This window comes from Paramormyrops kingsleyae, chromosome 14 (assembly GCF_048594095.1).
Source record: "Paramormyrops kingsleyae isolate MSU_618 chromosome 14, PKINGS_0.4, whole genome shotgun sequence".
NCBI classification, from domain to species: domain Eukaryota; kingdom Metazoa; phylum Chordata; class Actinopteri; order Osteoglossiformes; family Mormyridae; genus Paramormyrops; species Paramormyrops kingsleyae.
The window spans coordinates 344,496-416,584 of record NC_132810.1 but is presented as its reverse complement, the minus strand read 5'-3'; the positions used below and the strand labels follow the sequence as shown (position 1 = coordinate 416,584).

Here is a 72,089-nt window from a genome sequence, read left to right as displayed (position 1 = left end):
GGTAAATAACGGCTGGCGCTTAGCCTGTGCGAACTCGCCGCTCGTTACCCCGCACATTCAGCAGATGCTGTTGCGCCGGCTCCCTTGGCCTGGGCCTGTTGAAGCCCATTTCCAGAGCAGGCAGAGAGGGCGGAGAGCACGTTGACATGCCAGGCCTTAATTATACTCTCTAATTGTCACCATCAAAGCTTTCTTTCATGCATCAAGTGTGTAAATGTTAGCAAATTGCAAGTCAACACTGCGGTGATGGATCTCATCTGCGTAGGTCCCCATCTAATTAGCTGTAATGTTCACAGGGCATGCAGGTGGGGAAGAGGATATTGTACGGGCCTTGTCTCGTCGATATGCCAGAACGAGCGCGTTGTAGTAAAACAAGAGTCTCTCCAGCAGTCATGGGCAGGACGACAGGAGTGATAAACCAGATGCTGTACACATCCTCGTTTTCATTCCTAGAGATGTAAAAAGAAAAGACCCCATGAAACCAGTGTTCAGATTAACAAAGGATGACTATTTGAACGATATGTACCTATATGTATACAGACAAATTTATATCAATACAAATTGTAATATAGATTGATCTAACATCAATCACACTTAATGACCACGACTAGTGAGCAATCGTAAAAAGTGATGTAAACCATATAAACAAATGCTTTTCCAGAAATTTTTCTGAAAAAAAAACCACTCTGCGGGGTGCAAAATACATTTTATGTTATGATGAGTAATTAAGAAGAATCCCCATTAGCCTCTTTGTTTTCTGTCATCAATGCTGAATGTTTTCCTTGTATGTTGAGCCCACATCATTTTTAAATCTAGCTGCAAATGAATGGTTCTAAAAAGGTGAAATCCATCCATCCATCTATCCTTCCATCCTTAATCCTTGAATCCTTAAGTGGTATGCAAGTATAATGACATTAAGAAAGCACCTTGAATTGCCTTGCATCTGAATTGTGCTAAATAAAGAAACCTGCCATCCATTCATCCATCTATCCATCCATTTCATAACCACTTATCTTGGGCAGGGTCGCAAGGAAAAAGTGAAATATTGTTCAAAATATACACCAAAACCTGAAATAAACTACCCAAATTTGCACACGCACGCATAAATGTGTTATTGTATTTATAGGTTATGCATAAGGAGGAGGCCCCGGGGAAGACCCAGGACACGCTGGAGGGACTATGTCTCTCGGCTGGCCTGGGAACGCCTCGGGATTCCCCCAGAGGAGCTGGATGAAGTGGCCGGGGAGAGGGAAGTCTGGGTTTCCCTGCTGAGACTGCTGCCCCCGCGACCCGACCTCGGATAAGCGGGAGAAAATGGATGGATGGATGGATGGATGCATTTAAAACCCACTTTTTGCAACATTAGCAGTTAACCTAAAATAAAAAAGCAAAAACAAATTGATAGTTGAAAGTGTAGCTTGGGGAGGGAGGAAAAATAAAACAACTGAGTGAGAATTTCGGCTGGACAGTGATGAAAAGTCCATATGTTACAGTGCCACCATAAATTATGTCAAAACGCGTTGGTAAGGCCACCAAAGGGGGCTCCAAAAATAGGCCAAGCTGCATGGAAACAAATTGCCCAAATTTCAAGCGGAGAGATCTGCCACTCTTGACATTGGTGTTTATACAGCCGTAGGGTCCCGGGCGAGAGCTCTGCGGGGCGGAGGAGACAGTAACCGGCGTTCGGTGCTGATGGCTATTCCTGCAAGGCTGCCACTACGCTCCCCGATCTGCATGTGAACTGCATCGGTGGGGGGGGGGGGGGCAAAGATTTATTATAGTGGATTGACAATGGACAGAGGGGATTCGCCCAGTCCAAATCCCTCACAGATGAGGCTACAAGCTTGCGGTGACGCTTTGTTCCCCTTTCTGCCACTTTGCTTGTCTTCCTGCCATAGATAGAACAGGAGAAGAAAGAATAAATTATTTTTAAGCCGTTATAATAATTTCAGATCATTCAGCCTTATGGTGAATTCACTAGTCACGCTTACCAGTGCCCCCCGATTTTTGTGACATTGTCATATATCCTCATACTCATCACCAACTCACTCAGAGTAAAATAGAACTTTTAGTTTCAGATTTCTGCCCCTTGGCGCAAAAGACGAGTGGCCAGTGAATGAGCCAGTGTTGAATATCAGAGTGTTAATGTGCACTGGCTGAATGTCAGAGTGTTAATGTGCACTGGCTGAATATCAGAGTGTTAATGTGCACTGGGTATTCCATATTGTCCAGCCATGAGTAGGAACCCTACAACAGAGTGACAGACAGCCTTGGCCCAGAGAACAGCTGGAGGGGGAGGGGAAATCCCATTTACACCATGCCAGATGGGACTGGCTTGATGCTTCATTGCAAACAACTCATCCTTCTTTGGGCCTACTAGTCCAGCTCACCTCACGTGTCTCAGCAGATAATGATGGATATCAAAGCTATGGTAAAGTGGGTGACAACAGCGGCCCTTGTTATAGCTGCCTGTCTCTCCCTCTCCCCCCCCCCCCCCCCCCCCCCCGACTCCTGTCATTATTACACGTTGAAGATTTATTCGAGTTTAGTGTTGTGCGCTGGGTGCCGGCCATTTGCAATTCATCACCAGAATGTTCCGGAAGGTGGTGGCCACCCCGTATCTATGGCTGGTAATTGCCACCATCAACTGTCTGTAGAAATGATGGGAGGTCGTCGGCTGGGTCGCGCCCCCACACTGCCGGCCTCGGCGGACGCCTGCAGAAGCAGGGCAGATCATGGGACATAAGGAAATACCACGGTGTTCCTACATGCTAACCACGTGGAATAAGTGCTGAGATGAGTAACTTCCTGTCAAAGTCGCTCACCCCCCAATGGAATGTAACATGACATATTGGACCAAACTATTCTAACGACAAAGCAGTATTAAATGCATATTGTTTTTCCGTTAGATACATTGTGTGATATCAAATATGAAAGAGAAAAACAGAAATTGATGTACCTGCTCTGAAATGCATCCTCAGCAGGTCGATGCAGGTATTGCTAGCAGATCAGCATTCATGTGTAAAAAAAGAGAAACTGGGAAAGAGTTTTTTCCCTAAAACAATGACATCAACCGGGCTTTTTGATACGGACGTGACAGAAGACATTTCAAAATATTCAGTATTATGAACCAGCTAGTTTATGATCAATGTACGCAGATCATCATGTAACTTACCAAGGTGTTTATTACATAGATGGTTCACGGTTCTCCTTCACCAACCTTTACTTGAACAGGCCTACAAGGTGTGCTGGGGGAGGTGTGTTAAAAAAAAACAAAACAAATTGTTTGATTTCACCTCAGCTCAGTTAGACCTAAGAGGGTAGTATATACACCACCATGGGTGTGACATCTTCTCTGTGAACCGAATAATTACACCGCCGTCATTTAACAGTGGGGAAACGCCGCTGTAGCAACAAATTAGCTCAGCTCCATTTGCAATTCATGCGGCGTTTTCTTATTTAATGGCATTTGTCTCAGCGCTCCTGAATGCCCCGTTCATTTCTCAGCTCTCGCAGACATCCAGCTGAACTCTGCGCGTTATATCATTATTGATTTTTCGCTGAGGCGCAGAGCTCCCTGCGACACGCCTGCACACCGATGTCTCTTTCACAGAGAGAGGCTTGTAATAACTGATGTTTTTTATCCATGTAGACAAATAGAGACATACTCCTCTGTAGCGATTCATGGAAAAAAGATGCCAATCTCCAATAAGGAGCTACATCTTTGACGTGACCTTCAGAAAATGAGCCAGGTTTTAATCCAGAACATTCCGGGAGGCGTATAAGTGCCTGTTTTGAGTACGTTCATTTATTTGCACTTTAAATCACTGCAATTAAACCTAATAAGTAGGCCATCATTATTAATTGGCCAGTGGAGGGTTGCTATGACAGCAAGCATCCAGCCTGGAACCTGAAACATTCAGTGCGTGATATTCTCAGTGATTCAGCTCATCCTGACATTCCCTCAGAACAGGGCCACTCAGATTATTTTATAAGATAAAATGACGTTACTAAAAGATTCCTCCTTTAAGCTTATTTAGGATGTTTAGTAGTTTTGAGTCTAGGTATTATTTTAAGGTACCTTAAAATGGAAGGTAAATTCCTCATGTAGGAATTATGACCTAAGTGGTTAATTTTTCTTCTGAAAATGAGATAATTACATTTTTTCTAATCACTTATCCTGATCAGGGTCACGGGGGGGCAGCATAGGGCACCAGGCTGGTGTTCACAGTGGATGGGATGCCAGTGCATTGCAGGGTACAGACATGCAGTCACACACTTCTTGATACTTCAGTCTTGTGAATGCAGGGCAGTGTGGGATTCGTCCAGGAAGTCTCACGTAGCTCGATTCGTTTTTAAATCTACGAAAAATAGGTCACAGCCTCTTCCAGCTGCCGCAAAAGTCTGACTTCTCGCTAAGTTTGAACATCGCACTGGATGTCAGAGGAACTTAATCCAACTTGCATTCCATTCTGGGTGACTTTTGGTCCCTGGTGCTTTTATCTGCATTTGTGGCTGAGACTATTGCTGTAACACAGTATTGAAATTAGCTTCTTTTCTCATCACATGTAAATATGCAAATGTATTGTTCAGGAGTTTCCAGAAATCCAGAAATTAGCAGTTTTGTAAATTCATCTGCCAACCACGTATGTGATTAACATTTGGGCAGAAATGGTTATATATATGTTTATATATATATGTTATATATACGTATAATATATATACACTGCATTCAGTTGTTTTTTTACTTATTTGTTTGGGTATATAAGGCTGTATTATTGTCAGGATTTGTTTGCCCAGGTAAGTAAGTAATAGAGGAAAATAGTTGAAAAACCACTAAAAGGACAACATAAGCAAATGGTTCCTTCATGTAAATGACTGTGGAGCCACAGAGGAGCGGTGAGATTTATTAGCTTAATTCGCTAACCTCTGGCTTGCTGAGCCTATGAGGCACACAGAGTGTGCTGCGACCGGCATTTGGTGAGCCAGGCGGCCGGGAGGGGGGGTCAAGGTCAGCCGTTTTTAGCTGGGTCAAGTTCAGACTGTCTGCTCCTTGTCCCCCGCGCCTTCAATTACACAGTCACCTGACGCTGAATTAGCATGACAACCTAATTTACCTTTTCACCTCCTTTGATTATGACCCGCCATTTTCCCTAGGCTTCTAAAACATGCACAATCTCAGCCAGAGTCTGGACTACCGAAATAAAACAAAAATGTAAAGGTGGGGGGGCGGTTGGCACATTAATTAGAGGAATTTGAAAATTACTTCCATCTAGCCGAGTCCACAGGGTAGCCTGTTCTACTCCATCACTGCTGGGGGGTCACAGGGGCTGACACACTTCGCTCTTACATTAATGAGTGGAACCTTCACGCCTTGGGATTATCTAATGAAGCACTCCTTACACAGCTATATTAACAATGGTGAATATAAAAAGCAAAATCAATGCATGAGAACTGGAAAAATAACTGTGGAAACTTTGCTAATATTCAGTACAGCATCTATCATGAGGTGGCGTATGCATGTTCTGCACTAAAATTTGGTAAGCAAGGTATTCCTGCTACAACTGCAATCATTTTTATGTATATAAAATTAAATGATTCGATGGAATTGATCACATTTTAGGAATATTTCCCATTATATAAGTGAAATTATAAATATGAATCATATATCAGAATTGTGTTGACGAAAAAACACGTTATTAAGGCAGAAAATATAAATATATGAGTCAAATATCGTGAATCAGAGGTACCAGCTTTGTGGAAAGCAGATCCATAATCCTTCACCCCAGACAAGAACACTAACAGTCCATATAATTGTAATACGAAAGGATACGTTCGAGCATAAATGACTGCTGTAAGGCAAAGAAACCACGAGAAACTGCTCACACATGAGGAGAGAGAAGAAAAAGGGCAGCTACATCTAAATTAAGACATTAGATGTGAAGTTTCCAATAGGACCTTGACATAGCTGTTGACCTACTCATGGCGCGATCACAGCAGCGAGGATTTGGAATTCTATTAGTACTACCGATGGAAAAAAGTCAAAGAGTCATCAGGAAAGCAAATCTATAGCCTGTACTCCATCAGCCAATTACTGTTGTTAAAGTAAAATTAGATGGGTATTGACAATGAGAGGGGTAAGGGGATTAGGGTGGATGACAGAGTGTGAAGCTAGCAGGGCAACTGTGGAAAGAGTGAGACAACGAGAAAGAGATGGGAGGGGAGAAGGACAGTTTGGTCACTCTCTGATGCATCTCCTGGGATGAAAAAGTGCATTTTGATTGGATTAAACCTATATATCCTAATGCCACTGCGGCTGCTCTTATTTTTTTGTTTTTTAATTCCGTTGCTTCTTTATAGCTGGAAGGACAGAGAGTATCTCAGCCTGATTACTTCTTGCTGTGAAGGATTGAATCCTCAACGATGCGCTGCTTCAATACCATGTTTCAATATTAGCATCAATGTACCAAATAACTTTGTAAATTAGTATGTGGATACGATGCCTCTGGTTTAACATAGTTGTAAATGACAACAGTAGCACACATATCCATGGTCATGTTAAATCACCAGCATGAAAAAACAAAAAATACGATTCGTATTCCCTGGTTAACCGAGTAAATTCATAGAAAACTAATAAGTGCGTAGCTAGAGGGTGACGCTGTGCAAGTTATTGGAAAAATTGCTGCAGCTGATATCGACAGAGCGACATGTAAATCGATAAATTGAGAAAGAGCAATACATTTTAATTTAAAAATCCTCAAACTCCAACAGCAAATCCATGCTCTTTAAACTCAGGCGACATCGGGAGGGTTGGCTAGCTGATACAAGTTCTCAGCAGATGAGGTCTGTACAATACCCTTATTTTGCCAGTTAACAGTAGAATAACTGAAATATCTTACTTGATATCAGGCCATGACACACATCAAGTGACTTTTATTTCATCAATCTAAACACTGCAGTTCACTGTTTAACAGCAAAAATGAAAGGCGAAAATATATAAAAACAATTTTTTAATTGCTCAGAATTGAATTACTGTAAACATACCTCCAGGACCAGGGTTCGAGTCTCTATCATGGCTCCGTTTGCGTGGAGTTTACATTTTCTCTTTGTGTTATCGTGGGGTTTCCTGCAGGTGCTCTGGTTTCCTGCCAGAGTCCAAAAACATTCTGAGGTTAATTGGAGTTACCAAATTGCCTGTAGGTGTGCATGTGTGAGTGAATGGTGTGTGACTGTGTCCCACAATGGGTCGGTGCCCCATCCTGAGTTGTTCGAGTACCACACGGCTAAGCCTTAGAAAGGCTACAAAGTGTGATCTAGTGATCTTAAACAGAGATAAACAAAAACATCCAGAAATTAGCAGTTATGTTGTCGAAAACACCTTGTTAATGAGAGAATGAATGGCCGCAATTACAAAAATAACAGCTCAGTATAATAGTGCAACAGTGTTGTGGAATTTCAGTGGTATAATGGTGCAACAGTGGTGTGGAATCACCACTATTAATGGTAGCCCTGGCGACAAAAGGGAGGGGCCCTGACTGTTACTATGGAGAGGCAGCTAGTAACGTGGGAACTATATATATATATATATATATATATATATATAGTTGCTGACATCATCCATTCATTACCTGCTTGACATCCGAAGATTGCAAAGGGCTATAAGGGCCAGGAGCCAGCCAGTTTTGGATGGGATACACGACATATGTATCTCAAATACTCCATATTTTTAAATAAACACAGTATCATTTTTTACATTCCCAAAAACAATCAAAAAGAGATAATTGTTTCAATTCTGGCATTTGAAACAGTTTAGAAAAATTGTATGTATTCTGTGAATTCTCAGTAATACAAATGATTACTGTTTTTGATTAACTTTAATGTATACTTATAATCTGCGTACATATTTCCTAGAATATATTTTATATTGGATGGTGCGTTAAATTGTATTTTTGACCGTCAAAGGAGGCAGCAGACCGCGCAGGCAAAGAAAGACAGTCATTCTAACATCTTTCTTCGCTTGTGCTGGCCTGTCATTGTAAGTAAATGACATTGAGGCTGAGCCTTGCTGGAGACACATACATCTACCACGGTGCATGAGAACACAGGCTAAAACAGATTCTAGCTATAATCTATTTTTTATTCTTGCTATCAATAACACTTTAAGTACATTGCAGAAGACAGCTCCTACCACTCCTACTGTATGAGTAATTTTACTCCTCCCATACTGGAGCAAGCGTATGACTCTCCAAACGTGCATCTACCGATAAATCACCGGCACAGTGGATTTCAGCGAGATTAGGGGATGTGTGTTAACCTGTTAGGCTCAGGCAGTTATACGATGTGCTGTGTGTCTACATGCAGGTATTGACATCTGCAGGTATAAACATTCAGCTGCTATTTCATATTGCACTATCAAATAGTGCCTGGTCAAACTAATTAGCCATGTCACTAGTTCAACCGATTACTATCAGGACAAACACGACAATTCAAATCTCTTATGGGGTACCTGCATGTGTAACAACCGTTTCAATGTTCTTGAAATCTGAAGGGTTTTAAATAATAATAATAAACATAAACACTGGGATTAGCAGAATAAGCCGCAAGATATCGAAACAAGAAACAGAACCGGAGGAAGGAAAACCTCAGCACAGGAGGGGCGGTGTGAGAAAATAGTTACCTGGTTACTTTGGTGAGCCTGCAAATGGTCCACTGGAACCACCAAAGACCACAGGATAAACTTCACTATCAGCCCTGAAAGGACAAACTGGTTGACAAGAAGTGTTTTGTTTTAGCTGTACACCAAACGATATTGTTGTAGTCTAAATGCAAGCATTACTTTCATTTTTATTTACTTTCCAAGACTATCAATTAGAAAGTTGTTTGCATTTTTGCTTGTGACAGTTCCATGCAGTTTTTCATTTCACAGATAATTGATAAACCTTTTAACTATAATCAAGTTAACTGATTATTCAGTAAGAATTGAACTCATTTGAATTCATAGAGTGAATAAGCGTCAGGCAGAATTACAGCACCTTTCAAATGTTAGGCCTATTACTAGGTACTTTCTACTAAAATTTTCTTGTGTCCATGTTGCAAATGAATGAGCAGTGAAAGTGCCTTTGTTCCTAATTAATTGCACTTATGTTTAGTTCAATTACAGCTCACCATCTAAAGAAGAACTAAACAGGAGTTGGTTGAAAAACAATGAAAAGTAAATTAATCATAAGGCGGCCATCGGAAAGTGTTAATAAATTAATTGGCCACAGCAATTCAAATAAACATTTATCAGGAAATCGAGTGGTCAGATTATAAACGTTCCCTGCCGGCTGTCACCCTGGTTACCAGCACGTTTGCCTTTCAGTTTGTGGGCTAAGAGAACAGGATTAATTACATTCAGTGGACGGAACATTATTGCTGTCAGTCAAGGGAAATTATCACATTAAAGCCTGTCAGGCAAGACAGGAAGTCGGAGGCTCTGTGCTTTGACAGCATCAAGTGAAATAACCTTTCGAACCATTATGCACAAAAACTTACATAAGGATCAGCGACTTTAGAGAAAGCATAGCTTAAATGTGACTACACAAACACATGAACACTACACAAACACATGAACACTACACAAACACATGAACACTACACAAACACATACACACTAAACAAACACATACACACTACACAAACACATGAACACTACACAAACACATACACACTACACAAACATATACACACTACACAAACACATGAACACTACACAAACACATACACACTATACAAACATATACACACTACACAAACAAATACACACTATACAAACATATACACACTACACAAACACATACACACTACACAAACACATAAACACTACACAAACACATAAACACTACACATACACACTACACAAACACATAAACACTACACATACACACTATACAAACACATAAACACTACAGAAACACATACACACTACACAAACACATGAACACTACACAAACACATAACACATAAACACTACACAAACACTATACAGTTCATTGAATGGTCAAGAAACTAGTAAAAATGATTTAAATTTTTTCTTAAATCCATTGTAACTGAAATTTTAGATTTTTATCCGAGATAGAGATTCATTTCTGTTTGTGATCCCAAATTATTCCTGTAGAAGTCTAGAGTAATCATTGTAATTACCCCCCCCATCAGTTCAGACATACCTGAATTGTTAGTATCATCCAAAACTGTTTCCTGATTCCTTTTAAAATAAATAGGAAATTGAATATTTCCACATAAATGGTTCTCATAGAGTACAGGACACCTTAATTCTCCTCCTGAGCTCATATTATTCTGTACAAAATGATGATATCAAAGATTCTTTTAGCTAAAGGGGAAGAATTGGTAATTCAACATCTGTTTTTTTGTCCTTCGCAATTAGCCTAATTAGTTAGAGTTAATCAATCCAAACAAATTATTGCTGAGCGCATAAATAAATCAAGCAAGTTCCTTTTATGGTTAATCCAGTGTGCTTCAAATGAACAGTTGATCAAAGGTAAATTACACAATGAGCTGCAATGGAGAGAATTGTATTTCCGTATCTGAATCAAACCCAAGTGGATTAAGAAATTGTACCACAAGTACTAATGGACACTATGATTGTGATTCATTTTACATACAGCTAGACTTTAGAATGCAATTAGGATGAGAGATCTTAAAAAATATTCCTAACTGAGAAAAGCAGTTATTCTGGATAAATATGGAATTCCTGCTATTTCATTGTTTAAACTGAAAGTTTGTAAATGCAACTTTCCACACAGCCAATACTGAAAACTTTATAAGGATTTTCCTACACATAAGTACTGCACATCACAACAAATCAACAATAACAACAAATCAGTAACTTATCAAAACGTCATATATTTTTAATAATAATAATAATAACAACAACAATAATAATAATAATAATTTCTTCAATGAATATATCACTGAATTTGCAATATAGTATTCTATGGTGCACATTATACATTTTATATAAATCCAAATAATGCTATTTAAGAAAAGGTATCAACATCACTTCCATCATTGTTAGCATGACTGCCCTACCATCCCTGGCTTTGTAGCATTTGGAAAGTTATTCATAAGGGTTATTTGTGAGAACGAGCTTCTATATAAGTGAGCAAATGCGTGTGGGCGGGATGTGGGGGGGAGACAGACACCTATAAACATTCCTTCATATTTGCCTGGGGCGATTTATAGAAACACCAAAAAGGCGCCTTAGGGATCTCTAGCCATACAAGGCAATGGTATATTGCTGTCAAGTTCACTACCAGATGGGTTAATCAAAAACTGAAGGGGAAAGGCACTATCTGCACAGCACATTGCCACTTTTATTGATTCCATTTACACCACTACTCTGGGATTCCACTTCTTTAACTATGAAATTGGGCCAAAATAGATTGTTCCATTTTACCCCATGGTGACAGGAAAAACATTAGACCATAACAAAAGTGATATAAATGTATCAAAAAAACAGATGAACAAACATTGTGGAAGATTTATTACTGGGATTTTAATAAATCTGAGAAAGATGAATTGATTTTGGTTAGAGGTATAAGCAACAATTTATTGGGCGGGAAGATGCATTATTTTCCAATTGTTATCAAACTGATTTGTGTCCTACTGCATTTTATGGAAAAAGGGAGAGGAACCTTCAATGATTTAGATTAAATGTATTAATCAAAATCACCCACTGTGAACTATATATCTGTGACTCAAGAAGAATTTTGACAGTTAATTCTGTAGCAATATTTTGGCTCTGCAGCTCTCCTTCCAAATCCAATTGCCGCCACAGTTGGGAGGAACTCACCGTTTTAATTTTATGAGGCTTAAAGTAGCTTTTAACCAACCAAGCGGTAAATAATGTAGGATTAGACATATTTAGTGTTTTCCTACCCCTTAACAAGGATAATCCTTTGGAAACTCAAATGACCTTTGTTACATAATACAGTGGCTGTTCCCAAACTGCTTGTCTGAAAAATCCTTCTAAATACATACAATCAATATACTAACTGCTAGTCATTGGGAAACAGAAACCACTTCCAATGCAAAATCTATGTATGTCGTTAATTGAGTTATTAAGTCATATTAAAATACACATCACCTATATAAATAGCCATGCCTAGACTTTCTTAAGATATATAACTTTTATATACCAAATATTGCTCTTTTCTCAGATTAATAATGAAATATCATGAAATAACAATTTCACGATAAAATATTGTCTGTGTTATATCCCGACTGTCTGACTTTTCACATTAAATATTACAGTCATAGTTATGCAAAGAAACAAAACATTTTTAATTGTCTTATATTTGTAATAAAAGTAACACTGTAGCGATAAATAGCAGGATTTTTCTCTAAGGCACATAAAATATAAACAATTTGAACCCTCTATACCCAAATTGAAAATATATATCGAAATGTTGTGGAATATATCATTGAAAGCATTTTATTATTATTGGGAATCAGTATGATGAATTACAAATAGGCACAATGGTGTTTTGTTTATGTTAGTGTACATTTCACACACTTGCATAATTGTAAGTAACTGGCATGGAAGTAATAATACATCTGAACACTTAATTGGCACAGATACCGATTTTTGGTGTTTGATTTCAGCATTTGTTAACAATGTAAAAGTAAGACTTGTTTTTTTCACTTCAACTAAACAAAACAAGGAAAGTGACTTCAAAATGATGATAAAATGCTTTGTGTGGCCATTTTGGAGAAAATCAATTTACTTTTTACAAACACCTGTGCCTCACTCCCTTGCGCTTCACTTGCTTTGTTTATTTCATAGTTAAATTGTAAAACTTCTCTGTGACAAACAGTCTCTTAAGGCTGGGGACTTAGTTAAGTCACATGTCATCAGGTCCATGAAAACTAATCTCTCAGTTGGAATAGCTCCTATGAAACAGAAATGGGGTGGTTGCAATAAAGCAAGAGAACGGGCAACAAATCCTGGCTATGCTCAGGCAAGCACTGATGCAAAATAATAAAAAAAGCCAGAAATGGGATCAAGGCCTAGATAATGTGCGACTGGACCATAACCATGGAAGGGTTTAAGTCAGAGGTCAAGGACGTTAAAGTAGCCCTGCTGCCCTTACCTCAAAGATGGATTTCTCTTTGGATGGACGTGCCACAAGGATCCAGTTCAGTTCCTCGCAATTATGACTGACATCGGGCAAAATAAACCTCATTATGCACCTGTGTTTTTAACAGCACCATTGAATAGGCTTTACGTATTTACTCTTTACCTTAGAAAAGAGTTTAGCCTGTTTTATGCTTTTAGATATGAAGGTAAATTTATCCATCCATCCATCCAGCTTCCATAACTGCTTATCCAGCACAGGTCACAGTGAGTCTGGAGCGCATCCTGGAATGAACAGGGATTGAGGCGGTGGAATAGACACACGGTCAGACAGACACCAATTTACTGAACTGCATGTTTTTGTACTTCGGGAATCCCATGCAGAAGTGGGGAGAATGTAAAAACTCCAGATGCACCAATTTGGTCAAACAGAATAGGTTTATGCACAATACATTTTCTTGTGGTACAAGGAAATGGCAAGAAACAATAATGTAAGAACATGCTCATTATTTATCATGCAGACCGAAAGGAGTGATCTGCAATGAAACCCTTCAGTAACATAGGGGTGATCTTTTGCGTCTCTGATTGTTACAAACCTGCATGTCCTCTATGGACATCTAGGAGACAACAGCAAAGAGTTCAGGGAACAGGGGGCCCTGATTCCCCATAGCTCTGTCTCATATGTGATAATAGGAGATATCATCCTGTACATGCAAACAGTGTTTCAAATGTTTTGAAAAACAATGATATGACAATTGGAATTACCCTTTGTGTCTTTCCAAAAACAATGTTTATTGCTATACTATACTATACTATACTATACTATACTTTTGCTTTTAGAATTACTATTAATAGGTTGTTTTACTGTGAAATCTCTAAATAGTAAAAAACTTAATTGCATCTTAGTCTCAGGGTGGTGTGACCCTCAGCAGGTTTGTGTTGAGACAATAATGTTCGGAATGTTTTGTCTCAGGTGCTTGTGGTAGTTACTGGATTGTTTTGTCTTACAGTTAAAACAAAACTGTGTCCTTTAATATTCTTTATTGCAAAAGAATTTGCAACTGGCAGTAAAATTGACAATCTTCAAAAAACGTGCTTAGATGAAAAATAGAACGGCAAATGTGCAAATTTCATTTTTGAGTGAATTCATCTTAGCAAATATTTTAGTGGGTGAGTTGAGAATTTTAGTCAAGATAGCTGAACACAATCACAGATCAGACAATATCATAATAATAATCATTTTAAAAGCTGTGGCCTCAAAGTTATTAATGTTACTAATGTTATTAGAGTAATTTTTTTGAGTAATGATGACTAATGCATTAGGCAGATTGAATACTGTTTTGGGCCCTGTGCTCCCTTCATACTGGCACCCTGGGTATCCACTGCCTATGCCCTGTGCTCCCTTCATACTGGCACCCTGAGTATCCCCTGCCTATGCCCTGTGCTCCCTTCATAGGGGCACCCTGGGTATCCCCTGCCTATGCCCTGTGCTCCCTTCATAGGGGCACCCTGGGTATCCCCTGCCTATGCCCTGTGCTCCCTTCATACTGGCACCCTGGGTATCCCCTGCCTATGCCCTGTGCTCCCTTCATACTGGCACCCTGGGTATCCCCTGCCTATGCCCTGTGCTCCCTTCATACTGGCACCCTGGGTATCCCCTGCCTATGCCCTGTGCTCCCTTCATAGGGGCACCCTGGGTATCCACTGCCTATGCCCTGTGCTCCCTTCATACTGGCACCCTGGGTATCCACTGCCTATGCCCTGTGCTCCCTTCATAGGGGCACCCTGGGTATCCACTGCCTATGCCCTGTGCTCCCTTCATAGGGGCACCCTGGGTATCCCCTGCCTATGCCCTGTGCTCCCTTCATACTGGCACCCTGGGTATCCCCTGCCTATGCCCTGTGCTCCCTTCATAGGGGCACCCTGGGTATCCCCTGTCTATGCCCTGTGCTCCCTTCATACGGGCACCCCGGGTATCCCCTGCCTATGCCCTGTGCTCCCTTCATACTGGCACCCTGGGTATCCCCTGCCTATGCCCTGTGCTCCCTTCATACTGGCACCCTGGGTATCCCCTGCCTATGCCCTGTGCTCCCTTCATACTGGCACCCTGGGTATCCCCTGCCTATGCCCTGTGCTCCCTTCATACTGGCACCCTGAGTATCCCCTGCCTATGCCCTGTGCTCCCTTCATACTGGCACCCTGGGTATCCCCTGCCTATGCCCTGTGCTCCCTTCATACTGGCACCCTGGGTATCCCCTGCCTATGCCCTGTGCTCCCTTCATACTGGCACCCTGAGTATCCCCTGCCTATGCCCTGTGCTCCCCTCATACTGGCACCCTGGGTATCCACTGCCTATGCCCTGTGCTCCCTTCATACTGGCACCCTGGGTATCCCCTGCCTATGCCCTGTGCTCCCTTCATAGGGGCACCCTGGGTATCCCCTGCCTATGCCCTGTGCTCCCTTCATAGGGGCACCCTGGGTATCCCCTGCCTATGCCCTGTGCTCCCTTCATACTGGCACCCTGGGTATCCCCTGCCTATGCCCTGTGCTCCCTTCATACTGGCACCCTGGGTATCCCCTGTCTATGCCCTGTGCTCCCTTCATAGGGGCACCCTGGGTATCCCCTGCCTATGCCCTGTGCTCCCTTCATACTGGCACCCTGGGTATCCCCTGCCTATGCCCTGTGCTCCCTTCATACTGGCACCCTGGGTATCCCCTGCCTATGCCCTGTGCTCCCTTCATACTGACACCCTGGGTATCCCCTGCCTATGCCCTGTGCTCCCTTCATAGGGGCACCTTGGGTATCCCCTGCCTATGCCCTGTGCTCCCTTCATACTGGCACCCTGGGTATCCACTGCCTATGCCCTGTGCTCCCTTCATACTGGCACCCTGGGTATCCCCTGTCTATGCCCTGTGCTCCCTTCATACTGGCACCCTGAGTATCCCCTGCCTATGCCCTGTGCTCCCTTCATACTGGCACCCTGAGTATCCCCTGCCTATGCCCTGTGCTCCCTTCATACTGGCACCCTGGGTATCCCCTGTCTATGCCCTGTGCTCCCTTCATACTGGCACCCTGAGTATCCCCTGCCTATGCCCTGTGCTCCCTTCATAGGGGCACCCTGGGTATCCCCTGCCTATGCCCTGTGCTCCCTTCATACTGGCACCCTGGGTATCCCCTGCCTATGCCCTGTGCTCCCTTCATACTGGCACCCTGGGTATCCCCTGCCTATGCCCTGTGCTCCCTTCATAGGGGCACCCTGGGTATCCCCTGCCTATGCCCTGTGCTCCCTTCATAGGGGCACCCTGGGTATCCCCTGCCTATGCCCTGTGCTCCCTTCATACTGACACCCTGGGTATCCCCTGCCTATGCCCTGTGCTCCCTTCATACTGGCACCCTGGGTATCCCCTGCCTATGCCCTGTGCTCCCCTCATACTGGCACCCTGGGTATCCCCTGTCTATGCCCTGTGCTCCCTTCATAGGGGCACCCTGGGTATCCCCTGCCTATGCCCTGTGCTCCCTTCATACTGACACCCTGGGTATCCCCTGCCTATGCCCTGTGCTCCCTTCATAGGGGCACCCTGGGTATCCCCTGCCTATGCCCTGTGCTCCCTTCATACTGACACCCTGGGTATCCCCTGCCTATGCCCTGTGCTCCCTTCATACTGGCACCCTGGGTATCCCCTGCCTATGCCCTGTGCTCCCTTCATACTGGCACCCTGAGTATCCCCTGCCTATGCCCTGTGCTCCCCTCATACTGGCACCCTGGGTATCCCCTGCCTATGCCCTGTGCTCCCTTCATACAGGCACCCTGGGTATCCCCTGCCTATGCCCTGTGCTCCCTTCATACTGGCACCCTGGGTATCCCCTGCCTATGCCCTGTGCTCCCTTCATAGGGGCACCCTGGGTATCCCCTGTCTATGCCCTGTGCTCCCTTCATACTGGCACCCTGGGTATCCCCTGCCTATGCCCTGTGCTCCCTTCATAGGGGCACCCTGGGTATCCCCTGCCTATGCCCTGTGTTTCTGGGGGGTAGGCCCCCGGCTTGCTTTGAATGTGCACCGGATAAATGATTCTCGGAAATGAACGGCTGGACAGATGCTCTGTTCCTGCTGGTTTTGTTACATGTCTAGTGCACATGCGCACAAGACATGACAGGAAATGTAAAATCCTGAGCAAATAATTGAGCTTTGAATAACTAACAATAAACTCTGAGCTCAGATGTGAGTTAAGAAAGTAAGGAATGGAATATGATGGCCACAGATGTATTTTTCTATTCAAAATTAGACTGCAAAACATCCACCCTCTTCCCACAAACTACAGAGAATATTATTTTGGGTTGGGGGGGAGGGTGTATAAAATGGCATAGACCTAATGGAAGCCTGAGAGCAGCCCAGATGTGGCTGCAGCGAGCCGCAAACACAAACGACACTTTTGATTATTTTGTTCCCCCTCCATGAAATGGCCGGCGCTGCTCGCTTATGCAGCGTGGTTCAGCTTGATCCCTGGAACACCACTGCTCGATAAAATAGGAAAAAACCTCAATCAAAAGCTTCCTAAGCCTTTCTTCGGGACATGAAACGCAAGAGCCCCGAGCTGTGATTACTTTCTGGAGTGCAAGGGAAAGGAGATGTGTGTGTGTGTTTGGGGGGGGGGCAGGAGAGGGGAAATTTGCAAGTAGAGAGAGGCAGACATTTCTAGAAATTAAGGAGGCATGCTAAGAAAAATGGAAATAAATACGTCCATCCATCTTCCAGCTACCTCCTCAGCACAGGGTCACGGTGTGTGGGAAGGCTACCCAGTAACAGGGGGCACAAGGCTGGAATACAGCCTGGATGGGATGCCAGTCCCACACACACCGTCCCACCTACACAGTCATGCTATGAGCAATTTGCAGATGCTGCTTCCCCTACCTGCATACCTTTGGACTGTGGGCGGAACCTGGGAGAAACCATAGAAAGAGGCGAGAACCTGTAAACTTCACACACAGGCAAGGAGTGAAAAATACTTTCTCTAATAGCGAATTGTGTATCTTAATTGTCCAATTAATACTCATTATTCTTCAGCCCAGTGTATTCCACCATGCTATGCCTGATGTTTAATTAATAACGCAAGTTTTTACTTTTTGATTGATTTCATTGTGTCTCTGTCTATGTTTATTGCTACCTGTACACTTCCCGAGTCCCACTGCACCCAGCCTACTGGCATGACTCCAAACTCTGCATGTTGTTTTGACTACGCATGTCTCACAAGGAAAATGAATACAAGCTACTGGCCAGGCCTTCAGATATCTGTCTAGCAGTGTCCGTCTGACTGCATGCAATACTCCGGTGAACAGGCACAGCGAGCAGTAAAGAAGGGCGGAGAAGGGAGTTACCCTGCGTGGCAGACATGGTCGCATGCTGACGAATGGCAAAAAATGGGGGGTGGGGGTGGGTAATAATGAAACAATAAGGTGGAGCACATAGGTGATGCATCTCCCATTGTGACAGTGAAGCCGGCAGCATGGAATGTCCTTATACTTAGGGAACAGATGCAGAAAGTTCACCGGGCCCTGAAACATCACATCTAATGGATTACTACTGTCTCCCCACAATGCACTGCAAATAATGATAGAACACCCCCAGATTTAACAATTTAACACAATGCTTATTACCCCATTTCTTGATTATAGGTGGGCTAATAAAAATATGATTTTTCTTGACCCCGATCTCTATTCATTATGGGAAACTGACAAAAGAAAACGGGGAGTTTGGGATAAAATACAAAACCATGAGACATAATGAAAAAAAACAGCAGAAGAAAAATTATTATGGATTTCAATTATGTGTTTCCGGGGCTGAGGTGATTTTTATTCTTACATGGGATTAGTTTTTAAGAGACTGATGCTGAAGTATGGCACACACCTTGTTTGAGAAACAGGATGACACGTGGGTGATTTTAAATTCCAACGTGCAATTTACATATTTGTGGCTGTCAGATAAATTATCCTGCCATATTTGGAAACATATGTACAGTGGCAGGTAGCCTTGACTGTCAAAACAAAAGGGACCAACTTTAAATCAGTGGCATTTTTGTTCATTTTCTCTGTATTATTATTATTATTATTATTATTAATGCTACAATTTTATCTGGCTGATCTTTATATGCATCTTATCTGTGGCAACTTACTGTGTGACTGAGTATTATATTTCTTTTAAGAAATCTTGCTGGATTCTTTCTTGCTGGATTAACATACAACATTAAAAGTTTAGAGTTTACAGGGAAATATTTGTTTATTATAAGCGACCAAACCCATGCAGCCCAGCAGGCCCTAAATCAGGGCAGAAGTGGGTCACCTGCTGGCTTCCTCACCACAGCCCCTCCGCCGTGCTGCGGGAATGATGACTTACACCCATCCGCCTTGTCAAAACACTACTTCCCAGGCAATTACCATGGCCGCCGGCCCGCTACCTGGGCCGGATGGATGGAGTCTGCAACCAAGGGGTCACCCTTTCGTCCATATTTTTGCTGGCTAACGCAGTAGCTGCAGGGGAGCAAATTGGCGCCGACCTGTCAGCGGTTATCAGTGCTGCAGGCACCCTGTGGCCAGTTCACATGCTCAGGCGGAATATTTGATGGGCAAAAGGGGGAGAAAAGGAAATAAAAATTAACTGATAACTTTCTGATGAGGGATGATAATGTCCACAGTGTTGTCAACTCAGAAGTGACATGTGGTGACAAATCAATCGTCTGGCGGACAATCTGCATCCTGCAATCTGACAGCCTTTGGAATTGCCAAACGTGACCAATGGATTTCTGCAATACAAAGTTGCTGGGGCTACATTGACTCATTAAGAGAAGTTTGTAAAGAGTGTAGAAAAGTCTGAAAAGTACGACAATTTCTTGTCATCTGTTGTTATCTGAACTTTAACAACTTTCACAATACAGTTCTGCGGATTCACGAAAAGCCTGAAAAAATAAAATGATTATCAAATTTAAATTGTATTATTATTGTTGTTGTTGTTATTATTATTATTATTATTATAATTATTATTCATAGTAATAATAATAATAATACATGCACACGATCGGGTACAGAAATTGGATGGATGGATGGATGGATATGTGCATATTAGCTATCAAATTCCCCTAACTAGCAAACCACAAACTCATTCGTGGCTTTTTCTGGAATCTAACGGTTATATTTAAGGATCTTTCGATCAGCGAACAAACGGACTGCTACGATTAGAAATTCAGCGACACATTCCTGCGATAAATCCAATCCAATCCAAATTTATTTATAAAGCACTTTAAACAACCAGCGCAGGACCAAAGTGCTGTACAGTAAATACGTTAAGAAAAATAGATATATATTTATAGGTAGGCCTATTCTTTGTCATGAGACCACGTGCTAACGTCCGGTCACCACAACACGAGACAAATTATATCAAATAAAGTTGCTCGAATTCCTCCTCGTTGCATTACTTTAGTCGCTATTTAAGTTATATATTATTTTAATTAAATTCTGTCCCTAGCGGATGTGTTGCCCTTTTCTGTTTAGTAAACTACTTTTTAGCGTCTCTTGTAGTCATGGTAACGTGGGCACTCGCGCAACCATGGCCGATCTGGAGCTGCTGCTCCTGCAGATCGAACTGATAAAAGAAGAATTTATCACCACGGACAGGTCACCGATCGCTTTCTTAAAAGATAAAAAACGCAATACGGCACTGAACATGTTTTATTTATTTTAAGTATCACGGTTAGATGCTCGCGAAGTATGTCTTGTGAACAAATTTGTTTAGATCCACAGCTTCCGTAACGCACCCGGAGTTAAGTTAAAACTACCTGTATTTGAATGCGGACATGATTAACTCAATAAACGTTTATAAACAGGGTAACATTGTCAGCTGGCAGATTTTATGCTAATAATTTATGTTTTTAACCGATTAAGTTTTTTTGTAATTTAATATTTCTCACCAGCATTTTCGAATACACGAAGTTGATTTTATCAAAAAATAGCTGAACTGTTCTTTTATGCTGATTTATGTAATGTTACATGTGGCCACATTCCAGGGCTGATGAGGAGCGTAGAGTTAAAGAGGACAGAGCCGCGCTGCGAATACAGAGCTGGTTCCGCGGAACCCGGCTGCGATCATATCTCAGGTACGCTATGTGTAAGGTCCAGCCAGTGTCGCCAGTTTGTTTTTTTATATATAAAAATTGGCAACTAGCAACTTTTTGGACAAACTTTAGCTGACAACAGCAACAGAACAAAATGCAAATGAGAACAGCTTTACTGGTAATGTACTCACTGTACTCACATATGGTATACATGAGTACAGTGAGTAGGAGAGAAGCAAACATGGAAAGGACTCGCCATCTGACACCAGGCGAAATGCAAATACTACGTGATGACGTAATCAATACGATAATTAGCAAATGGCATCATCTAGCGACATTTAGCGACTTTTCTAGTCGAAAGTTGAAAGTAGGTGATAACATGCAACTTAGATGAAACTTCTGTATCATGTACACGGGGCATTCGTAATATGGCTGTAATATGGCTTCTGCTTATATTTGTGCAGTATGAAACCCGACAGAGAAACAAACAAACCACCGGTTAAAACAGTTCCAGTCCATGTTATTTGTGTTACAACGTTTCCGTTGTAAGTAGTTTAAGTCAAATATTCAGTATTTCTGCTGCAAGGATTAAATGAAGCGCCACAATCCAGAACATTAGTGTCAGATTGTGAGGCAGACTTTGGACTGAAAGTGATATTGATGAACTCAGAAAGTTATGCTAGTGCAGCTGTAGTCACGGAGTATCATTTATTCATTTTTTTTTGGGGGGGGGGTAAGGGTAATATTGGAGGGCCATGGTAGAACAGTGATGTATGACTAGCGTTCAACCCACAAAAAGTTTGCTCGCACTGGTTGGATTCCATTTTTCTGACGAGAATTAAAACAAGAATTCATTGATATGAATAAAACAATATATAACAGGGTAGCATTAAAACTGTGCTTTGTCTGAATATAACTCTATAGTCAGATGATTAACACAGTAATTAACTTTTCTGTGATGTAGCATCGTAACATTTTTAGACCTGATACAGGCTGTAAAACTAAGGACAGATGAAACCTGACTGGACACTGCATTACGTAAAATAAAACAGTCTTATTGTGTTACTCCTTCAGACATCTGCAGAGAAAGGCGACCATTATACAGAAGATATGGAGAGGCTACATTGCAAGGGCGTATTTCAGAAAAAAGGTGAAGGTAGGTTGTCACCTAAGGATACATCTGTCTGTTGTAATCATCAAAAGTAAGTATGCAGGACAACCTTTAATAAAGAGATAAACACAGGAGCCCTAAACAAAAAACCTTCCGACATGTCGAGCGTTTACTTTATGAAGTATTTTAAAGATATTCTGCATTTCATAGTTAAATTTTTTTGGCATTTTGTTATAATATTGTAAAAATAAATATGTTGCTTATTATTAAATATATTCAGTCATATTAGACAACTAAGTTTAAATCCAGTCTTTTTGTATTGCAAACAGAATAATAGTTTCTGTTAAATTAAGAGTTTTTGTTAATTTTGTAGGTTAAAAAAATTGCCTGTAATAAAATATAAGATCTAATTACTCTGGTAAATGAATTTTTTATTATAATCATATTACTATGAATAAGTGCTTTACCGTGACTTTTAATTTAATAAGAAATATGCACACAAATGTATTTAGCATATGTCTGTGCAAGGCACATTTCTGCTTATAAATCTGATACTATCATAGCAAAGCAACTTGGCAAAGCATATTTAACGGCTCTTTGTTGAATTAAAGACATACAAATGTTTAACATGAACATATCTAAAGTAAATATCTCAGCATTCCTGCTCCTACAAGCAGCTGGCTTTACATGGATCTTTGCAAGTAAAATGACTCCTAACATCTCTCATAATCTTGAAATGAATATTAAATAAAACAAAAGTGAACGGCACACGGGGGAATCTGGATGCATGTATTCCATTGCTGGGCTGGAGACAAGACTCTCTTTCTAATCTCTTTCGAACTTCCGACCTCGTGTTTGATTTGGGCTGAATGCACGGTCTGTTTGACATTTTTCCCTCCTAGTCCTCTATTTTGTTATTATTAAAGCAGACATGTTGAAATATGAATTCCTTTTATACTGCGCAGAAGTTTCTCCTGAAACGTGCTGCAGTGAATAAATCATACAATAGTGGGTGTCATCAGCCGGCGTGAATATTCTTGCCTTTGTTAGTCTATCCACACTGGGGCCCCATTGATTATCAGACTCAGCGGAGAGCATTTTACGATCATATATCTCCATTAGTTTACAGCTTGACTACCATAGATTTTTTTCTGGAGTTGTCTACATTATGTATTAAGAAGGAGCCTGCCCCTTCAATACAAAGTCTGACTTCCCCTGTTACCCTGTTTCCCTGTACTTGTGTGACTGTTATGTATTATGTATAAAGACGCTTTCTCTTTTCTCACGGACATAACAGATCAGAAAACTGGAATATAGACCAGCGTACCTCAACACCATCTTTCTCTATATTCTCAGGTACAGTGTTTCGTCATGAAGATGAATTTCTACAATGAGATGGCTGTCAGGGTAAATATTACCTTACTTGTGCACAAACTTTTGTCGCCAGTATGTTTAAGTACTTAAACCCAAATAAACTCCATGATCATAACTGATCTGCACGCTTTCATTTGGGAAGTCTGTCTTCTTGGCTTGGTTAACAGTCTACCAATTTTCCAAGATAATAAATCGACCCTTTTTGGCACATTTATGAGGGGAAGCTTCCATTAAAACAAGTTTTTACATTTCCTTACTTTTTTTACCTAGTCAAATAAAAATGTTAAAACTGATATCACGTTTTACAAGCCTAGCTGAATTCTCGCATTTATTGAGGACGCATACAATAATACAATAAGCTGATTATGATGGACACGCTGGAAAACATAAATGATGTTGAAACGTTTTAAAAATTATCTTACCAAATACCCCAGTTTCATGCAACAAAAAGGAAATTGTCTCACATAATTGATGTCAGAGGGCATTCTTTTAACTTTTTTGATTAAAAGAATGCATGTTTATTGTGTATTGTTAGGTTTTATTTTCCTAACTGCATGCTCTTTAAGTTTTTGATTGAAGCAGCATGAAATATTTGGATTTGATATGATAAATCATACTAACACAAAACAAACTTTTTTACAGACAGCAAATCTGCAGATAACTGCATACAATAGATTTTTGTTGTTTGTTGATGATCTACATCAAATAGACATGAATTTTCTTTCGGCAAGATCGTAAAAGGACTGTTTACCAAAGGCTGTGGCATAAATGAGCCGACAGAAAACAGTGTCAACGAATGTCCCTGGATTTTATGCTGCAAAATTTAAGAATATGCATCATTGATTTCAATAGTCTAAAAGGTCACAAAGAACTTGGCTTCTGAGCCAGCAATTACTTAATTTAGAATTATCTATTGAGCGCTGATCAATGGCAATACTTTTCTTTTTGTACCAGCGATTTCTTCATTCCCCTACTTAGTCTGAAGGACACATGTTCCACGTATCTGGGCCTGACACCAGTCAATTAGGCCTAAGTGTTTCTATGCCAATTCCACAGTCCTACAGCTACCATGCGTGTCTTTGGTTGGAATCTCCAGAGATCACTCAATATGAATTGACTTGTTGAGTTTAATTTTCAGTCAATATATAATGTCCGTCTTTCCAACAACACCCTTATTTTGCTTTATAATATAGTTCCATATAGATTTTTAATAGTATGTCCCCTATATATAATAATAATGATAATTATTATTATGATTATTGATATTGTTGTTGTTTGTTTGTTTGTTTACATATATTGAATTGAAATACCCTTTTCATTTTGTTTTCTTTGTAAATCTCATCCAGATACAAAAACGTTGGAAGGGCTATTATGTACGAAAGTATGTACATAATTATTATGCCAGAAAAAGATATCTGGAAGGATTAACAAAAAAGAATGAACAAGTCAGGTAAGGTGCCTGCCAGTCAGTGGTTTCTATGGAGACACCTACAAAAAAATGCAAACTGTAACTGTAGGTAATTTTTCAATGGATGAGGCATAATGAGATGGAACAAGTGCAAAGATTAAGTGAGTTAATTAATAGTCATGAAATCACCTAGATGGCGTCTTTTCGGATTGTGGGAGGGAAATGAAAGTGCACAATGAAGAAACCAAAGAATTAACACATATGTAGCTGAAGTTGGATTGAAATGCCAAGTTTCAACAATAAGTTCAGCAAAACACTTTAGTGTGATTCTCTTTTGAATATGCCAGTCAGGTAAGTTATAATTATGATGGCCCATAATAATAGACCATTTCAGAAAAATGAAGCACTGTTAAACAGTAGAATAGTAGACTATTTAGAACAAAAGTGAGGTGACAAATAAATAAAAGAATGATCAAAGCCTTAAGAAAATATAATACATTTTATTAGCAAAAATATTTTTGCCTATACATTACTTGTCAGCTTGATTTGAATCCTTGAATGAATAAATAAGGTATAAAAGGTATTTTCAACAACTCCTGTAAATCAGAGGTTGCTCGCGGAACATAGCGTAAATGCAAGCAAGGAATATTGCACGAGCTTTTACAAAGATAAATTGAATTGATTAATTTAAGGGCTGAGTGTGCAATTGGTAGACATGTACACAGGTAACCTCTCGCCTGCAATGTAAAAACTGCCCCAGGTTACAGGCAAGTGAATGATGTTATGAAATTAGAAAATTTGCCGTGGATTTTAGCTGGCTCTTGCATTAATAAACTGCGCCATGCTTTGAGGGCAGAATGAGATGCCATCTTTTATTTTTGACAAAAAAAGAACTTCAACCGCAGTCACATTTTTAATGTCACTAATATATTTTGCTGGAAAATATCTTAGGGCTTTGGCTAAAATTAAGTGTAAATTTGTTAAGTGGTCTTTGGACCGGTGACTTCCTCATTGTCCCCCAACACCCGCCCGGCATGTGCACCCACACACGGGAGGCAGGAGAGACTTGCTTAATTGAGTTTTGTCACATGTAAGTTATTTTCTTCTGCTATAATGGCTCAGTGGGCAGTATGGTTGCATCATACCTCCAAGGTTTTTGGTTCAAACCTGGATCTGCGTGTGCAGAGTCTGCATGATGGCTTTGGTTTCCTACGAGGACGTTGACTGCCACCCCTAGGCCACACACATGTGCTTCCAGTGAAGTGGTAACTTTAAGTTACCCTCAGTGTAAGTGCACATGTACTTAGGAGCCATGTGATGTCCTCACTTTGCGTTTCCCCAGGTATGGTTTACAGTTACCCTGAGTGGACAAACAGTGCTGGATTCTGAAAGCCAGTGGTTTAAAGACGGCTATGGCTGTTTTGCCCAGAATCAATATATAAACAAAGATCTCTACCAGTTTCAGAAAAATGAATGAATTATCAAAATGAAATTCTTCAAACTTAAATACAGACACAACCATTAATTTAATATATAAAAATATAAATAATATATTCAGAGTCCTGTCCCCTCTGAAGGCCAGACATTATTATTTGCAGACAAATAACAATACGTGCAATAAATGTAGCCTTTGACAGAGATCCAGTAACCTTGTGATCATCTGAACATGCAACATCCTGTTAAGTTGCAGGTCTCTGTGGTCACATGAGCACTATTTCTTCACATTTAGGATGAGATCTTGTTATCGGATTCTATGCCCACGTTTTCATATGCATACTCCAAGTAGAAATTGTTAAAGTTTTTACTAACGGCTCCCATTTAGGGTCACTGGAGCAGTACCATTTTCCAGTGGCATGTCATGTGATATCGGAGCGCCTCCGTCTTCCCGGCGGCGATGGATCTCCTCACCTCACAAAGTGGTCCGTGTGGTTTCATTAGCCGGACGCCCCGCACGCTTCATGTCGGCGGGCCCCGAACGCACTACGGGTGTCCATCTTCATTCGGCGCTCCCGCTCTGCATATCTTAATGAAGTCAGGACCCGAGATCCACACAGTAATTCCACGTCGGGAGTTTACGCAGAGTAACGATTTATCACTTGTCAAGAGGACACTTTAAGTTCCTTTACTTAATAAGGGCATCCTCTGGGTTGAGTAATTAGAAGTGAGCGGTTTGCATATTTACTAAATGCAGAGCCCCACCACCATGGCCTGTTGCCTGCATGAATTATTTCTCTATCTGCAATAAACAGCTGGGTAATTATTACTACCCTAATCAGATAAATTCTCTCTGTAACGCTCTAACATGGCAAATCTTTTAACTCATCGGAATATGCGGAAAATTTATGGACTCCAAGTGGTTAGGCTACTTTACTTACTTTTCAAGGACGCCAGTAAAAGGGATTCCATAAGCAGAACCTTCCGTTGGTTAAGGAATGTGTCTTAATGACATGATTTTTTGTTGAGGTGTCTGTTCCCAAGACAGTTTTTAGAGAATATAGTAATATGTGAAGTCTGTTTTCTCTTCTAATTCTGTGCTTGAAAATTGCCAGACATTTATTTAGTTTTTGTAATATACTCAATATTCAAAATGAAATTGGAGTACAATTATTGTATATTGTTATGTAAAAGGGTAAAGCATGTGATCTCCAAATACACACATTTTATATATATATATAAACACGACCATATATATATATAAAGTTAAATTGCTGTGATTTAACTACAAACCTATAGAGTATAGAGGTTGTAATTCCTTAGCAGTTTTATACTAAACACACACACACACACGCAGCTATAAGGAAAAAAAACAAACAAATATGTATTTCACCTGGGATGCGCGTGTTCACATCTGAAGGACAGCTGCATGGTTTAGTAATGTAAAATTCTACAGTAATTTTTATTGCTCTTTTAATGTTTTACAGAAGTAAACATTTGCCCTTATAACAATCGTTTGTCATCGTACACTTATATAATATTAAAGTGAAGACATGAAAGCTAAATATGCTGTTTGAGGACGCAGAAAGGTCACGTGCATTACCAGAGCCCAAGCTCTGCCCAGGCTGATCGGAGCTAATGATGTTTGTGTTAAAGTACGAAGGCACGGGCATACATGGAGGAGGGAAGATGTGTAGGAAGGAAATGTTTGGCTTTCCTCTACATTGCAACCCAATTAATAAAACCGATTAAGAAAAGTAGCTTGTTTGTCGTGTAGAACACTGCACCAGCTCAAGGGTGCTGGCCATCAACACACCAGAAATAACCAAAAGCGAACCTTTTTCCAACTTTATATTCCAGATTAATAAGCAAAACAGAGGATGTACTGCTCTGCAAAATTCATCTTTTTTATTTAATCCAGTGTGAATTGAAGAAAAAAAACATACTATTGTAGGAGCAAGGGGTGGTGATTTTTTTATGTCAACATCATGTTTCATAATGCTATCTAACGGGCAAAATTAATACTCTCTTTAGCAAAGCAGCAATTGAAAACAGCCTGTGAATGTAGCTAATGAGCATTAGCTGCATTTCTTTACTCTTTTTCTCTTGGGCATTAGAATGGCCTTTGCCATTTTTTATTTTTATATTCAGTTATGAAAAATACATTATAATTTTAATATGAAATTATATATAGTGCTATATATATTATTTGTGAGGGAATTAAAGCTAAAATCTAGTCATAAAAATTATGCATGCTTCTAAGTTATATACCTCTGTATGAGTGTGCTGGAGATAAGGCTTGTGTAGCTAAATGTTATGTTTTATATTGATAAAACTGGGAGTAAGTGACCACAGTAGCTTCCTTCTCCAGGAGGACCATGGAGGAGTTTGCTGAGATGCAGCGAAACGAGAGGGAGCATCATCAGGTGGAGTGTGAGGAGCAGAAGACGTGTCTGCAGGCCCAGAGGATGCACTTCCTGCTCAGCACCCATCAGGTACGTGCGGCGGCGTCCTGCCTCCAGTAGGGGAGGCCAGTTCGCTCACTAAGTGCCTCTCTTTGGAATCGGCGGGGCTCCGCCATTGTTCTCATTCGTTTGTTAGCTTCCACTGTCCCACTAACGTGGCTGTTCAGATTGGCACTAGAAACATGCAACTTATTATTTTTCCTGCCTCTCATTCATCATCTCTTCTATTTTGATTGAACTTAAGTCTGAACTTACTTAAGGTCAGGTTGAACGTAAACGTGATTTGGAAAATTGATCCGTTTATAGTGAACTGCATTACTGTTTTGAATTATTGTGTACTTTCTTTTTTTCAGGTCACATATAGTTGGAGATACAGTGTATTCATTAATGTTTACTCTTTATCAGTTGTATTTTCACAGGTTTGGGAAACATTTAGCAAAGGATTATGTGCTTGTATTCATGTATACAGGTTTTTTTTTTTTAAAAAAAGAAGCATTGTTTTTAAATTTGGGCGCTTTTCCACTGCAACATTTACTGTACTTTTGGTACTTTTCCTTTTGCATTCACTTCCAGGCAAGTACCAGTACCAAAAGTTCCAGTAGCCTAAGTGCTAAAGCAGCTGGGACAGTTTTTTCATTCCCACTCAGTTAGTTGCCAGAATTTTTGAAAGTAACAGATTCAAAATCTGGAGTATAAACTTGTTGCTCTGTAAATTTAAACCGTAAAGTGATATGGTAAAAACCAGGGGCCTTGTAAACCAAGGCACGAGCCACCAAAGACGATCTAAAGACCTGCCGTGTTAAGAGCAGAAAATGGAAACCCGTGATAAAAATATAGTTAAAAGGGGGTAGGTTTTGAGGGTCTCTTAAAGGCCGTCTGAAGCGGTTAAGCAGGAGGAGAGACTGACAGTGAGAGTCGGGGGCCAGAAGTGCGGTCTGACTGCGGGTGGGATCACAAGGCCGCCGAAAGTCCATTCAGAAAGTGGAACTGCGACCACTGACAAATGATCACGTTTTCCCTTTAGTTCCCGGCTAGGAGTAATTGAATGTGGAATATCTTACTAAACGCCAGACTGTGACAGCATGTTAACACTGCGTATCTCCTAACAGCAGCAATGATTTGCTGAGTGGGATTTTTATAAATCCCCCGGCGGTAGCGTGTCCTGATAATTATGATGAAGTGCACTGGTCAGTGTTGATTCAGCAAGCTCTCGTCTCCGGCAGATATTTCACTCGCCAGGTCTCCTTCATGCCTTTACAGTCATTACGCATTTCTCGCCCGACGATGGCATTACCCATGTCCTTTCTGCTCGCCTGTTTCTGTTCTCCTGTCAGCCGTGGACCCGTGCGTACCAGAAGAGCGTGACTGGCTGGGCCTGGAGCTCATCATGGCCCAGCCACATGGAGTTTGACTGTAGCAATCAGAAAGTAATGGACCTCATTTTTTAATGGTCACCCTGTGTAAATCTGTATGTAAGAGATATGTATGTGTGTGTCTTTACCTGCTGAATGTAGCGACTTGTAGTTTCTGTAGGTAAGCGCTTTATAATTCACTGCACTAATTATGGGCGTTCAGCCTTAAGCTAGCCTCAAATTTGAATTGAAAAATCATTGGTGACTTGTTACTCCGCCCTATGGGGAGGAGACAGCATGCCATTTGACCATAATCTGTGGAGGATAAGAGTCTTGAACATTTGCTGTTTAGTTCTGACACTTACGGTTATCTTTTCACTCACAAACTTGCACACACACCGACCTGAACATAACATTATACTCTGAGCCATGTACCGTATGTTAAACACATGTGGTGCCCTAACGGTGAGAGGAACTGTGTCCTCTTCCAACTTCACTCTTTCACGGCTCCGCTGTGTGGAGACGGGGTGGAGGGAAGCTTCTCTATTCCACAGTCTGACCTTGTCACCAGGAAATGAATGGGTCTCTCACAGTTCATCGTTAACAGGAGAAATTCTGCCGGACAAAAGTGGCTGAGCTGACATAGATTTAGCTCTTTTTGTTCAGGGGTCAACGTCATTGCTCTTTTTTTTATCAACAGCAAGTTTTGGAATTATAGCCCACCCCCCACTGCGCTGTATTCTGTGCCATTTTTTTGCCAGGACACAAATGCAGCTGGAAGTGTAACGCACTAGATCTCCATACAAAGTACTGAGGCATTGAAAAAGCCTCTTGCTCCTAATTAAACTTCTGAAAGGGCCATTCAGATTTGAATAATCATTATATCCAGCTGTCTGCAACAAATCATTTCATTTCTGGAATATGACTTCTATCGAGCCGTTGGCTGATTTACTACAGTCGAACATCTGACTGGCAAACTAAGATTTTAACTGTAATTCTTTGTCGAAAATGTCCACATAGATGACAAGGAGCGAAGTATTCAAATATGTAGAATATCTTTTTTCATGAATAGTTTTGCACAGTATAACATAACTAAAGTCTTTGAAAATAACTTTATCATTTCACTTCTTTTTTTTCACGATGGCTGTTAATTTTAATGTTCTGCTTAGTGGATTTAATTATGAAAGAGGTTATGATTTTATGTATCCAGAAGAAGAAAATAGGAGGGTCGAAGTGGGGGGGGTGGGGTTGAATGATGGATCGGTGTCTACGCAGGACAGCTGAAAATATAAATGTTATGCTAAGGATGACTGGTGAACAACTGGTGCATTCTCCCGTGAGCTCTCCTTCACTGAATTAATATTCCGGGCTCTGCGTGGGGGGGGGGGGGGGGGGGGAGACAGTGCTCACGGTCAAATAACATATGTGAGAGAATACAATGCGACCGGCCTGCAATTTGTAACAGCGGAGAAGTGAAGCCGTCGGCCTTGAAAGACTCGGAGAACGGAGAGAAAGGACCAGACGTCTACCCTGTATGTCTGCCATGGCGTGGACCGTCGGAGGCTCAGAAAAAAAGAAGGTTATGGGGAAGCTATTAACGGCAGGATCTCCAGAGGTTCCTCTTTCTCTGCCAGCTGTGCTGTTAGCATGACATTTACTGTGACGGACTGGCTTTTTACAGCGGCCGCATATTTCCCACAAGCCCTTGAGTTGTTTGAAAGAATTGCAATTTAGAACATAAATTCCCCAGCAATTGCAGATTCCCATTTTGTGAGATGTGGGTGCGTGGCGGTGGGGGTTGGATGTTGCTTAAAATAAACAGATACATAATGTTGAAAATGCGATTTTGGAATTATTAAAAAAGTGCAGTCGGTTGATGTCACATTCTGAAATTCAGGTTGACAATTGAGAAAATTATGACACATTATGGAATTGGACATAAATTTGAGAATGGTTGTATTACAGCTCAAAGGCTGGAGACATAATCGAAATCTGAAGGATGTTTGTACACAGCGAGCATATATGTTAGGCAATTGTGTATTTTGCTTTTATCTTTTCTTCCGATCAAAAGTTTCAGCCCAGATACATCTTCAGTTAAGGACAGACTGTTTAAAAATAGAACATGCTCAGTATTTGGTCTGAGTACTTTCTCTTTGGAGTAAAACAGGAAACTGTAGATACTTTCCTGTGCGGAATTATTAAGCAAATTAATATTACTATTAAAATGGGCCAAAAAAGCACCTTACAGAGACAAAAAAAACACAATAGCAAAGTGCGAGTCAGAGGGATGCAAAACCATCGAAATTGCCAAACTTTTAAAACATGATCTCCGTACAACTGAGTGTTTTGTGGCCAACAGCCAAGGAAGATAGAAGAAACATGTAGAGAGAAGACGACACAAAGTGACTCCCAGAGCTGTGTGTCACATTAAAGGGGAGACTTTTGAAAACTGTAATAGCATCAAATGCCACCATTTTTTGAAACTGCAATCTGAATGGAATCTCCGGTAGTACCAGGTGCAGTGTGCAGTGTGCAGTGTGCAGTGTGCTGCATGACATTGCTAAGGTCACAAAGGCTGTAACATGACCTGCACTCAATAAGGCACGCAAGATAAAATGTCAATAATGGGCACAAAATGTCTCAAGGCTTGTTTTACAAAGGTTTTCTGGACAGAGGAGATTAGATGACTCTTGATGGACCAGGTGGATGGACCCCTGAATGGACACCATCTTCAAGCACCAACAAGGTGGTGGAGGAGTGATGGTGTGGGCTGCAGTTATCAGTGATGACCTTGTTGGATATTTCTGACTTGCAGATGGTGAAAAAAATAACCCCAAGGTCTACTGCCAATTCAGGAAGATACCTTCTTCAAACACTTGTACAAGAAGAAGTCAGGAGCTTTTCAAAAATTCAACAATGTCCCTTCCCATTTATCAAAGCATTCCATAGTTTGGTCAAGAAAGGCTTGAAGGCTGATTGAATTATGACCAGACCCCCGTCATCGCCTGACTTAACCCCTATTGAGAACTCCTGGGCCTTACTTAAAGTGTGAGATTTACCAAGGTGGCCTGCAGTACACTGCTCAGAGCGGCGTCTGGGAGGAGGTCCTAGCTGCCTCAGCTAATGTAGGATGTGATCGAATCAACAACTTGGCTGGTTCAATGGATTACAGGCTCATGATGGTCATTGGGAAGAAGGGTTGCCATCCAGGGCAAGTGGACTGTATAGAACAGTCGATAGTTTGTTATTCCTTATATACTGAATAACTAAAATGGTTTTTATTACTATTTCCGTTGATGGTGAAAAGAGAAAAATCCACTTAGTTTCTAATTACCTAATAACAGTGAACACTGATAATCAAGCGTTTTTCTTTTACTTTTGTTTGTGACAGAATAATGTCACATTTTCTCTCTAAATAAATCTACTTGGGGCCAATGAAAGCTTCTGAATCCACTGTTATAAGTCTGCCTGTAAATGTTGCCATTCTCTATCTCCAAGAATAGTATTTGTCTAATGATTCTGCACAGTGTACAGGTATATAGAGGTGCATATATAGTTTATATTTGTACAGAATTTAAAATTTAATCTGTTTATATATTACAGAGCATTCTTTGTGCACATTTACATGTTACTATTTTCAAACTTTAAGACTTAAATTGACCTTTTTTAACTGCAGATAAAACTTGAATCTTAGCTGTGATTTACTCTTTTGTATATCACACGTATATTGTGCAGAATTTAGACAGCAAAAGAACATTAGATGTTTCTGCAATATGTTTTTTTTTTTAAATCCAGGTTTGCATATTGATTACTGTGTTGGTTTCCGCTGATTCTGACTACCCTGCCCCCCCACCCCCCGCAGATCCCAGGCGTGTTCAACTCCCCATACAGAGATTTCCCTCATGAAATGGAGCTGCAAATGAAGAGCATCAAGCCCCTGCTCGTCAAGGATATCCAGCAAAAGAGACAGGCCATGGATCCCTCGGCCCCGGGAGACACATTCCTCAAAACACGGCCGCTGCCCCCGATACCCAGCAAGAAGCCTCAGGTGAGAGGGAAACTTCTGCAGCACCACAGAGGGTCCCACTCCAGTGGACACCCCCAATATTTTATTTGGATTCATTCACCCAACCCCCAAATGAATAGACATCCGTACTGAAATTATTCGGTTGTGCCCCAGTCCAATATCAAATCCTCTGCTATACCATTTTCTGTATCAAACCTCATGCTATAATATAAGGGTACAAAAGATACTACAGCCTCTTCTAACTCTTTACTGCCTCAACTGAGAGACTCAGTATCCTCGTCCTTATACCCTTGTGCACACGTACAAGGTGGCCAAGCAGAAATTTATTTACTACATACTCTCTCCGTAACGGTAGGTAAAACTGCAAGTCCCTCGTTTCTTTCGATAAAGGCCCGATAATAAAGGAAAATGTTGTGTTATATACCAAACTTATCGCTGGCTCCCACGCCGAGCTTCAGAGGCTGATTTGCCCTTCAGGTGCCCTTAGTCGCTGAAAGGGCTTCATGGCTTCGCCAGAAGACTTTGCGGTGAGTTGGTGGCGATCATCCACGGACGCAAACATGGTGGGGGATGCAGTTCTCCAGCATGAACAAATGTCCGATTAATCTACGAAGATTAAGATTGTCAAGAAATATCATAGGGATGCGAAGAACACTAGATGGGTGTGACCTATTAGGCTACAGCGGACATAAAAGGTCGGTCATCGACATGCCGATGGATAAAAACAGTATGAAGTGTTGAAGCTGACAAGAGACGTGTGAATCATTCCAGGTTTTCATTTCTGTGAGTTCAGAGACATATACAACAAAAACTGGGGAGCTATTCTTTAAAAAGTTTATAAAGCTCTGAATTTAAAAGTAGGTTACATTTAAACTAGTACCTACTGCACATAATTAGTGTCCATCACAACATTGGTCTATTGGTTTTCTATTTGACTTCCTGTTTTACTGCTTTACTGCCTAATTGCCCTTGTTCTATGAGCTGTAGGATATGCTAAACTTCGCTCTGCCTTGGCTTTCTTTTAAGCAATGAGTATGTAACGTCAGTTGACAAGGTTTAGGCTACGTTTTGTACGTTTTCACTCTTTCCGTATCGCCTCGCAACAGTACAAAACAACTTGAAAGTGCAATATATTATTATTGAAAACTAATTAATGGCTAATACTTATGGAGGCTGTATTGCCACTTTGAGGTAGGAGGTGTGAAATATCATTGGCTTACAGTGTTTTCAAGGTCAAGATACAAAGACTGAACTAATTCCCAAAACAATTGACTAGGTATTACAAATAGACCGGTAGTGCATCTTTTTGTATAGAGAAGGCTTATGAATAGATATATTAAAGATTATATTTGTAAAATAGCATGCCTATTAAATATTTTTCAATTATTACATTTTAACATACATTTTAGCTCCTGATAAATTTAACAGTAAATTTTACAAAAAAATAATAGCTAAAGATATTTGAACTCCTTTAAAGCAAGCAGTATCATTAAAATGCCCCCAGGTTCCGTTTAATATTTTCACATTATTTAGATGCCCAGTTAACTTCTGTGCTTATAAGCACGTCTGTCAGCTAATAAACTTCAGTTAAATATATGTCATTAGGCAGCTCAGCGCGAGGACCATATTGCTTTTAAAGAATCGCTTAAGCACCGCCGAAAGTAGCATGTCATCTTGTCCAGCTGCGAAAAGTATTTGATGATACGTATTTGCCATTTGTGTTATTTACGGTCCATGACTTTTATGGTAACTGGTTCCTATTATTGGTTTCTATTAATGTAAAACATAAGTGAGCAGAAATGAGGCGTGAATCATTTCTTTTTATTAGGGGTAGTGTCTTCACCCTGGGCCGGCCAGGCTCCAGCTGTGCCTTGTTAGTAGGAATTCATTAAAGCAGTGAGGCCTTGCAGACAGCGAGCCGTGGATAGGGGATGCATTATTTATTTACATTTCAGCCTCGCGAACCTATCAGTTCGTTTTTTTTTCTTTTTTACCTTTTTCCTTCCTTACCTTTGTGGCGGTGGAGCCACCTTTCCTTAGGCCCCGTCCCTTCATTCCTGCTTTTTTTGTGATGCGTTTTGTGATTTGCAATTTTAAAAATGAACGGTATCCAGCATTTGCCAGATTTCAAGGACAAACCAGCTGATGAGTCTGGATGAGGACAAGGGTGGTAAATGTACTTTAGTGATTAGAGAAGTTTATACTAGCATAAATGTATACATAATTTTCCACAGTAGGAAATGAGCTTGTAAAATACATGTGTGTACAGATTCAATAGTGTTATAAAAACATGATGCTAAGAAATCAGTTTGATTTCAGAATTATTTTTTACCAAATGCAGTTTACAAACATGTGATTTAAACAGAAATAAATAAGACTTAAATGTTCCAAGAAGTACAGCCACATCAATTCAACTTTCGATCATCATGCATCAAACATCATTCCCTGCATCTTGCACTGAGAACTTCGATTGATATAACCGAGATTTTTCTATTTTCACCTACCTGGTAGAGTAGAAAAACTAACCATTTAGAGTGCCTTGTGCAGATATTTGACTGGATGGACTTTAGTTGTGACTGGTTTTACAGCAGAAGTTTATTTGCTGTTTTGCAATATTCATCATTCCATTTTTAGTTTAGAGTTAGTATGGTTCTATTTAGCAATTAGAAGGAGAGCAGTTGTTTGTTATGTCATGAAAGAATCATGGCTGGTTAGTTTTACAGCTCTAGAAAGCCATGTTTATATTTTTATGATTGTCCATTTCATTTCATTTCAGTAAATAGTACCGTAAAGTACACAAAGTTTGTAGCGTAGTACGAAGTACTAAGAAAATACTAATAAAATGGTTATGCAAGCTTCATAAAGTTAATATTGATTTTTTTACCTGCCACCTGTCTATCTTGACATCACAGCTATTCATTTCAAAGTGACTTTTTGGTTCAAGCAAATTGGGCTCTTGGTGCATTATAAGAAGATAAGGGATTCTCTCTTCAGACAAATGCAGATAAATAATTGCTCTCCGCCTCCCAGCTGCCCGTGTAAATTTATATATGTTCGCCGTGATTCACAGGTGAGACGCCCCTGGCCATCCATCAAGTCAGCGTTATCATCCCATTCCGCCATTTGTAAAAGTTTATCAGGAGAAATGGGTTTTATTAATAATTCAAATCCGAGCAGAGTTTGTAGAGCTTTTGACCACCTGGAGCACCAGGGGCCTCATCAATAATGAAGTGGACGGTTTACGGCATAACGCAGAAGCCTTATCCCGCGTCCACCAGGGACCCTTCCGTGATCCGGCCACGGTGCTGCAGCAGAGGTACCGGCCACTGGAGCCCACCCTGCGCGTGGCGACCTCCATCACGGACCTGGAGGAGGCCAGAGAGGAGCTCCGCCGAGGGGAGTGGAGGGGGCGCATCATCGACCACGCGTGAGTCTTTCCTCGGTGCTGACGGGAGGAGTCTCCACGTTTTCTTTTGCCCGTAAATCTGTCTATTCTCTCCCTAGTGTCTATTCTTATCGTTTGTCCATTTCTATGAGCGCAGCTGGCAATTACAATGGAACTTTGTAGAAATTAAATTTCATACACGGTAACATTCCATTATGCTGAGCCTTAATTCCAATTACTCCAATTGCAACTACAATTGAATTGATCATATGCTGTTTTTCATATGAATGCATACTGCAAGAATTACATAACTGCTTTAAAAACCCATGTTTCTTGATAACATGAAAGTTCTCATTTGCTCTCTGCATGTCCCCCCCCCCCCTTAACCAACCAAATTAACTAGCTGTTAATGATGGCCTCATGATGAAAGTTATGTCCCCTGAGTAATTTTTGTTTGTTAGCTATTTGATCACTTTAGTGTTATTCCATATGGACATTTTTTGGGTATATGTTTATGGATTATGCCTTCTGTATAATAGATAATTTTATTTTTGGTGCTTACTAATAGCCTAAATCCTAAAGTTTGTTTTTTATTGATCATTTGTGTGTGATGTAAAAATCTGGATCAGGTTTTCAAACAGATTTATGACAGATGATGGAATTAACTATTCAGGTATAAATTGCTCACCACAGAAATATAATAAAGTATTCCAGTGCAAACAAACCTTGACGTTCACACAGAATATAATTACCATAGGAGATTATAAGAAAATTTTCAGAATTTTTTTAACAGTACTAACTCTGTTTTAAAACTCTCCATTTGTTTTAATTACTAGCTTGGCCTACAACATACATTAAGCGGAGAATTTTTTTCCAACTTAAAACACCAAATTAGCTCGCCCCATTAATGTCGGAAGCTCAAAACAAGTGCTAATAGCTGAGGCCGTTAGTGTGCAAATCATATTATACACGTGGGTTTCTGGGGCGCCGTGCAGCATGATTAGTGCCTTTTGATCTGGGAGTCAGCCTTCTCTTCTCACTAATTTCCACTGGAAATTTTCAAAGAGCTGAATAATTTTTTGCGTTTTTTTTTGCTCAGACTAAAATGTATTCGTAACTCTCCTGATTTAGGTAACATTTTGTATTGTGTGCTGATGTTTATGCTGATCGCAACAATTCATTGTGTCAGCAAATTAGAATCTTTCGACATTTTTTATTTTAGAGCTGTTTAAGGTATAGATGAGAAATTGTAACTGTGCCAATTAAAGCATGCATAAAAATGTATAATAAAAATATAATATCATAATTATATAAATGCAATACCAAGAGTAGTGGTGGTACAGCAATGCTATGATGTAAAAACTTTAAGCCATCCTGAAATATCCTATGCAAGTTATCACAATAAATGTACAGGGTGGAAACATGAAATTGTCCGGCTGTAGAACAAGGTAGATAACATGGAACTACTTTAGATTAATCTGGGATACCTTTAGATTAATCTGGGAGTATGTAATGAATGGAGGATGAATAAAATTCTCATTATTGATGCAATATGTGTTTATAACCTTACGTAAAGATATGCTACTTTTGTTATCAGGATTGTGGCTAACTGAACTTTGGCAAAAAAAAACCAGAAAACGCCAAAGTGGAACAACAACAGCAAGTCCTAAATATGATGAATGAAGGGGTTTTGGTTTAGCTGGTCTAGCTTTTTAAAATATCTAAATTCTGAAATCAGAAGTGATTTTCTGGTGGGCCCCGTGACTGTGGGCACGCTCCCTTTGTTGGTAGCTGCTCTCACGGGCTGTCGCTGGGCATGGACCACACCGGCAACGATCCCCAGTGAGAAGGCAAACTTTCCTTAATAGCTTTGAATGAATAAAAACTACCCTATTAAAATGCAATTCTGAGGCAATGAAAGCAGTAAGTGAAACAGCCGGCTACCAGCACAACCATTGTGTATTCTGGGACATTGGGGCCACATTAATTTTTTCCCTGTGATGTCCATCCCATGTGCACATTAGCATGGATTGCACTGTAATCTGTCTTGTAGGAGAGGCACTTGTCTCTAGTGAATAGGAATGTCTGTGTGATATTGTACATTACTTAAAGAGATAGTGCCTTTTTGTGAAATTTTTGTTTCCTTTTTCTAACCTTATAATTAATGTTTATTTTTAAGCATTTTTTTCTCCTTAGGATAATTAATTATCTTATAACGAATGGGTATCTCTGTTTCAGTGTTATTGGTTAAATGCTGCTAGATTGATTTCTGTTTGATTTCATTAGTATTTTGGGCAGTTTTTTTAGCATCTGTGGTTAGAATTTGTTGTTTTCTATTCTATAATTAACTTTCAAATGATCTGCAGGTGTTTTTTGTGCTTGTCATATTTAAACATTATGAACAAAATGCACAGTATGTGTACAGCGAAGAAATTCAGATAAGAAAAAGACAAACAAGCCAAAGAATCTAGAAAACTGGATGGTTTGCCAATTAATAAGTAAATATAGAATAAATAAAAATTCCCAGATTGTGGTTCTGCATAGTAGCTTAACTAGTCTTATTGTATACAAGTTATTTTTCTCCTGATTTTCTTTGAAGTACAAATGCACAGTGTGTCTACAAAAATAAACTGTAGCACTTAAACCACATATTTGTGGCAGCTTAGACTGCAAAAGATAAGCAGATTGTTGTCCTGGGTCAGCTTGTTTGCGTTGCATTAGACGGACATTAGATACAGGTGTTTACAGGTCAGGATTGACACCTCGGTTAAAGGCGAGATGTAACGAAAGAGAAATGATGTAGTGCCCGTTTAATATAGGCTTTATTGCAGAGCGTGGTCTGTGCAAGAGCCAAGGTTGTCCGTTGTTTGTTTGTTTTCAGATGAGCCAAGCCTATACCCAGTGGACATTTAGCTAGCCCGCACAGACACCTCTTGTACCACGCAGGATAAATCTTCCTTCCTGCAACGTGTCTTGGGTGCAATTTACAAAATCAACCTCACTGTAATTAACATCTGGCATTTTTCCTAAGTAACAGCTATTTACACTGATCGTGTGCCCAGCAACACAATGCACACGAACAGCGAAGTGGGGGGGGGGGAGGGGGTCCCAGCCTAAGAAGCCTTGCATGTTCTTGCAGGGTGTGAATCTCAAACTTACAGATGTCTGCACATTTAGGAATATTTGTCCAAGACGGCATTTAGTCATTCAGGTAGCATTAGCTAGAATCAAAGGGTTGTAATGCGGCTTAGTGAGAGTAGTAACATTAAGGAATGCTCCTATTCTCAGAGTAACGGGAGAGTTGGATTAATAGAAGATTTTTAATGGGAAATTATCAATATTTTCTGCTGTTTTGTGGAAACTCTTTCTGCACTTTTCCGTACTGAACTGAGAGGTGCTAGATATAGATGCTAGAATACATTATTCTTAATTCAATTCACTTGGTTCAGTTACAGTACATTTTCATTTGATCTCATTTGTGTGTATTTTATTCACATGTAGGCTGTATAACTCTTCAGATGGTTTTCTTTTAAAACACCTTAAAGCACTTATTATATTATTATATTACTTCAGCAACTGGTTAACTGTTTAAAGACTAAATAAAAATCCAGTGTCACAATGTTTATTGGCCTTGTATCATAACGTTCATGGCTGCAAAAAAAGTTTATTGATATTAATGCATTTTGTGTCAGGCTTTTCTGCACTTTAAAATATTGTCGTCTCAACAAATTTGCTTTGATTGTGCCTTTATCATTGTCTGAAATTAGAATGATTATTATAAAATTCAAATTTCATGTCTTTCCCCTTTCCAGATTTCAGCCTTTTTCCCATGCGCACAAAAACAAGAAGTACGAGAGGTCAATTCACACAACGTCCTCTTTCGAAAGGCTGGCGTACGGCACCGTATATTTCAGAGAAGAAAACCAGGAAAAACTGCGAGGAAAAAAGGTACATCACCACTGCTAACTGCAGCACAACTGAAATATTATACCTGGTTAGTAATTAATCCTTGTTATGCAAAAAATGAAAGTAAAATTTTCATCTTAGTTTTAGTGTATCGGTCACATGAAACTGCAGTGTAATGAAGCATGTTGGACATTACTAAAAATTACTGTCATTTTTCATCACTTTTTTTCTTAACCATAAAGAACCGATACACTAAGGAGGCAAACGTGCAAAAAATTAGATGAAGGAACATTGTACAAGGAAAAAACAATGAATAAACGAAAGAAAGTCCTCCTCGACTTCACACATTAGATAACTGACTGCGTCTTTGTTGAAGGCCTTTCATAGGTCAGAGTCCGATGAGAGCGGACAGCTCCCACTGCAGCCAGTGAAATTGCCTGGAAATGTTCAGTCGGAATGGAAATAAATAAATTACCTCCAGTTGTATGCTGCAGCCATACGCTATGCAGGGTTACGTGGTTTATAAGAATATGGGGGTGTATTTTATTTGCGCTACTTTAGGATTTTGCAGTAATTTAATGCAGCAGTTGGATACCTCAGGCTACACAAAGCTGATCCATGTCCTGCCCAAGGGGTTGGATGAGGAACATACTCTGCAGGTGTAATGTACCCAAACCCACCTTTGGAAACCATGGTGAGCTCAGCGCACTGTTCCAAACGTTAGTGATTGAAGCCTCTGTCACCTGCACGCTGACAGTAATGAGCATCCGGCTTAACGACCGTGGTTATGATTAGCATAATTGATGTGCAGGAATATGCCTCACAAAGGATCATTACTGACCTGAATATACATGGGACTTGGCTTTTTGACTTTTGGGGGTAATTGCACTGCCGACAAGAGAGGCTTTTGTCCAACGATCATCCTTGGTATAAAAGCCATTGTGTTGAAAGACTTAAATCAGAATGACACATTTGTTAGATTTATCATACTTCCATGTGTCATAAAAATGCCTGAAACGGGTGAGAAAACATTATAATAATCAGTGCATAAGATGAATAGACCAAATAGGAAAGCTATCAGTTATAAGCTACAGTACTGTAGTGTACAAATATAGCCTGGCTATCTAGGGATGTAATCATTATGATGTCATAATAGGTAATGAAGGAAGTAATGACAGGTAGTTAGATTTGAGGTGTAAAAGTGCATCTTTATAGCCAAGCCTCTATAAATAACTCGTTTACTCAACAGTTGCAACAAAAAGGTCACCTGGACTTTCGTCAACTATTTTTGCCAGTGTATACAGTTTTTGGAGGTTACCGTTTGTTTCTTTTTCCTTCTCCTGTCTTTTCTTCTCCCAGTCTTACTGTTGCCATGGGTAATTCCGGCACACTCAGCGCCATTAACCTGCTGTAAAGCGACACTCCCTGCAGGTGATTAAAGCGGCAGGATGTGTGATGTGGAGTGGATTACCCCCCTACTTTGCAATACTTCACTGATAAAACTCACAAAGAGCGACTTTCTGTCCGAGTGTGACCCCCCTACCACAAAGCTGGGCAGTTGTCGATGTGGATTGTTGAACTAGAATGACAGTCTTTTCTTTTATTTTGTGGCTTTTTTGCTGTCTTATAAATTCCATGATGCATGATATTGGTGATATTGACTATAGGTGAATACATTTTTTTAATCCGTAACTTTTTATACTCAGCCGCAGAACTATGACTCCATATTTAAACTGTTGATTTTGTGAGTAAATCTGTGTTGTTCAATCTCTACAAATAACTAGATAACAGCAGGGGACCTGGTAGCTTAATTGTTCACACTTCAGGTTCAGGCTTGCAGGATCTTATTTTAAGGTACCCCCAAATTCAGTTTTGTGGCCTGTATGGGATTATTTGAAATTTTGCACGTGTTGATTGTGGAAGCACAACCTTTTGACATTTACCTTGAGGTTCTGCTTTTGGTGTCAGGAAGTCTAACCGGTTTCACCTGTTAGACTGACTTGCAGGAGATTTTCAGGGAAAGCTGTTTGATCTGAGCTGTAAGAACCGGGGAAGTCAAGTTATTCCAAATATATCTTGCTTCTGACAACTTGCAAAAGTTGATCAGCCGTGTCCTCTGTTTACATGCCAGAAGCATCACATGAACATCCGTTGATTCCCTCCCTCCCCAGGTAAAACGAGGAGCTGAAGCCTTGGCATGCTCATTGTCTAACTGATTTGGGCATAAGTCAGTTTGGTTCTGACTTCAAATAGAGTCCTGCGTGTCTCTTTGGAACTATTATCCAGTTCAGGCCAGACACATGTAGCTGAAGATAATGGTTGGAGGACGTGCACCGTAGTCTCTGTGCGCTTCTAAAGACATGTGGTACCGCAAAGGATTCTAGGAGGCCGACTCTGAACTACCGAAAACTGCGGTCGGGCGACAACGTCAATGTCTTTGCAAGTAGTAGGGAAAACATAAATGGAAACAATATTAGGATCATTTACATACAAAGTTTTTCATATGAAAATGTATGTAAAGTTTATATGAAAATGAATGTAAAGCTGTTTGGATATTTGCCTCATGTAGTACAGGATACTTCTGTAATACATTACTAAATATACTTTTGAATTTTTAAATTATTTGCTTCAAGAAGTACATTTAAAGTCTTAGTTACCTGAATGAAAGATGAATGAAAGATTTTTAGACAAAATGTCTCAACCTGGATTAGGTTCCAGTGTTTTTAGTACATAACAGAATCCATTACCAGCACATTTCTCTGGTCCATTTTTGTAATGGACACAGATAATCAAAGCTATATAGCCTTATATATGTGCAGGAGGAGAATAGTCATATTTCATAGTTTATGGCCACTTTTTAGCATTATCAAAAACCAAAGAGTAATTCTGCACCACACATTTGTCTCCTGCTAGTTTTATGTTTTATGAAAAAGTGGTTTTTGACTTTTTAATTCCTCCCAGGGAAAGCGATGTCCCTTGGTGATCATCCCAGGCTTTGAAACATAAATTGATTCTAAAGAGGAAATTAGATGGTACTCATTATACTGTCTAACTAGTAATCCAGTGTCATTTGTCTGTGCAGTGATGAATGCCCTGCTTTTACCTGCCTTCCCTGCTTAACAATGAGAGTCACGCACCCAAGGCATTGCGCAAACCTGCCTTTTAATGAATCTCTGTTGCCCCTCAGTTTTTTGCAGTGACTCCCAGGAAGATAATGACGGATATGGTGATTTTCAAGTGCATTTCTGACTAAATTAAACCTATTTTTTCTCCTCCCTCATTTTTGTCAGCACCTGTACATGTATTATTTACATAAGATCTTATGTTCTTATTTCCTAAAATTCATGTACTAAGAGCTTGTACTAATATCTTTATTGTGCTGGTTAAGACAAGCAAGGAAATATTCCTTAAACTAATTTAATTTCTCAAAAAAGACCTATTTTAATTATTATTTTAAATAGTCATTTGGGGGTTATTTTATTATTTTTAGGACTACAGTTGTAGGATAATCACTTTATATTAAAATAGTACAAATAAATAGTACCAATAAATAGAATCAGTTTCATTCTTATTCCGAAACAATCAATATTGTATTGATGATACTACTTATTATGAAACGGATTGTTATAAAAGTCGTTAATCAAATAATTTCTGTGCTGCCTGAAGTATTGTTTCTTTTGATGTTATAGCATAGACATGTAAGCTAACCCAGTCCGACAGAGTGACAACGGGCCCCTCGTCTACCGTAATTAGCATGTTAGGTAATGGCAGCTCGGTGACCCGGTTTGGGGGGAGTGGCGGGGCTGTGGTCGTCATTGAGCTTGCGGCCGCTCGTTACGATGTTTGCGTTATCACCAATTGCTGCTAACAAACGGAAGCAGCAGGCTAATAACATTGGCTAATGAAGTACGCAATCTGGCCGCAGCTTTGCAGCTAGGCCTCTTCTCGCATTAGGATTAGGGTTAGGGTTAGGGTTAGGCTTTCATCAGTCACGTCTTTAAACTGATACATCTCAGTGACTGGGCTGCAGCTTTGCAGCTAGGCCTCTGGTCGCGTTAGGGTTAGGGTTAGGGTTAGGCTTTCATCAGTCACGTCTTTAAACTGATACATCTCAGTGACTGGGCTGCAGCTTTGCAGCTAGGCCTCTTCTCGCGTTAGGATTAGGGTTAGGGTTAGGCTTTCATCAGTCACGTCTTTAAACTGATACATCTCAGTGACTGGGCTGCAGCTTTGCAGCTAGGCCTCTGCTCGCGTTAGGATTAGGGTTAGGGTTAGGGTTAGGCTTTCATCAATCACATCTTTAAACATATCAGTGACTGGGCTCACAACAGCCCTGCTTCCGCACTTTTTAATGTATCTTCAGTAATTGCTCCCCCCCCCCCAATCGCAGTTTATTTCCCATCCTTCCTTCCCTCCTGTTTTTTTACATTACTGTTGCGGATAGTTAGTGGCAAATAGAAACCGTCTGGAGCGATGCCGTCTCCTTGTTAATTATCATCTAGGTGATGCGCTTGACATACGGGATGTATTTTAATGTGAATGGTATTTACGGTTTGTATAATAAGCAATAAATAAGTAAAATAAACCTGGACGGTGACAGCGATTCCGAGACGTGGTGTGAAGTCCATGTTCGGCCCACTAGCCCTCGCTGGCCTACAACACTGCACTACATTAGTGACCAAAGGCTGAAGATAATTCACTATAACCATTTTATAGGGATATAAAATTCTCCAGATCCTTCATTTGCTCTATAATAAACAATTCTTATGACAAGCATCTCACATTTTATGCTACATATGTATCAATTAATTCCGCACTTGCTTCCATCATGTCAGCACTTCCTTATGTCCAGCATGCAGGGAGCCTCAAGTAAGCCTAAATTCCGGGGCGTCATTAATGCAGATTGTACTGCTTTAAAAGGGGCTTTATTGGCACAAATATATAAAACAAACTTTAAGTTTCACAAGCACGTGAGCACATTTCGCCTGCAGAAATAAATACCTATGTCCATCCATCCATCCCATCTTCCATAACCGCTTATTTAGTGTGGGGTCACAGTAACTGCAAAGAAAGGAATTACTCTGGGTGGGACACCAATCCGCGGCAGGACATACATATATACATGCATGCATACATACAAATAAACAGCCGCATCCATGAATACAAACATCTTTTATAATAAGGATACCTATATGTATATGAGGAATTAACTGGTAATAACTGGTAACTGTGGATACTGGTTATGCATTAAGCCAATATCATTATGATACATAAAAATGTTGAACTGGTGAAATAGTGAAGAGTGGAAGTAAATAAATGTTTCAGTCTATTTCAGTGTAATATTTGAAAGGAAACTGTGCACCATTTAATTGTGTCCTATAGCAATTCATATGATGTAGACTCTTATTTAACCCTATATTACTACTGCATGCAATATTACATCTAATTGCTGTAGTATGGACACGGAAAACTGGCATCTTTGTGACAGTCGCATAAATTAAGCCTGTTTGGTTTACTGTAGGGTGACTGGATTTGGGTTGTTTGAAATTTAGTGTCTGTCCACAGCTTATTGATTTAGTGACACTTTTCTGTGCTCAGAATGTAATATGAAGAGACTGGCACCCAGGGTAACTGGTGATGAGTAACAGGGCACACGACTGCGCTTTTGCATGCTTTCACCAAACACCACCAGGCTCTGCTATACTGGTAACATATTAACAGAAATTCATGAAATTATTCCTGCTGATATATCAAATTTTTCAGTTTCATTCAATTTTCTCTAAATTGGTACGACTGATGTGCATTTTAAAAGTGTATATAACATATTTGTTTGTGTCAGAAATACACACATTTTCAGGTTGTGAATTCCTACTGTATAAAAAAGAGATATATTTTGTTATTCAACCTCATTGTATTTTAATGCAGAAAATTAGAACTAACAAAGAAAATGTCATTTTTTGCATTTAATCTGTGGTTTCCATATTCTGTGTCTCACTTCATGGAATAACCATGTAATATTCAGATTGGATATGAATGGAATTACAATAAACGCTTTCTTCTTTTGTCAAAGTAGATTTCGTATTAAAATGCAGATCATATTTAAAAACAACATGTTTTAGGCTGCTTCCCGCTGAGAGAATAATTTCAGGATGTTTGCTTGATGCCTGTTCTCACGAATTCTCTTCAGTCCAGAATAAAGCGACTTCCCTCTGTGAAAAACAAATGGATGATAAAAAGCACCTCATATTTCAGAAATGCATATTTCATCAGCTATCTGAATAACACCAAATCATTATGCATTGCCGTCTCAACGTTCGTCTGATTACCATATACCATAAATACTAACTCTCTTATCGTGATGAGTTTCTGCCACACGGTAGCTTAATACATACAATTTAATTTTGAGTGTCCAGGGGAAAAGTTTCTGGAACATTACAATTTCATGGTATATATTATGGTGCTATTGACAATAGTTAATTGTCCAGGCATCATGGGAGTTTGAATTAAAAATATTACATCAATTAGGACCCTTTAATCATATTAGGTACTTGTCAATAGACGTGTACTTAGATCATAAATTAACAGGCCTTGTTCTCCCCATTTCATCCCCAGTTGATCTTTTTTTCCATTTAATACTTTTATAACGTCATATATATCATTTGCCGTATGAAATAACTTGCTGGGTTTAGAGTGTGGACAATTTATCCAGAGACAATGTATCCAACAACAATGTAACCAATAATAGAACAGCTGAAGAAAGTATCCTTGGGGTTAGAAAGTATCACTTTACATCCATCTTCCAACCGTTTCTTGAGTACCGGCTCGCTGGGGGGGCTGGAGGGTATCCTTGGCAACATCGGGCACAAAGCAGGAGAACACCCAGGGTGGGATTCTAGATCAGTCACATTCATACTCTACGGGCAATTTCGGAACACCAGTTTACCTAACCATGTGTTTCAGGACGGATCAGTATGGTGGTGCAGCAGTTAGTGTTTGGGGCCAAGGTTCAAGTTTCTGTCATGGCTCCACGTGTGTGGAGTTTGCATGATCTCCCCATGTTGTTGTGAGCTTTCCTTCAGGTACTCTGGTTTCCCCCCCCCAGTCCAAAAATACCCATCGATCGATCCATCCATCCATCTTCTGTAACCACTTATCCTATTCATGGTCGTGGGGGGTCCACAGCCTATCCCGGAGTCCATGGGTGTAAGGCAGGAAACAACCCAGGGTGGGCCGCCAACCCATCGCAGGGCACATTCCAAAAATATACTAAAGTGAATTGAAGTTGCTGAATTGCCCATAGGTGTGTATGTGTGAGTGCATGGTGTGTGAGTGTGCCCTGCAATGGGCTGGCGCCCCATCCAGGTTTATTCCCTGCCTTGCACCCGTAGCTTCCAGAATCGGCTCGGGACCCTCGCAACCCCACTTAGGAGAAGTGGGTTTAGAAGACGGATGTTTCTGGGCTGCTGGAGTAGACCAAAGCACCTAGGTGAGACCCAGACAACCTGGGAAAAGCATGCACACCTCATACACACAGCACTGATGCAAGATTCGAACCCGCAACCTTGGACGTGTGATGAGACAGTGTTTTCCACTGAGTCATTGTGCATTTTTATTATCATATCATTGCCACTATATGGCTTTAAGAGTGAGAAAGTAAGTGTTGCCCGTTACACGTAGTTCAGCCCCGAGCTTCATTAATTTGACCTTTCCAGTATCTTGGAGCTGGATCTTCAGAGGGGAATAAAAGCAGAGGTCACTCTCACTGCAGCCAGAATTAGCCGCTTATAAAAAAACGTCTCTCCTCTTTCCCCAGCAACGGTCTGTTGGGAGGCAGGATCAGGGCGACAGGAATTAGAAAGTACACCATCAGGTTTTCCCAGTGACTAAAATAATGTAAACTCATTTTAGGCCGGGCCGCAGCCAGTGTCAGCGTGTCCGAACGAGAGGAGTACATTGGACGCATTAACACCTGGCCCGGCCCTTCTTGGAATAAGTGAAATTAATGGACCTCTTTTCATGTACGACAAGGCCACGGCACCCCTTTCATGCTGCTTACAGTCAGAAAAAAAAGTCAATACTTTTTTATTACTTGATGCTGACCTGCATTCTGGACTACAAGTGCCGCCCCCACTAATTGGTTTCAGTTGTGGTTATAAAAAAAAAAAACTCACGCAGAACACAGCAGCAAATAAATCAATCATATATATTTTTCTCTTTTTTTCTTTCCCGGTTTTCGTTTTTTCCCCTTCAGTTCTGTAAGTTTTGGGAGAGGAAACAAATGCTAAATTAAATGGTGGACTCCCGGACCAAAAATCCATACTTTCTGTGTTTGTATTATGACAAATGGTTTGCTAGATTGTAAGTCAGACTCGGTGGAGTTCCATCATACTAATGCATCTCTCTAGCACTGGAATGTGCAAGCAGCTCATGTAGCTACTGCGCTAAGATTTTGCTGCACGCTTCTACTGTGCAAAACCCCGTCCGATAAAAGCTGCAGTAGATTAACGCCACGATAGTTTGCGTACACTTGGTGCAGGTTCTACAAAGGACAGGTTATTTAAGTCATAGCTTATTTTATAAAACCCTATAAAAGAGAAAGGCGGCGGTGATGCATTTGGCGGACAAACATAATGTATCTTTTAAAACGTCAATTACATTGCATGCCGATTTAATCTGGCTAGTGATTTATCAGGAGCTGGAGCTATAATGATATGATGGAATCATAATATGGTCACATAACGCTGATTCAAAGACCGTGCTTATTGATTTTCTTACTTTAGAAGTTGGTATAATGGCATGATTGTGCTCTAATGATTTAAAAGAGTGACTAATGATTTAACCTTTCCATCTTAAGAAGGTCACTGCTATTAATATATCTGCTGTTTAGCTCTCAGTCAGATGATATTCTGCATTTAATGTTTTAAACTGAGCTGGTCAGGATGCAGAGTAGCACTTCTGCTTCACAGCTCCAGGGCTCAGAGCTCAGATCCCACCTCTGCTCTGCATCTGGAGTTTGCATGTTCTCTTCATATCTCACAGGCTTCCTTTAGCTGCTGCTGTTCCCTCCCACAGGCCAAAGGCAGTTCGGCTGATTGACATTTGTAAATTTCCCACAGCATATGAAAGTGTGTTTGCATGTGTGCCCTGCAATGGACTGACATCCCGTTTAGGATGTATCCCAGCCTTGTATTATATACTGCATGGAACAGGCTCTAGGATCTCCTGTAACCCTGATCAGTTTAAGCCAGTATTTCTCAATCCGGTCCTCAGGGATCCACAGTCGGTACACATTTTTGCTCCCTCCAAGACAGTCCACATTTTTAGAGCTGAGAGGGAGCAAAAACATGGACTGTCTGTGGGTTCCCTAGGATTGGAGCTAGAAAATCTGCGTGAAAAAAAATGTCTTTAGAGAATAGACGTTGTAGCTATTTTATTTTAACGTATTTGATTTCCTGCACACTAACAATAGAACAATACGGCAAAAAAAGGAAACTCATACTACAGATATAACATTATTGCTTAGTAACGGATGCTAAGAGGCGTGTTCTTGGTTGGCGTCTGAGGTACAAAGGTGACATGCCTATCATAAGTCCAAAATAAGTTCTTACCCCAAACAGACTTTGCAATAACTTTTATTCCTGGGTCTTGAACCCCTGACACGTCGTTCATGTGCCTGCCGCATGTTCTTTCTGTTTCTGGTTAAAGATCTAATGGAACTGGCTGGCAGTATGAAGAGAGTTTCTTTGAATGAGCTGTACCAGGCTTAGCTTGACTCAGTGTCTATTATAACCTTCTTCGGTATGAACAATTTGCCCTATGGCTGTATTTGAACCTTGTGGTCATCTTGGTAACACCCAAGAGGGTCTTAGACAGCAGTCATGCTTTGTGCTGAAAACCATCCTGCCCACATCCATAAAGCACCATTACTGACTGTTATGTTGTATTCATAAAGCTGCGCTCATTATTAGCTATAAGACCTAAAGTATAGTCCCTCAGGCAGATGGTCTAAACCAGTCTCCATACATATAGACTCTATCAAATATACTCTTTATATTTATAGTAACAAAATAACAATATAGTCCATTCTTTGCAATGGGATTCACCTGCACATTTCCTTCTTAGAGGGCAATAATGTGTAGCTCAGATTTCACTGAAGCAGCACCAATAGCACTAAACAACAGGACATTTCAGACTTTTTTTGACCTACGCCTTAATTGCCTGCAACGAAAGATGAATATCTCTGCAACCCTTGTTTCACAGCTGTAATATGTGTGCCCAGCTCTGTAAGCGATATTGGAGGGAGCCCCCGCTCGGAGGGAAGCTCTCGATTCTGTTGTGCCTAATTCTGACGAGTCCTATCAGTCCTCGGCCAGCGGTGGATGAAGTTACTCCGAGTCGTTTAAGGTGCCAGATCGAGCATCGCACAGTGACCGTCACGAAATATATAGACAGCTCTTTGTTTGAAAGGTTTGCGAGATCTGCCTCAGAACAGCCCGAGTTCCAATCATGTCTACAATCCTACACGGTGACTCCCTTCCCGAGATTCAATCGCTACATGCCCGACATTTACAGTACAGGGTGCTTAAAAAAATTCTGGGGCATAAATTTTTGGATACACCACGCTTCTGGCTTTTGTGCGGCTTCTCTGGGTCGACCGCGCCACGGTTTAACGTGGTAGATTGTGTTATTGTGGGGGGCGATGTTTACAAGGACAGCAAAAACCTGTCCCGTGGCATTGGCAGAAAGATGATTGTCATCACAGCGGACGCTGACTGACAGAGCCTCTGAGGATGAGCCTGTCAATGCCCCAGTCAATGACATTACTTTGTCCTTCCTCAACTGCAGTTTTTCTTAGGTATGGGCAAAAATAAAGGAATAAATCTCCCACCCAGAACCCTACCGCTAACATGCTTAATTTCTGGGTTCCGAGTTGCTATTTCTATTGTCTTTGGCTTGTTGTACGGGCCAACCGTTTGACAACCATTTAACCGGCTATGAAAAGGTTTATGTTTCGGACCCTCATGAGAGGGGTCATAACACTGTAGCCCATGCTCAGGGAGAACCACAGGCTCTTTCGTTTCCACAGCAACTAGGCCAGTTATAAAACCCAAATCCAGTCCAACTAAAAATATCTGGACTTTTTTTTTTGCAGCGGTGCTGAAAAGGAGGTCACGATTACTGTTGTGGCTTTAGCATTTATCATTAAGGGGCTGACTGGGTCCTGAAAAAATGAATTACAGCCGTGATTAAGAGACCTATTTAAATCCTGTAGCTACATGTCCACTGCTAGCGCCAAAGGTGGGGGTCGTGGATGCGCAGGATAACGTTGAAGGATATGCTTTTAGTCTCAGCGCTGCAGAAGGTCATCTGGAGAAGCTGGATTTTGTAATACAGCCATTTAAAATCAATTATTAAATTTCAGCTTCTGAAAGCAAGGCAATGATACCGTCTGATTTTTAAATATCAAAACAGGACAACTAAAATATATCTAGCTGATGAAAAGATAAATTACACTATATTGCCAAGCAGCATGTAATTTGTAAAATTTGACAGAGGGGGCACTAATGACCATCGTATGTCATTACCAAGATTTTAGAATTGCACAGCAAATAAGTCTTCATGTGCTTTTATAATAATGTTATACAGTTTTGTTACAGGGAAATAATATTAGTGGAATATTTTCACTGTTAACACACCTAATTAAAACAGGTTGTTGCCATAAAATTATTAGATGTAATAATCACAATAAACACAACAAAGTGACACATTGACACACTGTCAAAATACAGTAAGTATGGAAGAATACGGTTCAGCCCAATAGCTATCGGTGAGTTACCTGCTGCATACTGTATAACATGAAGCTGGTAACAGGAATGGTGGAGGGTCTGAGTTTAAGGTGGAGACAGTGAGTTAAATAGTATTTCTTCTGATGCTGAACACCAACAAGCAAATTGTAGTCTCACATCTAATTGCTATGCCTTTGAAAATTCTCTAAGGTTAAGAAATAGTTTAGCATTTGTCCAGGTTATTCTAGTTTTCTTTTTTAATGTTTATTGAATAGAAGAGCAAGTTCAAAAATATTATAGAAAAAGAGCTGCTGGTATCTGTATGTTTGACTGTCCTGATGTTTGTTTAGTATGAAATCAAGTGGTGTCCTCACTGAACAATTAATATAACTAAGATTATTTTATATTATTGGTTTGTTTTATTTTAGTGCATTGTTGACTGTCATTTCAGCGTTTTTGTTATTGAAATGTTTTAATTATTGTTGTCTATATAATATTTTATTTCTTTTTCAGCCATTCAAAAGCATCTTCACAACCTGCAACGTTTTTGACAAATTTGGACAGCTCTATTCCAATGCTGGTAAAATAGTGTAGAGATTCCTGAGATGTTCCTGAGATGTATCCCGTACAAGAACAAAGATTTCCATGCCAAAGGTGTTTTGTAACAAGATTCTCCATGAAGTCAAAAACAAAATAATATTTTAGGTTTTACAAGCAACATATTGGCTTATCCTGTGCATGTGCATAATTTCAAGCCTACTGCACATTTGTTTTAATAAAAAAAGTTAGGGTTAGGGTTAGGGTTACACACAATGTGTGATTTACAAAAAAAAAAATCAAACTAAGGACGTGGCATAGTGCAGGTTACGGAAAACATGCTCATTGTTTCACTTACTCAATTATTACAAAACCTGCACACAGCATGTAATATAGGTCCCAGTTATTCATTATATATGATCAATGAAAAAAATCGGGTGTTATTTTATGGAATCTAGAGGGATTTTGGGATTTTGTCATTTTATCTAGCTAGCCTTGAAATGTAGCGTCGCTGAATGCGAAAAACCTTTGCACTGCCACAGATTTCAAAGTTTGCTTGACATCTCAGCGACCATACATAGCGTGAGAAACATTATAAAGGTATTATTGAAATGAAAGAGGCCAAGCACCAGCCTACAGGTAAAACAGTACTGGCATAGAAAACACCATCCGAGAAATCTGTGGAACGTTCCGGTCATTGTTCTTGGCATTAGAATGAAGTGATAAAAAACATAATGGAGTAGCAACGAGAGAGAAGATAAAACCCGAATTTCAATTCATTTAAAATACTAAATGTAGATTAAAATAACAAGTGCATTCTGGGGCAGCGTCCCATCCAGGGCTTAGGCTGTCCTTGTGTCTGCGGCCTGGGAGATGCACCAGTTCCCTCTGTGACCCTGACCATGATAGATAAATGCATGAATCTCTGTATCTTTAGTTTTTATTTTATTTTTTTGCTTTTAGCTGAATAAAACAATTTGTGTTACCTTTTCCGTATGTCCTTTATTTGTATTTTTAGTTTATAATACTTTTAACTTATTGAGATTGGTGCAGTCTGTGGTGAAGGATGAAATCGACTCAGTAAAAAAAATGTGCTTCTCTTTTTCATGCATTCATTTTGCATATTTTTGTCCTCGAAGCACAACAGAAGTTCTTGTTCTGTTACACACCTAAGACATAAAGCTAAATATAGTATTTGAATAAAACCACCAATAGTGTGAATACTTCATTCACTTTGAATAAAGCAACATGTTTAATGTTTCCATGGGGTGTTGCCACGGAAAATGAATGTCCTTTAATTTTAGTGAGTGGGAGACAGCCGAACCCGGATGATCCTGCTTCTTCTACCAAGATTTAATTTCCACAAATAATTCTGAGTGCTCTGTTGTGTACGGCGGAGTCGTCGCCGACTGGCTGCGGCCGCTGTTGATGAATCAAGAAAGCACCGGTAATTTGGAGATGCAAGAGCTATCTCTGTGATTGCTCCTCTTCAGGGTAGTCCATCACTTCACAATAATTCACCCACCGCTGACTCCTGCCTCAAAATCCGTGCTCTCCCATCAGTGCGATTAGAAAAACTGTGCCTTTATCAGATTAATCCCTTTTTTTGTTGAAAGTTTGACCCCCAAGAGGAAGAAAAAAAGAAACCTTATTGCTGGGTACGATGTCATTCCCTTGACTGACTTCACTCACTTATCGGAGAAGTTTGGAAGATGTCCCCTTCTTAAGTGGCTCTTGTTAAGGAAGTTGAAGGAACCTTACATGAACTATCAAAGAGGTGAGGGAGATTTCCTTTGCCTCTGATATTAGGTTCTGCAACATTTATTGTATGTCAAATAGCCTCCAAGGTTTAAGTTTCAGTGCTCAAGAGAATTAAATGCTATATCTTTACAACAAACCTAAAAAAAACAGAAAGGCTGACTCATGCCTCCAGGGTATCGGGCTTAAACATCACCTGTGTGTGTTCATGTGTGGAGTTTGCATGTTCTTCCTGTGTCAAAGGGCTTTCCTCTGGGTACTCCGGGTTCCTCCTGCAGTCCAAAGTCATGCGGTTAAGCTAACTGTCATCTCCAAATTACCCTGTAGGAGAGGACAATGTCAACTGTATGTGTATATGTTACTAGATGCTTTCATATAAAAGTGTCAGAGTCAGTTTTAAGGGTTTTGGTCAAAATCATGGTCATAAACGTGTTCTGTTCTACTGTTCTCCTATCAAGTCAAACATCTTGAGAAGTTTATAGGTAGTCACTACCCCCTGTGTGATTATTGATGGACATATAAAAAGGGCCCTATATGAAGTCTTTTTAGGTAAAGAATGACTTATCTAAGGCAGAGAATGAGGCTTATCTTTCCCAGAATACCTCCCCGTGGCTAACTGCTGTGCCATCTTCAGCTTAGGAATGCATTCAGAGTAACTGATGAACCCTAATATTCCCGCATTACTGGATAAGGGATTTGGTCTGTTTTGTATACCAGGGAACTTGTGCCAGAGATTGTGTAAAGAAAAGAAAAGAAAAGAAAAGGAGTCTCGTCAAAAAAAACTACATAAAATGTTAGTATGTATACTTAACAAATCAATGTCACTTTACGATAGCATTACAGTTTGGGTATGTGCAGTGTTTTCAAACACTGAATACAACCAGAGACATTTTTCTTTTTTCCCCACAGACTTGATAGTTAAGTCAATCAGAAAAGTGCAATTAACAATCCTGTCATTACACTTTGTGCTCTGTATGTTTTTCTTTTAAACAGAAATGTTTGTTGGCAATACCGCGTAGTACCAGTGAACTAGCTTTATATAGTAAAAAATGTTTGCTGGTCGCTCACCGAACACTGCATTAGGTCAGGCTTTGTGTTTTCACAAGGGAAGCGAATGGTTTGGCAGTGGCTCCCAAAGCTGTAGATGTTAATGTGTTAATTCACATTACTGTGATGCTGGAGCTAATGTCCACATTGCCCAAAAGGAACAAGGGACACAGCAAACAGCTGCAAACGCTGTCTCGCAGTATTAGTGCAGTTTCACCACGGAAAGTATGTTTCCACCCTGCCAATAGCAATGGCAATGGGTTACTCTGGATCATGTGTGGCTTCAGGCTGGAACTGAAACTGGGTCCATAGAGTCTCTGGTTGCTGGTTTTCTCCCGCATGAGGGATAATGTAACAAAGAAATTAAATTGTACGGGTGTGCATTTTTCTTTTTTTTATTTTTAAAACATGGTCTAATTTTACAAGGTGTTCTTCAGAATGTAATGCGTGTATAATAGTAAAATAAAAATAATAATAATAAAACAATTTGTTCAATCATACACTATAAAAAGTTGGAGAATAAAATACTAACCACTGATATATTAATTTAAATTAGCATTAACAATGCCTGTGTTGTGGTCTAAATATGGTGTCCTTGGAAGCATTAAAAATTACATTTATTACAATTAATGTTGAAATTAATTATCAGATTATGAAAGAGTCAGATTTTTTTGCTTTTAGAAACTTAGAAACTAGAGCCAAAGATATTTGCATAAATATTTATAGCAGATCCATCAATTTTTTATGAATCACAGGTTTAATAAGAATCTCAAAATTTCAGATGCTGTTACACAATGTATGTAATACTATAGACTAGAGCAGTAAAACCAGTTACTTTGCTAATTTTTACATGCAGCATCAGATTATTATTTTTTTACGACGTATAGTTGGAAACTCTTGGCTATTTCCATACATCAGTATTTTGGCACTTTTTAAAGGTAAGCACTTAATAAACAGATAGATTTGCATTTTCGTTTCCTAGGGTGACCGGGGTGAAGAAGCAGAGCAGCGTAGGGCCCTCTGATGGCCACTCAGCCCCCACTGCCCAGGACACCCGGTGTCATTTAAGGAGATCAGCTTGTGACGGGCCGTCCGGAGAGCATTCACCTTGGCTGCGGTTCCTCCTTGGAGCTCTGCCAAGTAGGCGTGAGCGAGGAGCTGAGACGGCGGGGCACCAGGCACACGGCCCTCACGCAGACTGACAGCCATATGCGGGGGGGGGGGGGGAGGGTGGGGGGGAGGTGGCTCAGAAAGGGCCTCTTACGCACAATAGGAGCAGGAGGGGCCTTAAAACGCAAACTTTACTGGTACGTGTTGTTTTCCCCCCATCTTGGTGAAGGAGACACCCAACATCTTAGTTAAAAGATCAAGGATTTGTATTTGTCGTTATGCGAGCGAAGCTACGCAAGCAGCTAACTTCTTAATGATATAGCATGAATAACATACATACATACAAACATTCATACAATAATACATGCATACATACAAAAAAGGCGGCAATGATGTATGTACATGCATACATAAACACACACACAAGTACATGCATCCAGAGTCTCTGGAAGTTGAAATAATTGTATAAAACCATGAGAATCTGCTGTCAAATTCATCTCACTCAATGTCAAGATCCCCGTTCAGCATTGACTCATTGGCTTTTTTTAGCTTAATTGCGTTCAGCATTTACTTTATTAGTTATCATTGTCTTTTCAATCACCATGACTTTTTTAGCCCAAATGGCTCTCCAAAACCTGAGGTATGAAATCTTTTTTTTTCTCATTGAGTAGTTGACAAACCACAGCCTTATAACATAAACCTCCACATAACTATGTGTAGTTTTAATGATTATAGTGCTTTTCAAATATCAGCAAGTTCAATTCATTGTATGAAAAGCAATGATGTTCATCAAAAGCCTAGCCCAGTTACCATAGCCTGCAGCAAGCCCTCCCTTCTCACTGGTATGGTAAAGTGGCAAATTTTACTTTAAAAATATATATATAATAAGCATTTCTGTTTTTTATCGAGTGACTAACACAAAAATGTACACACACAGAAATGTTTGGCATTTTTATTTAGAATTTTCTTTTAACTACAAATGCATGTGTAAAGATACCACTGTATATTTGTTTAACTTCTTTATGCACTGTATCTCTTAAGGGAAAATTTCAAAAAAAGGTTATTTTTTTAGGCATCGGTCCTGAACCAAACAGAGATTTAACGCCTGAGAGTGACGCTGGCGAATAATCATGCAAATCATCTCGGCGAGACTCTGTGACCCACTGAGGTCCAGCGTTTCTTGGCACGAACCCTGGAGTCAAGCCATCACTCAAGGCCAACTCGTTGGGCGGTGATGGGGGCGGAGCTCATGGAGTAGGGGGGAGGGGATGTTCTCTCCCACTTAACTTGTGTTTCAGATATGGGGGGGAGGGGTCAAGGGTTGACAGTCGAGTGACAGGCTGTCTTCCCTCGCCGCTGTGTCACAGCGGGACACGTCAAAGAACCTGGGCTGCCCCCCCCCCTCACAACACCAATCCACCTCAGCCCACCCTGCCCATACCTGTCCATGCCATATCAGCACACCATCCTCTTGCCTTAATGATTGGCAGCTCTGCAAGTAGATGCCTAGACCTCGAATGCCCTTTCACCTTCTGGCTTCATGTACTATTATATGGGGAGACACAATAGTTCGCATAAATTTAATAATGCATCTGGTGATCTGATACAAGTATATTAAATGTCTTAGTCTCAGTCATGGGGCATATCCATTGTGCATGATGTAATGATGCACAGGCTGCGCGCTCACAATAAAAGATGCAAACCAACTAACAGCGACTCTGATCTCGTCTGCGGGGTCCCGTCTCGGTGCTGCCGCGTTTAAGCGCATCGCCGGCGATTGCGAGCAGTCTGATGTCATGGCAGCGATTTGAGAAGATCCTGGCGCGCAGGAAAGCCGCGGTAAGGTAATTGTCAGCGCCTCCTCATTCACACGGCCTCCCTGGGTCTCCCGTATCCTGTCAGCAGCAGCTGCCAACAGCTGGCAATGAGAGGCACTTTTTGCTTTTACTCGACAAGCATTCAAAGACAAAAAAAAAGCACCATCACGTGTAATATCTCACATAACGTGGATTATTCTCTTTAATGTGCTGTGAATTCCTAGAATGTCTCATATTTGTATCTTACATAAATAATAAGATTCATGCAGTTAGACTTGCCTTTTGGTTATGAATAAACAGCTCAATTTGATTTCACACCGCTTTACTTACATGAACTGAAATTCATGTTTTTGCATTTTCGCTCAACCTTTGCATACACTCAATGAGACTTTATACTACATGTATTACTATTCTGTTATTAATGGCATCTCGCATTGTAAGCTAAAAGATGCCTCGTGCTCCTTCTTATCTATCCCCATTTGTTCCCTGAGCGCCTGCTGAACTTAAAACAGAGATTTAACGCTTTGTAATCTCCTAATGTGCTTGTAGGTGTCACATCAAGATTGCGTCTTACAAGGCAGAGTGCCGGAGTGAGGAATCTGCCAGATGTTCCACCAGATGTGTTGAGGAACGCACTTGGGTGGCTCTGTAATTATATTTCAGAGGCAGATATTGTATGTTGCAGCTATAGACCCCGCGGACAGTTCGGCCCCCGTTTCCTGCCTGCTGACAGATGGAAAACACTGTGACACATCAGGGGTGAAAAACATCCTTTACAGATTTGTTGATTTATTTAGTTGTTTTAGATGCATGCCTGGGATGTTTATATACTTAAGTGTATTTATATATATGTCTATATTTAAGGAAATACATGCATTTGTTAATATTTAATTTTCCACCTCCCCTTAGTACTATTTCCGTAGGTGTCTGTATCACCAGTGAATGTAACACACTCTTTAAGGAATTAACAAATCATGTTCCCCTGCGATTTCACTGATGCATGGGTGGCTAATAACCAATAAAGCTATTTTAATTTTTAAAGAGTTCACTTTGTTTTTTCCCATCCTCTTTAACTAAACTGTGTATTAGGTTAGTGACATAAGAAAAGAACTATTTAAGCCTCTTCATGAACAAGCTGCTTTTATAAACGAATAGTGTGGATCATACTATTTTTTTTCAGCAGGAACTAATCAATGATAATGTTCTCTCATGTGTAAACTAAAAGATCCTGGTCACCTCTGAAAAGTCATTGTCTAGTGTAGGACACTCTCAGAAACAGTCTTTCCATCCATTGATATCAGTAATCCATAAAGCGTCTTTACATGCCAAATATGTTCAGTTATTGAGTAGCACAGTGATGAATACCAGTCACAGGGGGTATCGACAAATGCTTGTTCTACCAGGTACATTGAGAAGGGAAGGGTGCCAGGCTTAAACTGGCATATTGACAGGTCTGTGCCTTTGGCAGATGCTGAATATGTGACTGACAGAGCAATATCAATAGACAGTGCGAGCAGCAGTGCTTTCAAAGGCAGACCTTTAATTTCAAGGTGCTGCAAGATGGAATGAAGAGCTTCTTGAAATTAAATCCTCGTACATCTTTTCCAGGTTCTATAAGGACAGATGTGTAACATAATACTATGTATGCTTGGTAGAGCAGATAAACTCTCCTAAATTTCATTATCGCTGTGGAGTATTCTCACTGCTGTCAGAAGCTGACGGCATGACTCCAGCTCCAAGGCACTCGCTTGCCAGATTCTGGATTTGACCGGAGTCGCCCCCATGAAGGCGATGGATCCAAGGGGCGATGCAGGGAGCTCTATGGACACTTTTTCTGTCCTGGGCAACTAGGCTCAGAGGATCCATCAGCATAGCTGTCAAGAGATGAGTAGACAGCAGAAATGGAGTCAAAGTAAAAGGGGCTGCGCCCCCCCCAGGGACACTCGACCTCAGGATCATCTGGAGTAACCTCAGGAATGTCCTCCAGTAACACCACTCTTCTGATCGCCGTGACGGTATGAGACTAAATAAAAATTTCAGTGACTAAATATTAGCTAGATGCAAATAAAAAATAGCAAGAAAATTACCATTAAGTTGTTTTAGTTTATTAATATTTTACAGGAATTATGTATCAGCTATAGCTATGAGTGAAAAGATTAAACTATTATATCTGATAGACAAAAAGCATGCAGCGACAAAACGTGGCTAAACAGCTTCAAAACGTGTTTAGGGGGGTGGGACAGGCAATTTGATTAATGCTCCTTTGGTATGTTTACCTTCATTTGATCATTTGATCTCCGTACATCTCTGTTGATCTCCGTTTTCGGATCACTCGTGCCTTGACCTTCCCTGCCCCGCCTCCCTTCCCCACCACCCCCCCCGCCTCGTCACACACTGACACATCCTGCCTAAGTCTGTGTCTTGCATCACCTCGGGAAACTTGTGGCTAATTTCATTATATGGGTGGGGGGGTGGGGGGGGATGCAAATGAGTGCCGACAGCTGGTGCCTTCCCGGTGGTGAGGAGTGATGGAGGGTCCTGAGGCCTTGCTCATCAGCGCTCCTAATGCCCCTCCTCTCAGACAGGCCCCACCGGGGAAATGACGGGGATGCTGCTCCGACAGCGGGACCAGATGGAAGTGAAGTGCGCCTCATTCAGTTAGTGCGGCGGCGCCGGTCACCTGGGCGACTGGTTACACCGCACAGCCCACGGCCTTCCGCGAGCCCCCCTGCTCACCCACCCGCTCACCCCCCCTCACCCATCTAGATGGCCTCACCGCGTGGGGAAAAGGGGTCGCGGTGTCCATCACTCACACCCAAGCAATGGCTGCTGCCTTCTGCTCTGCTGCCCCGCTTCATTTGTTGACGTTGTCGTAATGCCGGGCCGGGCCGCGCGATCGGTCAAGGGCCGCGTGATTGGTCGGGGCCGTTGCCGCCTGCGCCCGCCGGCTGTCCCAGAGCTCTGCCCATTTCCTCTGTGATTTAGAGCGAGCACAGGATGTCAGTAGGCCCACATCTAGCCGCTGTGCGATCGTGGTGTGTAGAAAATGGTTGGAAGATGAGCCTAGCCTCATCTTCCAACAAACTATAACGATAAATAGATAACTATTTATCTAATTGGAAGGATATCAGAATAATAGATTATCTATCCAAACTGATCTTAGACTGCTTTAATACATCTAAATACTTAGAAAATGATTTTCATATTTCTAAAGAGATAGAAGAGATATCTCATATCTCACTCATACTTTGCTTACAGCTGTGTTGTGTTACAGAGAAGAATGCATGACAATATGATGAGGGGAATTTGTTAAGGTGAAAATTGAAGCGGCAGATTTAGTGCCTTACAGGTGCATGTTTTCCAACTGGGTGGCCGTACGTAGATTATATTCCCAGAATGAAGTCATGACAGTTTGCTGTGGCACAATAGATATTCTCATCACATTACCTCCATATTCAGACAGGCTTTTAGCTGAGTACCGACTTCTCTCATTGGCCACCTGACATTTTCATGCATGTACATTTTCTTAAACTTGACTGAAAATATATAAATAAAACGCACAACTCAGGACAGTTCCAGGTCCCTCAGATAAAACATATTGGTGCCAGCAGTGTGAACTAAGAAAACAGGATCCTTGTAATCCGTCAGTAGTTTTAATGTCCAACAGGAAGGTCTCATTCCTAATTCAGTCACAGGAACATCTGCTGAAGTCCCTGTACGCGACACATTGGTCTGACGCTGCTTGTCAAAAGAGGTGAAGCAGTGGCGTCTCCTGGCCCTTCGAAGTAGCGGGAATAGGCAGAATAAAGCGGCGTTACGGACTATAAGGAGGAGCGGCAATGTCCCGTATAGCAGAGGGATGGTCAGGAGGGAGAAGAGTAAACACCTGCCCGTGCCAGTTTGCGGGTCCAGCGGCGCATAAGAAATTGACTGCAGAGGAACCGAGAAACGCGATATGGTCTGAAAAGTCGTCCTTCGCCATGTTCTTGATGCTTAGCAAACTCCCAAGGACCTCCGAAGTCCCGCTGCACTCGGTTCCGCCATATACTTAATATTTTTCCACTTTATTGTCGGCCCAATTTAGCAATCTCAAATTGTCTCATCAAAGCAGAACAGAGCAAGTGGACCGTCTCCAACACAGATCCTATGGGCCAATGACTGGCCTGCCAGTCATGGGCCCATAAGCAGGACGACGAGCGCACACTGGAACTCATGAAGTCTTACAAAACGTATTTTGCATTAAAAATGTATTAGCCAATTATATAATACAATAGATTGCAATAATGGAGATGTCGTATACATTGGAAAAAAAGAAAAGAAAAATGGTTAAATGTATAACTACAATTAACTTTTATTCGAAGTTACCTATAGCAGAGGAAAGGGCTTATGTGTGCTCTGTAGGATTCAAACCTACAACCTTTCGCTTGCGAGCACAATGCTCTGCTTCTCGAGTTGCATGACTCACATGAGTTAGGAGAAAATGTTCTGATAGACCAGGAATCTCCTAAAGCTATCCAGAGGGACTTAGACCAGGAATCTCCTAAAGCTATCCAGAGGGACTTAGACCAGGAATCTCCTAAAGTTATCCAGAGGGACTTAGACCAGGAATCTCCTAAAGCTATCCAGAGGGACTTAGACCAGGAATCTCCTAAAGCTATCCAGAGGGACTTAGACCAGGAATCTCCTAAAGTTATCCAGAGGGACTTAGACCAGGAATCTCCTAAAGCTATCCAGAGGGACTTAGACCAGGAATCTCCTAAAGCTATCCAGAGGGACTTAGACCAGGAATCTCCTAAAGCTATCCAGAGGGACTTAGACCGGGAATTTTTTTTTTTGTCATCTTAGCCCATATGTAGGATTCAAACCTACATATGGGCATACAGAACCTACATACAGAAATGCTGTAAATGTAAATGTAAATGTTTTAAAATGTACATGCTTATCTTGGCTGACACGAAAACAAAAAAAAAACACTACTGTATCATTTTCCTGTTAGGCTTGTTGCACAGTGGTTTCCAACTTTATAAAGTCAGCACAAAAACATATTCTGTGGTCATTGCAACACTGTGCCTCTGTACAGACCAATGGTTTCTCTATGGGATTATTTAATAAGAGAAAAGCCTGAAATGAAAACAACGGCCAACTGTTCCAACTGTTACTGACTTTTATAGTTTTTGTTTGCAGTTGATGTTCAGTTTGTACTTGTACGGATTCCAGCAAGGTTGTAAATAGAATATACAGCGAAATAGTCTTCAGAAAATCATTGTTCAGATCATTTTAGATGTCAGTGTCTAACTGGTTGACAATGTATGGCATTGTAACCAACAATCCTGTACTTTCTTCGATACAGTATTTTAAACAAACCAGGACAAGTAGTAAAACTGATGACCCTAAATATCTGAAATGGGAAACATCTGAACATCTTTATTTTAAACAAATTAAATAAATATATTTCAATCTTGATTTTAGTCTTAATCCAAAATCTACCTACAGTATATACATCATATATGTGTTTCTAAAACTGATGTGTGCTACCTAAACTGCTAGGACTTCACCACAAGAAAAATATTTATTATAAAGTATATAAAATATTTTATGCATGCTTTTAATTGTGTAATTTCTGAAATCTATTTCATTTTCTTTGTTAAATTTTGCTCCAAGCTAAATTACTTAGACATACAGACACGGATTTATCGGTATGGTTTTGATCCTTAGTTATTTTATCTTTCATTTAAAAAGACATAAATACAGAAACGTATCAGCTAGCAAAAAATCTTTATCCTTGTTAATGTAGCTTGCGCATATTTTCTGTCAAAATTATTCAAACAACTACTTTTAATTGGAACTCCTAAATGAATGCGCATAATTTTTATTTACATTAAAAAAAGACATCAAATTTTTGACAGCAGTTGCGTTAGATAATACAAATCGGGTCAACCCCTGACTTCAGGGCTTTTGATTTCTTCTGCTAAACCAAGTCAGCTAATTTATTTGTACTCATCATCAACATTATTATAGGTAAACATGGGCCCCAACCTTGACCCAGGTTCACTAACTTGGTTGTAAGGCTGTCCCGTCCGGTGCCGTGTTGTGATGGGCGGGAGCTAGTCGTTGTTAGCTATGCCCTTCGGCTGCCATTAGCATCCGCAGAGAGACATCTGCCATGCCGCAGCACACACCCCCACCTGCATCCAAGGAACGGCGCTCCGCGTGCAAAAGGGGCCCCTGTCTGCCTCTCACTGTCATCGGGATTTCAAATTTAGTCATCAGTTACTTGGCCACGCTGTCAGCTAACATATGGACGTCAGACGTGGAAGTCGCAAGAAGGAGGCGGAGGGAGATAGGGAGTAAAAGGGGGTCAGATATGTTAGATGAGGTGGAAAAGGGTGGGGGGTGGGGGGGAATTGAGTATAACGGAAGTTAGAACCGTGAAACAAAAAAAAAAAAAAAAAGGTAGGAAATCTGACTGCAATATCAGAAGCGGTCCCCATCAGGGTATGGGGGGGTCAGGGAGGGATACCAAGAGTGGATTAGTTCTGTGATTCACTGGAGTGTCAACGGGGGACCCCAGGAGCTTCTCTCTATATCAAAAACTGATGGAAAGACACAGTTCAATTTGTCCCACTTTCATAAAAGATAATTAACCTGTCAGTCTCAGCACTTTAACAACTTCATTAAATTGGAAGCGAGATGGGGGCCTGGTGCTGGGGGAGCCTGCCAAAGACCTGCCCCCATCGCCAAGCCCCTACACCCCCCCCCCATCAAACGTAATTTGCCAAACATCTATATGCAATGTATATATATGTGACGTGTGCACGTTGGCGACACCCCAATGGTTTATTTGGGACGTGCTTTGACCCTCCTCCCCGCATAAATAGATCTAAAGAGCAAAGCATGATGGGATAACTTAATTCAACCGTGACTGAGAGAGCCGGACTTCGAAGCAAAGGTCAACATGATTTAGATAAACCAGCTGGGCTCTTTGGAGCGCTCCAAAAGGACCTTGGTTAAAATAATGCGTCGACATGTTGAATTGAGGTTGAGAGGTTAGCATATTGTGGCTGGTTCATAATCACCCGGCGGAAGGCCTTTTTTAAAGCCTGCAAGAGATGAGGTTTTCCAAGGGCTCTGTTATGAAATGGCTACTCAGGCTCTGATTCCCAGGAAAACCAAAGGGACCCCAGACCCTTGCCTGGTCTCTCACCACACTCAAAATTCACTACCTATAACAGTGCTCACATCCCTGGGATGCTTGCTTAATTCTGTAAAAATGGTGCAGATTTATTGGTTTCATATCCAAAGTGCACTGACAAGCAATGTTCAACATCTTTAACTAATCTTCCTCACAGACGTTTCACTTTTTTGTAAGTTTCTGACTGACTCATTCAGTTCTGTTCTTCCCATTTGCTCCCAAAGGGATACTAAACACAAATGTCTGGTGTTTTGATATTGCAAAAGTGTTACCAGTTAAAAAGCACCCAAAGAGACTGCTTGTCAATGAACTTTTACACTCAGAACTGCTCTTTTAGAACTATAATTTGGATTCCGATTTACTACTACTTGAAATTAATCTTTTACTTAAAACTACAGGTTGTTTCTAATTTGACATATATATTTTTGTATGCAAATGAATTAAGTAATCATTTTTGTTATCAAATCAATAACTTTGCAATATTTTATTGAATTAAGAATGTGGCTCAATACTTCCTGTGAGCACTGCAGCAAACCAGCTCCTTCTACATATATGTCACCCTACATTATTACTATTATTATGACTGTCTTTATTGTTACTGGTAGCCCAGTCACCCAGTAACTCTAAGTGTATAAGTTTTGCTTTTCCATCCCTGGCTCTGTGTGAGTGGAGTTTGCATGTTGTCCCTTTGTGTAGATTTTCTCCAGGTGCTCTGTTATCCTCCTGCAACCCAAAAGCATATGATTAGATTAATCTGCATCTCTAAATGTTCTATGGTGTGTGACAGGCAGATGTGGATATTTCAGGTACAAATCCAGACCAAGATTTTGTTTAGTACTCTGTCACTGAGACTCTTTATACTCAACTGGTTGGTTGAAACAAAATCTTGGTCTGGATTTGTACTTTCGGGACCTGAAATGCCCAACCGGGATCAGCATCCTCTCCAGGGGATTCCCTTGCTTTGAGCCATGCATTCCCAGGAATAGAATCCAGTTTCCTTGCGACACTGTACTGGAGAATGACTTGTGGAAAACTGATGGACTTATTTTCCTGTTTACAGAATAACACACATATAATATACTCAATAATGTGACATTGTAACCTCATATCTCAGCAGTTGTTTGCTTGATTCCTACTCTGTCTGAACTTTGCATGTTCTTCTCTAGTTTGTGTGGAGTTCCTCTGGATTCTCCTATCTCCATGATCCAGACATCTAGTTCCACTGGATTGGGTTCTATATTGCTTTGATGTGTATGTGAGCTAAGCCTCACCTTGACCCAAAATTGGATTAGCGGTTCCGGAAGATGAATGAACGGAGTGAGTGGAACGGCCAGATGCCATCGCGGTATTTCCATGGTAATTTATACTATGTTAGTTCCATTGCATTTTGCATGTCATAGACATATAGCACATCATAGCTGTGATGCTTTATTACCATATGACCAAAGTATCATGATATATATCACAAGGTCATTCTCCGGAGAGAAAAGTTATTAGGTTCTACTTTCAAATAATTTCTGTCTTTTCAGAGTGCTCCTTAAAAAATGCAACAATTAACAAAAAAGGATTTTTTAAGGATTTTTTTATTCCCTTTCCTGTTAGATACATGTTATGGATATGTCTAGCATTTGTAGAATTATTGTATAATCTTCTCCCAAAAGCTTGTTCTAAATTTTCTAAACAATCTATTACATGAAAAATATTTTTCATGTGTTTTATCATCACAGCTGTGTATTTTCTCTCTCTCTCTCTCTCTCTCTCTCTCTCTCCCTCCCTCCCTGTCTCACACACTGTACCTGTACTTACAGTCACGGTGTCCAGCTCGTCGGTGAGAACAACACAACCCACACTACCCCATCTGAGACCACAAATCACAATCCGTTTTGACCGGAAGACCGATCCTCTCCGCCACCCAACCACCGCCCCCCGACCCTGACTGAGCCCACGGTGATGGGATGAATATCCATACGCCTCCCTGCCTTTCTGTGAAGGTGAAGGGGGCTTGTTGAAGACATCTCCGCAAACAGATGGACCGCTGAAAACCATCTGCTAGCGAAGCAAATAAATGTTCAATGATGCATTGCAAAATGATTTAGCTTTCAAGGATCCTCGAAAAGTAGTTAGTAATGATGGCATCTGCACAGAGAGCAAACACTCTCTTTTAGATATGATCTATGACTCCTATAAGCGAGGGCTTTTCTTAAAGAGGCAGGGGTCCGCTCCCAAGTTAAAATCTTCATGCCGACTGTGAAGTAGTTGGTATTTAAAAGGCCCATTAATGTTTCTCGTTTGTTTCCGCTCAGCCTACACGAGTGTCTGCATTGCACACTAAGGAAAGCGGAGACAGCACCTAACATTTTCTACACGATCATGCACAATTGGCTTTATTGATCTCTATTGTATGACGGCTCAAAGTAAATAATAATAATAATAATATCTGAATATTTTATTTGGTTTTCCTTTTTATTGCATTATTTATTAGAATTGTGTCCCACAGTGAAGACGTTTCAGTAATGTATTCGTATTGGCTGTCGTCCAGACCCTCGATTATCATAATCACTTGCTTATTAAGTGAGCTCTTGCTTTCTTCAAACAAAGTCATTATTAGATATTTAGCATTAATACCTTAAAATCCTCTGTCTCTATAATATTACTATGCAAAAAAAAAAACATGGGGATTCAAATCATGGGGAAGTGCTACCTAAAGCATCATATGCAAGCTAGTGCTGATTCCTCACTAGTTCTGGTTTCTAATGGACCGGACTGGCAAGGGTCTGCTGTTAGTTGATGATTCAGTACAGTACATCTCCATCTAAAACAAGCTTATTCCAAACATATTCTAACTGTTTAGTTTTGTAGAGCATTAAACCAACAATTGGACTCTGCGTATTTCCACAGCGATTGGGTTTGACAGATCGTTTTAGTGAAATCCATGCTTTGGGTACCACCGCCCCCCCACCCCCGGACGCACGCACGCACGCACACACAATTTTCCAAAAGTTGAAAACGACATAGTGCCTTGCGCGCACGGTTTCAGACGTGCTGCTATGACAAGGGCATCGATTACTGGGCAATCAGCACGGGATTCCGCTCGTTTTAGCCCAAATCTGTTTTTGTTCCAGAAAGCTGGAACGTCTAGAGCGGTTATTCTGCCTGTGCTCCCGGGAGTGCCGGATTCATAATGATAATTAATAAAGGCCTATATTCTGAGCAGATGGGCAGTGTGTGGACTTTGCAGGCAGGGTTGTAACACATTTCAGCCTGGTCGAGTGCTTTCTGAAGTTACGCAACTTAACAGCTGCGACTTTTTCCTCATAAAACACCTGCTTAAGATACCCAACCAATGTATTTTATTACTAGGTAGTCAACTGCAGTCAGGTATGCTTTTAAGTTATTGATAGCTACAGCTAAAGATTTATATTGCTGAGTATTATTGAAATGGTTATACTAATTTAACAACCGATGTATGTGCGATCATAACAATTTACCTATTTAAAATATGCTTCATAAATTTTGTTGACACAAGAGTCCTGCACTGGGGAAATGGATGGATTGTGTTCAATTTTGTTACTCAGTTCAAATATGAACTGAATGTTGTGCCTATACCGCAATATGTATATGTAGTGCCTCCACGTCGCTTTATCACGTCGGTAAACGATTAATTACAGCAGGCCGTGATACGTGATTTACGGTAAATGGCTGTATATCCTTTAAGTTTCAAGGTGCTGAGCCTAATTCGTTGCCAACGAATCGGTCGCCCAATTGCAATCGCATTGCCGCCGACACTTGGCACCGCCGTTTGCAATAAGCGGGCGGACATCCGCGACTCCAACGTCTGGGGACGCACGTGAAATACCGAACGACGACACTCTTGCCCTTGTTTGCGTCTCTTACTTCCACCACCGCCTAAAAAAGAAAGCGAATAATGGGCTGTAGGGGGGATGGTGCGTTCTGGTTATGGGGGGGCGGGGGTGTTGCCGATCATTTGCTGCCAAAGTAAAGTGTTTGCAAACAACAGAGACTGGGTCAGCACGCTCAAGGGCACATTTGTATAAAGCTAATGATAGGATGTAAATGGACATGTTTTTTTTCTATTCAAGGAAAGCGGCGTACAGCTCAGCTAGCAGTCGTGTTGATGGAGTGCAGAATCTCATTACAGATCTAATACAATAACTGGCGTGTCGATCCGGAGGGGAACGTCGAAACAAGATTAGCCTTATTACTTTATTATGCGGCGCGCAGCACGAGTCGAAGCGGACAATTGCATTACAGTAAAGATGAGATGAAGGAAAGAACGCTCCCCCCGAAAATGATTTAATTGATTCCGCGTAAAATTAGTAGGGACGGATTTCGGATACCCACTGTTACCATTTAGCTAACTTCGGATGTGATTCGTCAGCACTCTTTGGTGGGGAAAGCATGTGAGCTTGGCGTGATGCTCAAAAGTTCGAGGAGAGAAATAAGATGTCTGTCATTTTAAAACCTTTCAGTTCGCCATGGTAACAATGGGTTAATGATGCTGCCCATTACATATAATATCACTTAGCCAAAAAGTCAGTTGCCATAATAAATTCGTAACTGCGTAATGCACTTTGTAGTTGGTACACACTACTGCTTCCTTATACTGTATTTGTGCAATAATGGCGGTGTTGGGTTCAGCAGGTTAGTACACTGTCTGTGATTCGAAAGGTGCAGGCAGAGTGATTTCACCACTGGGCCCCTGAGCAAGGTCCTTAACCTCCAGGTGCACGAGGGACTGTCTGACCCTGTTTTCTCAAAAATATATGGCGCTTTGGGTAAAAGTGTCTGGTAAAAAAGCGATAGCATTTCGGCGTTTACAGCTTTAACAGCTAGAAATGTAATCTAATTTAATAAATAAATTTGTATTTCAATATATATGATAACAGTTTATTGTTCATGGTTATACTTAATTTAGCTACTTAGCTATATACTTTATTAGTTATACAGCATATGTTCTTAATACACATACAATATAGGAAACATTTCAATTTGCTTTCCGTGTTTTTTTCTATCATTATTTTGTGCTTTGTGACAGTCATCAGGAAAAGGCAGAGAGCATACCCACTCAGAGATGATGGAAGAAGAGACTGGAATCACAGCGAGTCTGTCTGCGGGCTGTCTGT

At 40.7% G+C, this 72,089-nt stretch overlaps 1 protein-coding gene across 3 annotated transcripts; it reads left to right on the top strand.

Annotated features, from left to right (window-relative positions):
* Nucleotides 1-20,708: 20,708 nt before the first annotated feature.
* On the top strand, nt 20,709-54,967 carry spata17 (spermatogenesis associated 17). 3 transcript variants are annotated; one of them, XM_023834307.2, is made up of 11 exons: nt 20,709-20,799; nt 21,189-21,278; nt 21,701-21,781; nt 22,311-22,392; nt 23,704-23,754; nt 25,068-25,171; nt 28,935-29,058; nt 34,243-34,428; nt 37,686-37,834; nt 41,605-41,740; nt 53,998-54,967. In XM_023834307.2, the coding sequence occupies exons 1-11, from the start codon at nt 20,732-20,734 to the stop codon at nt 54,076-54,078; spliced, it is 1,152 nt and encodes a 383-aa protein (XP_023690075.2). In that variant the 5' UTR covers nt 20,709-20,731; the 3' UTR covers nt 54,079-54,967. The 3 variants fall into 3 exon arrangements, with proteins under 3 accessions (XP_023690075.2, XP_023690076.2, XP_023690077.2); XM_023834308.2 differs by lacking the exon at nt 21,701-21,781; XM_023834309.2 differs by lacking the exons at nt 20,709-20,799; nt 21,189-21,278 and adding an exon at nt 21,559-21,603.
* The last annotated feature ends 17,122 nt before the right edge of the window (nt 54,968-72,089 follow it).

Bases quoted from the DNA above. Each gene is read 5' to 3' on its own strand.
- spata17 (XM_023834307.2), top strand. From the start codon at position 20,732: ATGGCCGATCTGGAGCTGCTGCTCCTGCAGATCGAACTGATAAAAGAA. The intron at 23,755-25,067 runs GTAAATATTACC...AATCTCATCCAG, and splicing joins ACAATGAGATGGCTGTCAGG to ATACAAAAACGTTGGAAGGG. The intron at 25,172-28,934 runs GTAAGGTGCCTG...TTCCTTCTCCAG, and splicing joins AAAAAGAATGAACAAGTCAG to GAGGACCATGGAGGAGTTTG.